The 56,300-nt window shown below is 40.2% G+C and overlaps 3 protein-coding genes across 3 annotated transcripts; 1 reads left to right on the forward strand and 2 right to left on the reverse strand.

The window, feature by feature from the left end:
* Positions 1–32,265: 32,265 nt before the first annotated feature.
* Positions 32,266–33,334, reverse strand: rps29 (ribosomal protein S29). Its single transcript, XM_085382006.1, has 3 exons — positions 33,195–33,334; positions 32,616–32,715; positions 32,266–32,372 (listed from the first exon to the last, which is right to left on the reverse strand). Exons 1-3 carry the CDS (start codon positions 33,254–33,256, stop codon positions 32,364–32,366), a joined length of 171 nt encoding a protein of 56 aa, XP_085238132.1. The 5' UTR covers positions 33,257–33,334; the 3' UTR covers positions 32,266–32,363.
* A 3,966-nt stretch (positions 33,335–37,300) lies between these two features.
* On the forward strand, positions 37,301–41,626 carry mgat2 (alpha-1,6-mannosyl-glycoprotein 2-beta-N-acetylglucosaminyltransferase). Its single transcript, XM_085382771.1, has 2 exons — positions 37,301–37,446; positions 39,816–41,626. Exon 2 carries the CDS (start codon positions 40,068–40,070, stop codon positions 41,475–41,477), a length of 1,410 nt encoding a protein of 469 aa, XP_085238897.1. The 5' UTR covers positions 37,301–37,446; positions 39,816–40,067; the 3' UTR covers positions 41,478–41,626.
* A 5,611-nt stretch (positions 41,627–47,237) lies between these two features.
* On the reverse strand, positions 47,238–54,851 carry wdr20b (WD repeat domain 20b). Its single transcript, XM_085382322.1, has 4 exons — positions 54,572–54,851; positions 51,828–52,010; positions 48,287–49,693; positions 47,238–47,870 (listed from the first exon to the last, which is right to left on the reverse strand). Exons 1-4 carry the CDS (start codon positions 54,818–54,820, stop codon positions 47,814–47,816), a joined length of 1,896 nt encoding a protein of 631 aa, XP_085238448.1. The 5' UTR covers positions 54,821–54,851; the 3' UTR covers positions 47,238–47,813.
* Between the last annotated feature and the right edge of the window lie 1,449 nt (positions 54,852–56,300).

Consider the following 56,300-nt stretch of genomic DNA (forward strand, 5'->3'; position numbering starts at 1 on the left):
CAGAAGAGAGTACAGCGTGTTCCTTAGCAAGGCGAGAGGTCAGGATGTGCTAGTCGCCAAGCTTGTCCTCAGTGCGGGATACAGAGAACGGGGGAGCCAGTGACATCACACAGGGCCACTCGTAGTGACTCACTGACACTAATTATGGTTTCAACCTCCTCTCGCTCTGTTTGACTCCTCTTCACCTCACTGCTGACTTTTCTACCCGCGACATTTTGACAATCTCTCTCAAATCTCTCATTTCTCTCTCTCTCTCTCTCTCTCCCTCTCTTTCATTTTAACTTTGTCCTCTCACTTTTCTCTCATTCCCCTTTTCTCTTTCTTTCTGTGGCACACAGGCACAAACAAAATTTCAGAATTTAAATTCCCATATTTAGTGTATGCCACCCTTTGTCTGTGTCTTACACAATCACTTCCTCCCCTTCCTCACATTTTTAGCTTCTGTAAGAGCAGAGAAGAGGTTACAGAGTGCAAAATGACTTCTCTGCTCTGTCACTTCACTTTAAGACACACACACACACACACTTGTGTTTTCATATCTTAGTGGGGACATCTTATTGACATACTGTTTTCCCTAAGCGCTTACTCTAACCATCAAAAATAAGGCACTAACCCTTAGCCTTAACCTAGCCATAACCTAATTGTAACGCTGACCCAAAAAACACATTTTGAGCCTCAAAAATGCCTTCAAACTTGTGGACACTGGCATTTTGTCCCCATAAAGGCAGTTGGTCCCCACAAGTATAGTGAAATTCCAATTTCTGGTCCCCACAAAGATAGATAAACACGGTACACACATATAAACACACAGGCTGGTGTAGAGCTATTTGGTCAAGTCTGTTGATATCCTGTTAAAGGATGATTCACTTCATATCCATTCCAAGACAGGTGAACAGAGTGGCAGAGTGGTTACAGACTAAAAGGCAAGCTGGGAAAGGATGAGACAGGAAAAGTAGCTAAACTCTGAGAAAAAGAGATTTATATATAGGATGAGGTAATAGAGAGGGTTTTGGTTTGCAGCAGCAGTGGGTGGGTTTGTGTTTGTGCTCCCGGTTAGCTCTCAGCTGGCTGATATGAAGGAGCCTTGGCAGAACAGTCAGCCAGCAGCCAGCACACCTGAGGAGTAAACATGACAGATGCTGATAGACCCTGACGCAGACTGATAAGCTCTCTCCCACAATCCCCCAGTGCTGTCCACAGTGGTGCAGAAACCTTATCGTGTATTGCGCCACGCCAAGCCTTTCCCCTCCTCATCACCACCATCGTAAGTCTGCGTGCGGCCACCCTCGATAGGCAGGCGTCGCTGCACGATCCCTCCCTGTGTACGACAGAGGTTGCACGAAGCTCAACCTGGCGGGGCTCGAAATAATACTCGACTGCAATTATTCATTTCATCTTGGCAGCCGTCGTAATTTATGAACATCCCAAGGCTTGATTGAGTACCACGTTAACTCTAAGTGTAATGATGTAGAGCAAGCTATCAAAGAAAGGGAAGATGAATGATGAGATGCCAACGTTACACTGGTAACATGCAAATTTTCAAAGGGATGCACCAAAAAAATAACTAAAAAATGTTTAACAACCAAAATAACATCAGCAGTCTAAATAATTATTTCAACATTGTATCTGCGTCAGATTTTTTATTTCCTCTTTTTGTGCCAGAGGAACATGCGACACAACAACATACACCCACTACTTATATTATCTGTTGATATATCATTGAAATGACTGGTATATGGGTGCATCCCTTAAGATGGGATAAAGCTGTTGTTCAATTCATCTCAATTCAATTTTGTTCATACAGCGCCAAATCACAGCAGCAGTGGCCTTAAGGCATTATGTAGGCTATGATAAAATAATGAAACCAGATTCTGTTTTCACTTAAGTAGCAAAAGCCACAGTTATTTGTGAATAATCACTGATGATAAACATACTTAAAAGGCTGGAATCTTTTGGCCATGCCTACACAAAATGATTTACCTCATGTCTGCGATCCAAATTGACATTATTAATAATATTTGACAGAGATAACCTGTGTAAATACATAATTTTTTAATTTATTATTTCACTTATTAAAGGAAAAAAGCTATCCAAACTACCTGGCCCAAAGCAAAAAGGTAACTGCCTCCTATAGCTAATCGATTGTGCTATCCTTGGTAGGAAGATCTGCACTCAAGTGTTTGTAATAACTGGCAAAGAGTCTTTCACATCTCTCTGATGTTCTTTTCAGAATTGTTTTCGTTCAGCCACACTGGGGAGTTTAAGGTCATGCAAAAGAAGCTCAATATAATTCATGTTCAGGCTTTGACTCGGCCTCTCTAAAACCTTCATTTTCTTTTCTTTTTTCTTTGTTTTAAACATTCATTGGTGTGTTTTGAATCATTGTTCTGCAGCATACCCCAAATGTGCTTTAGCTTCAGGGCACAAACTGACTGGCCAGACATTCTCCTTCAGGATTTTCTGTTAGAGAGCAGAATTCATGGTCCCATCGTTTATAGCAAGTCGTCCATGTCATGAAGCAGCAAAGCAGTCCAAGACCATCACTCTACCACCACCATGTTTGACTGTTGGTATGATGATCTTTTTATCAAATGCTCTTAGTTTTATGCCAGATGTAACAAGACTCAAACCTTCCAGAAATATTACCTGTTGTCTCGTCCACAGAATATTTTTTATAGAATTTTACAGTCAGAACTGTAAGTTTCTATCCAACTTTAGATTCATGAAGGACTCGGAGTTGAGTCATTGCTCATCTAAACGAGTTGAGAATAACAGCTAAGTTGAGGTGATTCGGGCACCTGATTAGGATGCCTCCTGGGCACCTCCTAGGTGAGATATTTCTGGCATCTCTCAGTGGGAGGAGTCCCTGAGGCTGGTACAGGACAGACAGATGATCGTGTTTCTCTGCTCGCTTGGGAAGAGCTCCCAGAAGAATTAGAGGGGAGGGGGGGTATCAGACTGCAGACCGCATGACTGAGACCTGGATAAGCAGCAGAAAATGAATGGATGGATGGATGGCACTGAAAAGGCAAATGCAAATGTGTAATTATTATTTGCATTATTAACTGAAACATTGGTGACACTAGCTGTTTTTAACTGCTACTTACATAATGCTTAAGTAAGGCCACTGCATTAATCCAGTGAACCTCTTGACTCCTGGTACCGCTCACCGATGTTCATTCAGATACTTCTGATTTCTACTGACCTGTCTTCATTGATTTCTCTACCTGTTTGTAAACACACCTAATCAGCTGCAACCTGCATCTGACTGATCACCATCATTTTCAATTACTCAAACCAGAGTTCAGGCCTGCAGTACTCTCTGGCCTCTGAATATGTGGACTCTGCATCATGTTAACTAGCATCGGATCCTCTGGTGGGTGGACAGGCTGGAATCAATAAATCCTGAGAGATCCCTGCACAGCAGTAGCAGAGAGCCAAGAGTGGGCAGGTCATGCTGCTGCAGGCAAACAGACAGCGCATCCACAGGGAGGGACATATCTTAGCGCCAAACAACAATGCACTATGAGAGAGATAATCCCATACAGTTTATGACAAAATTTAATCCGAAGTGATTGATGGCCCTAATCACGACCTTTTGACCTCCCCCCCCCTCCCCCCCCCCGGAAGTGTGTAATGAGCGTGACGAATCGCATCCGGAGAAGGGGGGGGGGGTGAACCCCGGAAGCGCGCCATCTGTTGCTAAGCGTGTCGAATTGCATCCTGAGAAGGGAGGGGGAAACCTCCGGAAGAGCGCCATCTGTTGTTGGGAAAAAAAAGTTTTTAGAGGGAGGGTCTGCAGCAGGGGAGGAGAATAAAAAGCAGAGAGGAGGAGTCCGTCACAATTTCTAAGTCACAGACACACAGGATGGATTTCCTTCTGCAGCCCAGCAGCGCTCCTGTGTCCGATGAGATCTGCTCTCCCAAAGAAGAAGGCTTTGAATATGACATATTCAAATACAGCATATTTACTATGGAAGGCCTCGATCCGGACCTTATGACCCTACCGGAAATACTCTGGAAGTGTCTAGTCATTTTCAGACCTGATGCGTCATGTTCCCTAAGCACAGCGGTGATGCAGCAGATGATTCTGTGATGTATAGAGAGACAGAGCGGCAGCTAGTTTTCCGCAAACTCATAGTCTGAATTCTGTTTCAATATTATGACAATTTTCTCTGTTTTTTTTTACAATAGCGGGTGTAATTTTACTTTCTTAAGCTGCACCGGCGTTTGTAATGGAAATAAAGAGTGACTTCCTGTAGAGATTTCAATAGTATTTTATTTTCCTATAATACAGACGCTGTAAAAAACCTTTAAGATACACCATAGCTTGTGATGAAAAGAAGAACTTTCTATCCGCTTGTAACCTACAGGCTGCCTATGTGTAAAAAACGAATAAATATCCCTTAGTGAATACTACTTTTCCTTTTGAGAGACTGAAAAACAAACCATAATTGCAGCGACAGGCGATCTTGTTTCTCACACACACACACACACACACACACACACACACACACACACACACACACACACACACACACACACACACACACACACACACACACACCCCGCGGGTACTTTTACAATGGGTTTTCTCAATAGATAGAAAATGATGACGTTGAGGAGTCAACAGCCGATATTATCATTGCTTGTAACCCGGTAAATAATTTCGTACATCTCCTCCCCTAAAATAAGCCTTAGCGGAAAAAAAAGCTCATATTCGAATAAGTTTATTAAAGCACCCCCCTCTGTGGGAAAGAGTCAACCATGAGGCGAGTTTTGTCAACAGCAATTGTCCATTTGGTAAAACAAATATCCGTCTCAAAGTCGTATTTTACCGTTGCAGAATGTGGAAAACAGACGGCGTTCGCAAGAAGGCACACACACACACACACACACACACACACACACACACACACACACACACACACACACACACACACCGCGGGCCAAGGAGGAGTTTTTTTTCTTCAATACTTTAACAATAAGTTTTCTCAATAGATAGAAAATGATGACGCTGAGGAGTCAACATCCGATATTATCATTGCTTGTAACCCGGTAAATAATTTCGTACATCTCCCCATAAAACAAGTCTTAGTGGAAAAAAGCTCATATTCGAATAAGTTTATTCCCCTCTGTGGGAAAGAGTTTTTTTCTCAGAGTCAACCATGAGGCGAGTTTTGTCAACAGCAAGAACAACTGTTGCCCATAAAGTAAAACAAATATCTGCCTCTAAGTCGTATTTTACCGTTGCAGAATGTGGAAAACAGACAGCCCTCACAGGAGGCACCCAGGGGCCCACCTCACACACCATAGTTAAAATATTTAAATTTCAACTAAATTTGTAGTAATGATCGGATTTCCTCACTTATCTACACCACACTCCTTGTCCTTGATTTCTTATCGTTTCTTATCGTTCCTCTGTCCCTTAATAGAAACCACATATATAGAAACTATCCTCCCTTTCAGTTGTCTTTTGCACTTCCATATCGCAAAGCAGTTACTGTAGGTTATTTTCTGCTTATGCATTAATGTAATTAATTAACTTATTTATCCTTAAGTAAGGTAATGACTTGAGTTCTAATGCTTTTTGTCTCTTGAGTTAGCTGTCAATGTGGGATTTTTTTCCCCTTTTGTCCAGTTAAAGCTGCCTTTCATTCTTCAACACAGCTTAAACTCTAATAGGTAAGCTTTCTTGTAATTTCTTAGTTCTGCAGTCTTCTTGAAAGACATCCGAGACTCTTCTTTGGATGCTGGCTGCCTTTTGTTTTGTTTTCTGTCAAGATGATCCCACACTGCTTCGATTATCTTGAAGTTCGAACCCTGGAGAGATCAATCCATGACTGATGCGTTGTTTCATCCAGGCATACTTTGACTACATTGGCAGTATGTTTGCGATCATTGTCGTACTGAAAAATGAAGTTGAAGCCAATCAGACACTACGTGGTATTACATGGTCGATCAAAATCTGGTGGAACTTTTCTACATTCATAATTTGATTAATTTGGATAAGAGCTCCAACAACACTGGCTGAAATCCAGCCTCAAAGCACGGTAGAGTATCCACGCTGTGTTAAAGACGGCTATAGACATTCACTGTTGTATCTCTCTTCGGACCTCTTCCATGCATATTTCAAATTTGGATTCATTACTCCATAAGACATATTACAGCTGATTTCTTTTTCCAGTCAATTTCTTGTGTAATTTGGCACACCTCAGCCTTATTTTTCTCTGTTCTCCTTCCTTAAGAATGGCTTATTAACAGCCACCCTTCCAACTCAGATAACTTTTGATGAGGTTTCATGAAATGTTTACAGCACTTGAGTTACTCGCCACGGCCATCCTAAATGCTAAAAACACTAAACTTTAATTCTAAATTACGTAATTAACGTTAACCAGAAAAAACAAGCCAAAGTCGAAATGTTGCTGAGCTGACCTGTGGTATGCTATGTCTTCTAAAGCACGTATAATGTAAACAGAACTGGTCTTTGCACAGAAGCCTGTGGAGCTTCATAATTGACCTCAGTGTGTGAAGAGGACTCTCCATTTAATAATAGCTGTAATAAAATGTTATGGCCGACGGTGTTAAACGCTGCACTTGGGTCTAGCAGGGAAGATTTCAACTTTTCAATATGAATGAAGGCTGAAAACTGATTAGATTAATGTCTGATGATCTTTTCTGTGCTTCTTCAAGTTTGTAACACCAAACATATTAAAGGATGATGTAAGGCTCACAGGAAGAGTTTAATTAGACACACATTTACTATTTTTCTTTATACTCTTTCTTTCTTGACATGTTTAATATGATTACTATCAGAGGAAAAAATGAACCTTGTGTAGTCTAAAAACTTTTTTATTTAATCAAACTGTAATGTTGTTGAACTCTGACGGACGTGTCTTTTAATCTTGTCAACAAATCCTTAATCATCTAAATCTGCCATTTATCATCTTGTAAAATGTTCCCTCTGCTTCTGTTGCACATCTCCCCGACACTCTCTGCTTCACCAGCCCTGTGCAGGTGGTCCAACCCCTGCCTGCCTCCTTAAACTGGGGTGTTTAAATCTCTTTACCTCTGTTGTGAACTTCACACAAAGTTTGTGGTAACAAAATCAAACTGACGAGGATCTCGTTTGAAAAACACACACACTCACGAGACAAAATAAAAACAGACTGCTCAAAGCAAAAGCAGAGCCCTCACAGCTGGTAGTACAAACACAGTGACAACATGCGTATTAGATACCCTCAGTGCCAAAAGCATAAATATGAAAAAATGTGATCACCAAGAATATCCTAAAAATGGCATTGAGGTGGGTGTTACAGTAAAGAAAAAAAAAAGTAGCCAAATTTTCATCGGAAAATGTTGAATTTTAGTAAAAACAATGCTCTGTAGTTTGATACTGTCGTTACAGACAAAGCAGATGTTTAAAGCCTTTGGACGCACATTTGAAATGCACTCATTCTCCTTATCAGCTGGAAACATTAAAGCCGTAAAATGACTTTTTCAAACGGATAAAAACTATTGAACAGCAGCAATGTTGAGCCTGTTCCAAAATTTGAATGTACATGTGTTGAAGGTGCGGGTCTTGTTGAATTATTAAACATACTTTCTTTAATTTTTCGAGCCACAAAAACAACAACTTTTAATTTTCTTCTGCTTGAGTCTCGGCCTCGGGTAGCTCTACTTATCATTGCTCAGTCAGTCGTCTGTTTGTGCTACTTTTTTTCAAGGAGCAGTGGATTATTGGTAAGGGTGACTTTATGTGTTTAGCTACTTAAGTGGAAGTACTGTGGAAAGTTTTACCTTACATACATAGATCTACCAGTACAGCTTCTGAGGTAACTGTTTACAAAATGTTATAATCTATTCAAAGGTTCTTTGCAATTTTACATTGATAAACATTATCCTTAACACATTTGGCCCACATAAAGTACTATGGCCATCACACGGTCATTTAGAATTGTTTAAATAACTCGTGTCTTAAGTCCTTCCATCAAACAGAAAATTTAAAAAAAAAAAAACATGGTTCACTTTTACATCACAAAATGTTAGAAATATAAGCCGTTCATAACAACCTGAAAGGTTGGGAGTTTAAAATGCAAACCGATGGAAGCAGAAGTAGAAGACTATAATGTCTCAGAGCACACGGTGTCTATTAATGTGTAGACATGTATAAATAAGAGCTTAATAAAGATGCTTAATTTCTTAAGAAATAAACAGGTGGAGTGATCTTTATCAAAAGTGGATGTTGCATCTGTGGCTAAACCCCTGTACCCAAAAAAACTTTAAAAATCTACTGTGTGTGAGGCTGTGTAAGTAAAGCTTGCCCTTCACACCTGCGTGTAATAAGCCATTTGTTGGGGGTTGTGGATTTGGCACCTCAGCATTGTGAAAGTGGGGAAACATGTTTCTGGCTGTGCATAAGATTCCTCCTTACAACTTAGAATCTCAGTTCTAAATGAAATTCAGATGTTTTTTTAAGTATGGCTAATGTATTAATTGACTTCTAAGGCGCGCACACACACACACACACACACACACACACACACACACACACACAAGAACAACACAGAGAAGAAGAAGAGGGGGTCGTTTTACTACACATCATAAAAACGCAATCATTCATCTTCCAACTGTATCTTTCTGTTCTGGCTTTAGAGTCATAGGTTGTTTACTGAGCCGTACTTTGGGAGTCATACTGTTGTGATACTGAGGAGAAAAGGGTAAGGTTTGATAGACTAAACCCTTACACACATAACTTGAAAAACCTAAAGAGTGTGTGAGACTGCTAGCTGTGTTGTTCAGCATTAAACTCATCTACAAATGTGTTAGTAAAGAGCGACTTGTACTTCTGTCCCATTAAGCAACGGTTTAACAAATTTCACTGCAAACTATAAAAGGAATCTGGATTTATATAGAACATAGTAGTGATGGATTAAGTGCAGGAAACACTAGTATAAGGTGTCTATTGAACAAATCTCCTTCAGCGTTCAAAATGACCAAAGTGAGGCCTACAGGCGTTTCTCTCGGTTGGTTGTGTTCAGGGAAAAAGCAGCTAAATACACTGAGACTGCTCCGCATTGTTAGTGAGTTAACTCTGGATATCTGTAGGTTTTGTCAAACTTGGAGTGAACAAAAGCAGAAAAACAGTAAAAGATGCAGACAGTGAAAGTCTGGTTTATTTCATGAACACAATGAAACATTTTACAGTCCACAGAGCAAAGTAGCATACATGATAAATAGATACACATAACATGAGAAGTAAAACTCGTCGTCTTACCACATGTTATATTCTGTAAACTTAAAATAACCACAGAAATTAGAGTTCAGTGTTTTAAGGTCATTATTAAAAACATGAGTCAACATTACTGAAGTGACGCTTTAACGATGCGTCTTATCACCGTGTTTATGATGATAAAACATGTTCTCTCGTTAGTAGTTGTCTGCGCTGTCACTTGTCATGAAAATGTCCAGAGCCAGGGTTCCTCTTTAATCACCATTGATCATTAATAAGGTCACAAAAGATTTGTCACATTATCCCCATAAACAAAATGCTTTTATAGAAATCATTGTGATACAAATATTTAGATTCTTGATTCACAATGTGCACGAACTCAAAATCTTTAGAGGTTCATATTTATAAAGTATCGCAAATAATACATTTATACCATTGTATGAGCTACTTCTTGTAAAAACTGATTGAAAAAAGCTCCTGTCGTGACCTTCCTTCTGTGAGGACACACACACACACACAGAGAGAGAGAGAGGGGGAAGATCATTAGGATTGGAGGCGTTTTTGGATTTTCACTTATTGTTGGCTTTACAGTCACATAAAATTCATTCCAATTTTTTTGCCTTTGCTTCAATTAAGGTGTTTCTTTAAATCTACAGCAGCTTCCTTTTCAAAAAGTTTACTGACATAGTAAGGAAGTAGCTAGGGAACTCAGTAAGTATGAGCAACAACAGCTTAGGGACTGTTTCTACAATAAAGAGGAATTCATCATCATCTGCAGTTCATCAAAAAAAAAAAAAAAGTGCCATTAAAAACAATTCAGCAGATCCTCAAAGTATGGATACAATCTGTTTTCAGCTGTAGAGGTACGCTTCATGTACTTATCAACATGCAGTTTAGAGGCTTGCATTAGAGTGCTTTGGTACTTGGGCCTCTTTTATTTAGCACGGTTATACCATTGTGTATTTAGCTATATAAATATGCTCAAGAGTCTATTGTATGTTTGTCATGCAATTAAAAATTCAAAAATATAATTTTTAAATCAGTAACTTTGCAAATTTAGCGCGGACCCTCACCCCTCCCTCCGGCTCCCACGGCCCCGCTGTCACCGTAAGACTCATACTCTTCCCCCACGTATGCTGCTATTTCCCCGCGCCCCAATAATTCTTGTCCTTTTTCTGTTGCAGCCTCCCACAGTCCCGTTTTCGGCGTTCCTGCGCGACTCATCTCCCGGTCCCTTGGTTTCTCGAGTTTCACGCGTGTTTTCCTTCTACCCTCCCGGGACACCTTCAGTTAAAATAAAGTTTATTTTCTCGTACTCCTGTGTGTGTTGGCTCTGCTTCTGGGTCCAGCTTGTGCGCTGAACTTTGGTTCATGACACTAATAGTTTTAAATAGAGCACCACAAACAACAGGTATTCCTTTAGAAATAAACTTTTCTTGTGTTACTTCTAAAAACTACAGATTCTTAACTCTGCAACAGTTAGACAGAGTTGGTTACAGTTAGGCCCTCAACAGTCAGCAAAACAAGTCATAAAACAATAAAAGAGGCTGCCTTATCAAGAGCATCCCAGCACTGTAGTTCCATTACAATCAGTTTCCTTTATTTTATCTTATCATGTCAGAGGCCAACTGAAACCAACTCTGTCTAACTGTTGCAGAGTTAAGAATCTGTAGTTTTTAGAAGTAACACAAGAAAAGTTTATTTCTAAAGGAATACCTGTTGTTTGTGGTGCTCTATTTAAAACTATTAGTGTCATGAACCAAAGTTCAGCGCACAAGCTGGACCCAGAAGCAGAGCCAACACACACAGGAGTACGAGAAAATAAACTTTATTTTAACTGAAGGTGTCCCGGGAGGGTAGAAGGAAAACACGCGTGAAACTCGAGAAACCAAGGGACCGGGAGATGAGTCGCGCAGGAACGCCGAAAACGGGACTGTGGGAGGCTGCAACAGAAAAAGGACAAGAATTATTGGGGCGCGGGGAAATAGCAGCATACGTGGGGGAAGAGTATGAGTCTTACGGTGACAGCGGGGCCGTGGGAGCCGGAGGGAGGGGTGAGGGTCCGCGCTAAATTTGCAAAGTTACTGATTTAAAAATTATATTTTTGAATTTTTAATTGCATGACAAACATACAATAGACTCTTGAGCATATTTATATAGCTAAATACACAATGGTATAACCGTGCTAAATAAAAGAGGCCCAAGTACCAAAGCACTCTAATGCAAGCCTCTAAACTGCATGTTGATAAGTACATGAAGCGTACCTCTACAGCTGAAAACAGATTGTATCCATACTTTGAGGATCTGCTGAATTGTTTTTAATGGCACTTTTTTTTTTTTTTTGATGAACTGCAGATGATGATGAATTCCTCTTTATTGTAGAAACAGTCCCTAAGCTGTTGTTGCTCATACTTACTGAGTTCCCTAGCTACTTCCTTACTATGTCAGTAAACTTTTTGAAAAGGAAGCTGCTGTAGATTTAAAGAAACACCTTAATTGAAGCAAAGGCAAAAAAATTGGAATGAATTTTATGTGACTGTAAAGCCAACAATAAGTGAAAATCCAAAAACGCCTCCAATCCTAATGATCTTCCCCCTCTCTCTCTCTCTGTGTGTGTGTGTGTGTCCTCACAGAAGGAAGGTCACGACAGGAGCTTTTTTCAATCAGTTTTTACAAGAAGTAGCTCATACAATGGTATAAATGTATTATTTGCGATACTTTATAAATATGAACCTCTAAAGATTTTGAGTTCGTGCACATTGTGAATCAAGAATCTAAATATTTGTATCACAATGATTTCTATAAAAGCATTTTGTTTATGGGGATAATGTGACAAATCTTTTGTGACCTTATTAATGATCAATGGTGATTAAAGAGGAACCCTGGCTCTGGACATTTTCATGACAAGTGACAGCGCAGACAACTACTAACGAGAGAACATGTTTTATCATCATAAACACGGTGATAAGACGCATCGTTAAAGCGTCACTTCAGTAATGTTGACTCATGTTTTTAATAATGACCTTAAAACACTGAACTCTAATTTCTGTGGTTATTTTAAGTTTACAGAATATAACATGTGGTAAGACGACGAGTTTTACTTCTCATGTTATGTGTATCTATTTATCATGTATGCTACTTTGCTCTGTGGACTGTAAAATGTTTCATTGTGTTCATGAAATAAACCAGACTTTCACTGTCTGCATCTTTTACTGTTTTTCTGCTTTTGTTCACTCCAAGTTTGACAAAACCTACAGATATCCAGAGTTAACTCACTAACAATGCGGAGCAGTCTCAGTGTATTTAGCTGCTTTTTCCCTGAACACAACCAACCGAGAGAAACGCCTGTAGGCCTCACTTTGGTCATTTTGAACGCTGAAGGAGATTTGTTCAATAGACACCTTATACTAGTGTTTCCTGCACTTAATCCATCACTACTATGTTCTATATAAATCCAGATTCCTTTTATAGTTTGCAGTGAAATTTGTTAAACCGTTGCTTAATGGGACAGAAGTACAAGTCGCTCTTTACTAACACATTTGTAGATGAGTTTAATGCTGAACAACACAGCTAGCAGTCTCACACACTCTTTAGGTTTTTCAAGTTATGTGTGTAAGGGTTTAGTCTATCAAACCTTACCCTTTTCTCCTCAGTATCACAACAGTATGACTCCCAAAGTACGGCTCAGTAAACAACCTATGACTCTAAAGCCAGAACAGAAAGATACAGTTGGAAGATGAATGATTGCGTTTTTATGATGTGTAGTAAAACGACCCCCTCTTCTTCTTCTCTGTGTTGTTCTTGTGTGTGTGTGTGTGTGTGTGTGTGTGTGTGTGTGTGTGTGTGTGTGTGTGTGTGTGTGTGTGTGTGTGCGCGCCTTAGAAGTCAATTAATACATTAGCCATACTTAAAAAAACATCTGAATTTCATTTAGAACTGAGATTCTAAGTTGTAAGGAGGAATCTTATGCACAGCCAGAAACATGTTTCCCCACTTTCACAATGCTGAGGTGCCAAATCCACAACCCCCAACAAATGGCTTATTACACGCAGGTGTGAAGGGCAAGCTTTACTTACACAGCCTCACACACAGTAGATTTTTAAAGTTTTTTTGGGTACAGGGGTTTAGCCACAGATGCAACATCCACTTTTGATAAAGATCACTCCACCTGTTTATTTCTTAAGAAATTAAGCATCTTTATTAAGCTCTTATTTATACATGTCTACACATTAATAGACACCGTGTGCTCTGAGACATTATAGTCTTCTACTTCTGCTTCCATCGGTTTGCATTTTAAACTCCCAACCTTTCAGGTTGTTATGAACGGCTTATATTTCTAACATTTTGTGATGTAAAAGTGAACCATGTTTTTTTTTTTTTAAATTTTCTGTTTGATGGAAGGACTTAAGACACGAGTTATTTAAACAATTCTAAATGACCGTGTGATGGCCATAGTACTTTATGTGGGCCAAATGTGTTAAGGATAATGTTTATCAATGTAAAATTGCAAAGAACCTTTGAATAGATTATAACATTTTGTAAACAGTTACCTCAGAAGCTGTACTGGTAGATCTATGTATGTAAGGTAAAACTTTCCACAGTACTTCCACTTAAGTAGCTAAACACATAAAGTCACCCTTACCAATAATCCACTGCTCCTTGAAAAAAAGTAGCACAAACAGACGACTGACTGAGCAATGATAAGTAGAGCTACCCGAGGCCGAGACTCAAGCAGAAGAAAATTAAAAGTTGTTGTTTTTGTGGCTCGAAAAATTAAAGAAAGTATGTTTAATAATTCAACAAGACCCGCACCTTCAACACATGTACATTCAAATTTTGGAACAGGCTCAACATTGCTGCTGTTCAATAGTTTTTATCCGTTTGAAAAAGTCATTTTACGGCTTTAATGTTTCCAGCTGATAAGGAGAATGAGTGCATTTCAAATGTGCGTCCAAAGGCTTTAAACATCTGCTTTGTCTGTAACGACAGTATCAAACTACAGAGCATTGTTTTTACTAAAATTCAACATTTTCCGATGAAAATTTGGCTACTTTTTTTTTTCTTTACTGTAACACCCACCTCAATGCCATTTTTAGGATATTCTTGGTGATCACATTTTTTCATATTTATGCTTTTGGCACTGAGGGTATCTAATACGCATGTTGTCACTGTGTTTGTACTACCAGCTGTGAGGGCTCTGCTTTTGCTTTGAGCAGTCTGTTTTTATTTTGTCTCGTGAGTGTGTGTGTTTTTCAAACGAGATCCTCGTCAGTTTGATTTTGTTACCACAAACTTTGTGTGAAGTTCACAACAGAGGTAAAGAGATTTAAACACCCCAGTTTAAGGAGGCAGGCAGGGGTTGGACCACCTGCACAGGGCTGGTGAAGCAGAGAGTGTCGGGGAGATGTGCAACAGAAGCAGAGGGAACATTTTACAAGATGATAAATGGCAGATTTAGATGATTAAGGATTTGTTGACAAGATTAAAAGACACGTCCGTCAGAGTTCAACAACATTACAGTTTGATTAAATAAAAAAGTTTTTAGACTACACAAGGTTCATTTTTTCCTCTGATAGTAATCATATTAAACATGTCAAGAAAGAAAGAGTATAAAGAAAAATAGTAAATGTGTGTCTAATTAAACTCTTCCTGTGAGCCTTACATCATCCTTTAATATGTTTGGTGTTACAAACTTGAAGAAGCACAGAAAAGATCATCAGACATTAATCTAATCAGTTTTCAGCCTTCATTCATATTGAAAAGTTGAAATCTTCCCTGCTAGACCCAAGTGCAGCGTTTAACACCGTCGGCCATAACATTTTATTACAGCTATTATTAAATGGAGAGTCCTCTTCACACACTGAGGTCAATTATGAAGCTCCACAGGCTTCTGTGCAAAGACCAGTTCTGTTTACATTATACGTGCTTTAGAAGACATAGCATACCACAGGTCAGCTCAGCAACATTTCGACTTTGGCTTGTTTTTTCTGGTTAACGTTAATTACGTAATTTAGAATTAAAGTTTAGTGTTTTTAGCATTTAGGATGGCCGTGGCGAGTAACTCAAGTGCTGTAAACATTTCATGAAACCTCATCAAAAGTTATCTGAGTTGGAAGGGTGGCTGTTAATAAGCCATTCTTAAGGAAGGAGAACAGAGAAAAATAAGGCTGAGGTGTGCCAAATTACACAAGAAATTGACTGGAAAAAGAAATCAGCTGTAATATGTCTTATGGAGTAATGAATCCAAATTTGAAATATGCATGGAAGAGGTCCGAAGAGAGATACAACAGTGAATGTCTATAGCCGTCTTTAACACAGCGTGGATACTCTACCGTGCTTTGAGGCTGGATTTCAGCCAGTGTTGTTGGAGCTCTTATCCAAATTAATCAAATTATGAATGTAGAAAAGTTCCACCAGATTTTGATCGACCATGTAATACCACGTAGTGTCTGATTGGCTTCAACTTCATTTTTCAGTACGACAATGATCGCAAACATACTGCCAATGTAGTCAAAGTATGCCTGGATGAAACAACGCATCAGTCATGGATTGATCTCTCCAGGGTTCGAACTTCAAGATAATCGAAGCAGTGTGGGATCATCTTGACAGAAAACAAAACAAAAGGCAGCCAGCATCCAAAGAAGAGTCTCGGATGTCTTTCAAGAAGACTGCAGAACTAAGAAATTACAAGAAAGCTTACCTATTAGAGTTTAAGCTGTGTTGAAGAATGAAAGGCAGCTTTAACTGGACAAAAGGGGAAAAAAATCCCACATTGACAGCTAACTCAAGAGACAAAAAGCATTAGAACTCAAGTCATTACCTTACTTAAGGATAAATAAGTTAATTAATTACATTAATGCATAAGCAGAAAATAACCTACAGTAACTGCTTTGCGATATGGAAGTGCAAAAGACAACTGAAAGGGAGGATAGTTTCTATATATGTGGTTTCTATTAAGGGACAGAGGAACGATAAGAAACGATAAGAAATCAAGGACAAGGAGTGTGGTGTAGATAAGTGAGGAAATCCGATCATTACTACAAATTTAGTTGAAATTTAAATATTTTAACTATGGTGTGTGAGGTGGGCCCCTGGGTGCCTCCTGTGAGGGCTGTCTGTTTTCCACATTCTGCAACGGTAAAATACGACTTAGAGGCAGATATTTGTTTTACTTTATGGGCAACAGTTGTTCTTGCTGTTGACAAAACTCGCCTCATGGTTGACTCTGAGAAAAAAACTCTTTCCCACAGAGGGGAATAAACTTATTCGAATATGAGCTTTTTTCCACTAAGACTTGTTTTATGGGGAGATGTACGAAATTATTTACCGGGTTACAAGCAATGATAATATCGGATGTTGACTCCTCAGCGTCATCATTTTCTATCTATTGAGAAAACTTATTGTTAAAGTATTGAAGAAAAAAAACTCCTCCTTGGCCCGCGGTGTGTGTGTGTGTGTGTGTGTGTGTGTGTGTGTGTGTGTGTGTGTGTGTGTGTGTGTGTGTGTGTGTGTGTGTGTGTGTGTGTGTGCCTTCTTGCGAACGCCGTCTGTTTTCCACATTCTGCAACGGTAAAATACGACTTTGAGACGGATATTTGTTTTACCAAATGGACAATTGCTGTTGACAAAACTCGCCTCATGGTTGACTCTTTCCCACAGAGGGGGGTGCTTTAATAAACTTATTCGAATATGAGCTTTTTTTTCCGCTAAGGCTTATTTTAGGGGAGGAGATGTACGAAATTATTTACCGGGTTACAAGCAATGATAATATCGGCTGTTGACTCCTCAACGTCATCATTTTCTATCTATTGAGAAAACCCATTGTAAAAGTACCCGCGGGGTGTGTGTGTGTGTGTGTGTGTGTGTGTGTGTGTGTGTGTGTGTGTGTGTGTGTGTGTGTGTGTGTGTGTGTGTGTGTGTGTGTGTGAGAAACAAGATCGCCTGTCGCTGCAATTATGGTTTGTTTTTCAGTCTCTCAAAAGGAAAAGTAGTATTCACTAAGGGATATTTATTCGTTTTTTACACATAGGCAGCCTGTAGGTTACAAGCGGATAGAAAGTTCTTCTTTTCATCACAAGCTATGGTGTATCTTAAAGGTTTTTTACAGCGTCTGTATTATAGGAAAATAAAATACTATTGAAATCTCTACAGGAAGTCACTCTTTATTTCCATTACAAACGCCGGTGCAGCTTAAGAAAGTAAAATTACACCCGCTATTGTAAAAAAAAACAGAGAAAATTGTCATAATATTGAAACAGAATTCAGACTATGAGTTTGCGGAAAACTAGCTGCCGCTCTGTCTCTCTATACATCACAGAATCATCTGCTGCATCACCGCTGTGCTTAGGGAACATGACGCATCAGGTCTGAAAATGACTAGACACTTCCAGAGTATTTCCGGTAGGGTCATAAGGTCCGGATCGAGGCCTTCCATAGTAAATATGCTGTATTTGAATATGTCATATTCAAAGCCTTCTTCTTTGGGAGAGCAGATCTCATCGGACACAGGAGCGCTGCTGGGCTGCAGAAGGAAATCCATCCTGTGTGTCTGTGACTTAGAAATTGTGACGGACTCCTCCTCTCTGCTTTTTATTCTCCTCCCCTGCTGCAGACCCTCCCTCTAAAAACTTTTTTTTCCCAACAACAGATGGCGCTCTTCCGGAGGTTTCCCCCTCCCTTCTCAGGATGCAATTCGACACGCTTAGCAACAGATGGCGCGCTTCCGGGGTTCACCCCCCCCCCCTTCTCCGGATGCGATTCGTCACGCTCATTACACACTTCCGGGGGGGGGAGGGGGGGGAGGTCAAAAGGTCGTGATTAGGGCCATCAATCACTTCGGATTAAATTTTGTCATAAACTGTATGGGATTATCTCTCTACTATGCTATCCTTTTCTGTGTGACTCCTTAATCCTACACTTGTCATTGCTATGGGCAAGAAATTATTTTGCTGTAACCAAGCCAGTTAACCTCTTGAGACTGCTGAAGTTACAGAGAATATGTGTACCACAGAGTGTTATGGTGTGGAATGATAATTCGAATTTACCTGGTTTATTATCTAAAGCATTTTCCTTTACAAGAATATGTCATTTCTACTGAATCCGCTCTGTTGGACAGACTGTTGCAGAGGCATCCTTTCAGTGCAAGTATCCCTAGCTTTAAATAAACATAATTAGTACCAAGTTCTGACAGGTCAAAATGGTAGTGTGATATTTCAAATTTGGTATCGATCGGATGCCAAGTAAATACAGGGCCAGTATTGCCAATACCAATATCGATACCAATACTTTTACCCCACCAAGGCACCTTATGTACTGGAGAGCAGTGTGTCATGACTTATTCATTTCATTTCATTTCATTTATTTATTCATTTTCAGGCACAACAAATACCTATATTGAACATAAAATACACAAAACAAAAAACAAAACTTGCCTGAAAAAGGAGTGGGACGAAGAAAACTTATTAAATCCCACCCCTATACTCACTCATCAACAAAAAAAAACAATAAACTTCCCGCAGCTACGCCCATCATTGCATACAGACCCATCAACAGCCCCGGGCAGATACAAGCATCTAAGCGGCAGCTCGCAACCAACAATTAGAGCCTTCATAACTGAATACAGAATATATAAATTATAAATTGCATTACCACAGGTAACAGGCAGTAATAACTACAAGTAACAAACACACATACATATACATACATATATATCTACACACACAAGTACATATATGTACTTATGAAATTAATCATCACCAATTTGAAAATTCTAAACACATTTTGATGACCACTACATCATTTTGACTCCCCAAAATCATTAGCTTTTGCAACAAACCTTTCAGTTTTTCATGGATTTTGAAACTCTTTTTTTTGTAGACCTAGAAAGTAAAGACTTTTGGTTCATTGCATGTTAAATGTGCTGTAGGCTATAAATGAAATAGATGTAGCAATCAACACAAAAATGCTCTGACATTTTTCACTGTGTATTTTTTATGTAAATTTTTCATTGCCAAAGTAACATTATAGATAGAAACAAAGAATCAATCATCAACAGTATTGATCTGATGCCAAAAGAAGCGCTGGTATCGGTATTTGGATTGATCCACTCACTTCTACAGAATGGCCATTTGATGGCAGAGACAGTACAGGTTGGGCAACATCACCAAAACAAATGCTTGTTGATGTGCATTTCAAATGTAGCTTTGAGTGGCTACTGAGTCATTAAAAGAATGCTTAACCACACAAAACAACAGTGATCAGCCTGGTGAAAGGCTTCATCCTGCTGCATGTATGCATGAGGAAAAGCAGCAGTTTGTTGTGGTTCTCGAATGCAAATGCAGGTGGGAGCCTGTGGAAGTTATATGACTCAAACACCGCATTAGGCCTGTTTGTCGTGAAAAAAGAAAAAGAAAAAAAATCCGCTCTGCACCATCCTGCATTTCACTCAAGAGGAAAATGGCCCTCTCTGCAATGATGGTATAAGGACTGTGTGTCATATTTAATGCCAGTCATTTTCTGGCATGTTGGTCGGTCTGGGGGGATCTTGTGCGTAATAGCCAGAGGGATAATGGTTATGGTAGGAGTGGGGTTAATAAAAAAATAAGTACGAATGGCTGGAAGTGGAGTGAGCGGGGAAAGTCTGCTCTCTGTGCCTCCGTCTGAACTGCTGGGTTTTATGGCGCTTTCTCTGATTCTCCCTGGGCTGCATCATTTCTACATTCATCTTGAAAAATGGAGTTGCATCTGTCACATTGTCGCTCTGTGAATTCGGCCTCCATTTGAATTACCACTTTCAAATATTGAAAAAAAAAAGTCTTGCCTGCCCATTACTCCAAACCCAGCCGGTGGAGGTGTTGTCACGGAAACCAGCAGCCACTTTTAACAATCAAACATGTGTGACAGTTCATTTTCTCTCCTGGATTAGAAGTACTAGCGTTGACATGTGAGCAGAGAGACAGCGAGCCTGAGCCGTAGCACAGTGTGACAATTGGGTGGCAAAGAAACAGACACTTCCCAACTAGAGGCGCAGCAGAAAGAATTAGCAGCTACTAATAAGATCAGTGGCTGGCAGCTGTTCGTCATCTTGAACATCTGCTTATCATATCAAACAAGTTGGGGAATTCACAGTAACTCTGTAGGAACAATTCAGCAGCGACCCGTGACCAGTGCTTACTTGCTGCTACTGGAAAAGAGCAGAGGGATCAATATCAATGTGAGTACTGAGATTGGATCCATACTAGCGCAATAGTTTGTTTCTATCATCTAAGTTTAGTATGTAGCCCACTGTTAAATAATTAGTATTAGGTTATATTATATTTTATATTATGTATCGACCTAAAAACTAGGGGTGCAACGATACTCGTATCGATATTGAACCGTTCGATACAGTGCTTTCGGTTCGGTACGCATATGTATCGAACAATACAAAATTTTTAATTTATTTTATCAACTTTCCTTCTGACGATGCTGTCTGTGTTGAGCGCTCAGTGAATCTGCGTTCGACTACTCCGCCTAGGCTGCACTGTCGAGCGCAGATCCACTGAGCGCTCAACACAGACAGCATCATCAGAAGGAAGAGCGCCGGGCAAGCTAGCGAGACAGAAGATAAGCTCTCCTTGCAACATTGCAAATTGAACCTCCCCCACCCTCATTCAGATCTGGCGTTTGGAATTATTTTGGTTTTCATGTGAGGTATGACCCTGAAGGTAAGCGCGTCATGGACTAAAGTAAAACAGTATGTTGGATGTGCCACGCAATGCTCAATTACATGGGTGGGAACTAGTGTGTTAGCGCAGTTAGCTCGTTAACGTGTTGGCCGTCTAGCCCCACACACGGGCGATCAGGGGTAGCTCGTTAACGGAGATTTGCCGTGTTGTGGCGTTAACGTCATTTCAACGAGATTAACGCTGACAGCACTAGTGGGAACACAACGAATATGACTGCGCGTTTACGCCGACATCATCCTAGTGCAAAGACAAGTGGAAGCAGACAAAAACAACAAGCATGCATGCTACAAACTTTACTCGAGTCATTTAGACAGCCGTTAGCACAGGATTCTCCTTATGGGGACCTGATATGTTTAATATTGTGGCGAGCTCAGACAAGGTGGAGACGGAGGTGTCGTTTGGTCTTGCTTCCCGTGAGCTAGCCAGGGAGCACAGCCGTTTATTGACATTTGCAGAAGAACACTGCCGCTAGCTAACGGCTCAGCGCGGCAACAGCAACAACAACAACAACACACAGGGCGCCCTCTGACCCCGGAAGGACACACCGTCGCAGCGAGAGGGTGTCACCCGTCACTATGGCAACATAAACAAAACATAACTGTACAAACAGAACCCCGAACAGCCCTGACCCGCTACATAGCCCCCACCTAAGGGGTCAGTCGTCCCCGACGACCCCATTACCCCACACAAAGTCCTGCAAATGTCCAGGTGCCTTCTTTTGGCGCACCGGCCGGTCACGACCCGCGGGGGAAAAGTCACTCGGGTCAGAACATGGGGTGCCACCATCATCCCACTTCTGACACCAATGTGGCGAGCTTAGACAAGGAGGAGACGGAGGTATCGTTTGGTCTTGCTTCCCGTGAGCTAGCCAGGGAGCACAGCCGTTTATTGACATCTGCAGAAGAACACTGCCGCTAGCTAACTGCTCAGCGCGGCAACCGCACAGCAACAACAACAACACACAGGGCGCCCTCTGACCCCGGAAGGACACACCGTCGCAGCGAGAGGGCGTCACCCGTCACTATGGCAACATAAACAAAACATAACTGTACAAACAGAACCCCGAACAGCCCTGACCCGCTACAATATGCTGCTGAGAATATAGCCCAGAAGAAGCGTATAGTATAGCTTTTATTTTGGAAAGAGCCATTTCTCTGTAATAAACTCTCTTTTCCAAAGATGAGTGATTCCTCAATCAGATTTATTTTTATAATTACTTTTGTTTCAGCAACATTCAATTTAAAAACTGTACTTTTGAGTTAAAATATATATTTATAATTTTAATAAATGACAAATTAAAAAGGCATGAACATTTTTTGTATCGAAAAAATATCGAACCGTGACACCAAAGTATCGAACCAAACTGAACCATGAATTTTCTGTATCCTTGCACCCCTACTAAAAACCTAATATTATATGTGGTTTATATTAGGTTAAAAGTATCAGTATCTGTGTTGGTATCAGCAATACAGGTTATATAAGTATCACACAGAACTATTGCAAAAATGGACGTCGCATATGAACTTGCCCCTTTGTTTTTCTTTGTTTTTATTCTTCTCTACCTGCATGGACTGCTCCTTTAATATGCACTGCAGTGTAATTTTATATGCAAATCTTCTAAACTATTCAATTCCACGCAGTCTCTGCTGGCGATTTATAAATGTGAGGAATGAAAAATGTTAGCATTGGTCATGTTCATGCCGGGCACTGACAATTCAAAGGTTAACATCCAAACCGGTGTAAAAAAGAGATTGACAGACACGCTTATGAGTGGGTATTTCCATACTGCATAAAGGCTTGTGGTCATATCTCCTCATTTATAGGCAAAAGCTGTGAATATATTCACACCACTATGTGGGTGAATATATATGGTGCATGTGCATGGCTGTAATAGGGGGATTATAGCAGTAAAATAAAGTATTTGGAGCCACTGACCTGCGTGAGAAATATTTCAATTCTGACAGAACATCACGTCCTTCTAGCCTGAGGAGATATGACAGATGAGTCTCCTCTGTGACACCATTTCTCTGCAGACTTTCAAATGCCAATATGTGATCTTTTCCATTTATGAGTAATATTTTTTTTCCACTGCCCCTGAGCACTCCGGTCTATTGAGCTACCAATGGCAGGCCAGTCAAACACCGAAACAGCCGCTGACCTCCATCGCCGTATTATGTTTCCTGAGAGCAGAGTTTGATATTGTTTAACCTGCTTTAACACAGAGCTGTGACTAATACTTCCATCGCTATTTTGCATGCATTTTCAAATCAGGCCTGAAATGATGAGGTTAGTGACAAAGTGGCGCAGTCTCCTTCACCTTTTACTTATTCCCCAAATTACATTTGTTGAGATTTACAGCCTCTCTGCTACTGCAGGTACTAACAGCACATACGTAAAGACAGTACATGATGTTGGACACAGAGAAAAGATCTGGGCTGTCTGCTTGAACATTTCATGTGTTTACTCTTTGATTTGTCTTTTTTTGTTTGTTTGGTGAGTGCTACTCTCCCGCTGTGCCTGCCCTACTCTGGCTTCTCTTTTCTGCTCAAGCCATACTCTCCACTTCAAATGGCATGCTGTATTCAATTAGGTATAACCCAAGCTGACAGCCTGATCAAGGTTGCTTCTAAACATTCTGCATCGCTCTCTCTCTGGTTTTGATAGTTTGTTTTTTTTCCTCTGCTGTGACTGGAGAGATCTTCCCAAGAGAGATGCACAGCACCTCCTGTCACCTCACCTTTCACTGCTCTGTGCCTGCTCTGACTGGCACTTCCAGTCTCAGCTGCGGGGCAGCACTGCCCCCACAGGCATATTTAAGATGTGCAGCATCTTTTCCCTGAACTGTGGGAAGCAGACAGTGTTTTGCACATTATGTTATATCTTATTGGTTTTTAGCACAGTTTTAGAAGATTTACTCTAGAATGTAATGGTTTAGCTAACAGGATTTGGGACATTACAACAAACCCATTCACATTTGAGCCGTAGATTGTATACAACAGGTGACATCACTTACTGGCTTCAATTATAGCTGTTGTGGATTTGTTATATTAGGAGCCAGAAGTGACCATACTTGGATGGGTGTGGAGTGCTCAAGTCATCAGCTAACAGTAGCAAGCCTGGTTAACGAGGTACCACCAAAAGACCTTAGAAACACATTGCACCAGTTAGCAGGTTTATGTTTCTGTGCAAAGTGACATAGAAATAAAATAAGTGAATCTCACTTACCAAAACTGAAGAACAGACCTACTGGATAGAAAACTTGACATTTCAAGTTTTTATCAAAATGTTCCTAAGTGCTTTTTTGATAGAGCAAGGGATTTTCAGTATAACATTTCTAAACATACTAGTTTTCTTTAGAAAGCACAAATAATTTTTTTTGCACACAATAACATAATAATTTCAGTAAAACAGCCAATATTAACAGGGTGTCCGTGTGTTTATCAGTCATTATAAATACTGATACCAATAGCTAATATTGACCTACTGACAAATCAGTAGGGCTCTAACAACCATATCTGTTTGAAATTTGGCCAATCAGAGTCATCTTTTTTCATGCAGTACTGTATAGATTTCATAGATGCTAATTTTTTACATCCCTCTTTAGGTCACCGATGTTAAACTTGCATGGAAAGAAATCTGAATTGACCCTGTTTTCACTGAAACATGCTGATGTGTCTGAGGGATGATATTCATGCATACTAGCTTCAAGTGAAATTCTAGTTGAATGGTCAGCACTGTGACACACTGCCAAAACACCAGTGCAAGTGGACAGAATGGGACTTCCACACTGAAATCTAAATTTAGCAGTCATCCTGAAAGAGCTTGAGAGCTGCACGAGAGGATGACCATTCAGATAAAATCACATTATGTTTTTTTATATTTATTGGTGGAAACCTAACAGTAAATTTTAAAGAATTAAAAGGAAAAAAAGGAAAAGGTTCCACATCCATATCTTCAAAAAGACAGATCCTCTTATGACCTTCACTGTGGACCGACTCTCCACAGATGTTTGATGAATCCCATGGGATGCATGTATAGTGTAATTCATTAAATGCAGCATTGTGCCAGCCAATACAGTACAGACTGAATACCAATAAACCTTTTCCAGACCGTCTTTTGTATTTGTCATATTTGGTAAGCAACACATTTTTCATGTCTGGCTCTGTATTTCAGCTCTGAAATTACAGAGTAAGTAAAAAAGTTAGTGCTGATCATACACCTACCTTTGCAGAGAGGTGACATATTTCTTGACCCTGGTTATTAATATTCAGCCAGCCTATTTTTATGTTGTTTCACATTTTCTGTAACTGCCATTACAACAACAGGCTGTTGTCCCATGACTGAATTTTGGTCTTGTTTATTATGCTCGAGATTCTACAGTGTCTTTTAACTGGACAACCCCCTTCATGTTTTCATTAGTGATTATAATTGATTACAACTGGTAGTTTCTCTTTGCTAGTCTTAAAGGATTTGTTTGATTGCTCTCATTGGACTGACCGATACTTAGAACAAAGCAAAAGGCCAAGGAACTCAGTGAATATATAAAAAATGAGAATCATAGATTTATATGATTCTCATTTTTTATATTGGAGACATTTTTAAATAACTGCATATTTCAGGATCATTACTTCAAATAACTGTAGGTAAGTGCAAGTTATTCAGATGTGTCACCACTTTGCCAATATCTGGAGAAGACCCAAACTGTCACTTAGAGGAAATTGGTTAGGATGTTCAGGAACAACCCAGGAACCATCAAACCTCCAGCCTTAGACTATTGAAAATTTGTGGACTGTGTTTAAAAGCCAAGTCTCTGCCAAGAAACTAACCAATTTAAATGAACTCTACCGATTCTGCCAAGTAGAGTGGTCCAGCTGGAATTATGCCAGAAGCTTGTTGACAGCTACCAAAAGTGTTGACATGCAACTTGCTAGGGGACATTTAACCAAATGTTCATAGGGTGTATGTATATATATCTGAGCCTGTTTGGTTAGAGCAAATCGGGTGCACCCAATTCCTCCTTCTCCAACTCTCCAACTCCTTCTTCCCCACTGTTATCAGACTCCTGAACAGCTGACCTACCTCAACTGCAATTTGCACACTAAGTTCATTTCGCACATTAAGCTCCTTTGTACATCCTTTTACATTGACAACTGCATACCTCATTTGTCTTCATTTACTTATTTTTGTGCTTATTTATTTATCTTTCATTATTTTTATCCTTATTTTTACCATATTTATCTTAATATCTTGTCTTATTTTTATCCTTATTTATCTTTGTTCCTTCAACCCTACCTAACTTGGCATTTGTGTATGGACAGCAAAGGAAGAATTTCATTGCACAGAGAAATGCTATTTCTTCTGTATACATGACAATAAACACTTTGAATCTTGAATCTTTGAGTCTTGAATTCCTTTTTAATAAAGTCATTAAAGATGTATGCTGTATAATCATTTCACCTCGAAAAAGAAATAGTTCTAAAAAAAAATTAAAAGCTCAAGATTAGGATTCATACCCATGAGTGTATATGAACTTCTGATCAGAAGTGTGCATCATTCAGCTTGGAAATATCAGTTTCCTGAAGATTTTGGATTTTCATTGTCTTTATAGAAACGCTCATGTAATTGGATTAAGTTTGGCTAGTTTGAGCTGCGCTCCATCGGCAAACGCAGCATTCGGTGCTCCCACTCTGACATGTCAGTGCATCTCTGCCTGCTGTTTGAACCCCTCCGCTATATCATGTTTGAAGTGAGCAGTGAGCTCAGAGGATTGTCACAAAACTTTAACAAATCAGTCGTTTCAAACACGAATTGTCTTATTTTCTCAACGTATTTCATTACAGGCCAACTTGCTCTTCTTCTCTCCTCTCAACAGCACGTTTGAGTTGTCATTGGGAAAGCGCAGGTGTTACAAATAACATTAACCATCGTTCCTTTCTATAACAGTGAGCTGTGCACGGGCATGGCTGCAGTGTTCACTGACTTCTAATTAGGAATTTGTGTTGTCCAGTTCATAGAAATACTGAAAGCCGAAAGTGAAAATATATATATATATTATTTTAAGCACCATCTTCTTTCATGAGGTGTCGTGTGGATCTTGCCCACCTCGCAATGAAAACAAAGTGAATGTCTATCAGCCTCCTCTGGCCTAGCAAAAACACCATAATTGATCTCTTTCACAGCGGCGCTCATGACGGCTTTGTTCATTTAAATGTCCCACTAAGCAACAGCTCTGAGCCAGACTGCAGCAGGATTCTGGCAATACAGCATCTAAATGGATGACGGCCATTAATAATTACACCTGCGCATTTCCTGTGGTGACTTGTCAGCCATGGGCTTAGCATGCGATTTCCATTTAGCCTTGGAGACTTTCACAGCCAGCTGATGTTACTTTTGGTTTTATTTAATATCTGCTCGACGTTATAGGCTGCACATATCTCTGTAAGTCTAATATTGGCCACACAGCTGACTTTAGGTAAACAAAGTCTGCATTGCTGAGGCAATTCCCTTGAAATTTATGGAGAAATTAATGTTTGCTGAAGTCATCTAAGCCTAAATTGGGGCTTTGCAGCACGCTTATTCCATGGAGGCTGGAGAATTAGCTTCTGTTTGACTGGAGCGATTGAGTCAGCCAGGTGCTCCGTACTGGACTGTAATAAAGCTCAGTGAAGTGCGCAGCTCACGTCTCAAGGGAGTACACTGAAACAGAAAAATATCTGAGATAATAATGTAGTCAGGTGATGTTTGTGGGTAAATATATTGCTGTTTTATAGCAACTGTGGAAAATAATAACAAATATGTTTTATCTTCAGTCCTCCAGCTTACTATAACATAAAGAAAAGGAGAATATCAGGAACAAAACATCCTGTAATTATCAGCTATTATTCTTAGGGCGTCTTACACAATAGCCTGTTAATCATTGCATAATTTCACAGGTTCTGCTTTTACTATTGCTTCTTTCTTCAATTAATCTATTTTTTTTCTTTATGTCTCTGGCTGCTGCTCTTTTCTTCATATTTTTCATTTGCCATCCCTCAGTCAACATCTTTCCCAATCTGTGGAAACTGGGAGAGGGGGAGCATGAATGAGTTGCATGTTTGCCCACAGCCGTTTGGAGTAACCTTGCAGAGAGAAGTGCCTCTTGGTCTAACAATCAAAAGCAGGTAAACCCAGAGGAATGTTTCCATGCCAACAGTGTGCTGTAACGTTTTCAATTCACCTATTTTTCGCTATAATCTAGGAGATGGATGGCAGACCTCTGCAATATATCTGGCAGTCAGTCACAGTAGCTCAGAGACTTTGGGTCCCAAGCCATCACACCAACAGCTCCCTTCTGGTTTGTTCAAACTAGTGTTCCATTCAGGTTTGCTTTCGGCGTTAAGATCTGGCTGTGACCACAAAGTGCACACAATAACATATTTATGTGTGTGTACAAGCATGGCACACATGAGCGATCACAGAGTCTTTTATAGCCACAAACAGTCGATTTTACCAGCACGTACATCACTTAGGGATAATAATATTAACTGCTACTCCCAGTAAACTGTCGACCAGCCCCTCCATGTACAGATGCAATTATCTCATCAGGTCACTAAAATAAAAGAGACTTCACAAATTTATTTGCAACATTGTTTCTAATAAAACCCATAACTCTTAACTTCATTCAGTTTAGTTGTATTAACAATATATCAAAAGAAAACGTATCCTTACCCCCTAAGTAAACAGTTAACTGACCTTATTGTCATATTTTAGTTATATTGGTTTTATAGTTGATAACTTTGCTGAGTAGATTTTTTAAATAATTTCTAAAGGGGAACCCCTAGAAAGAAGAAAAGAAGTCAGTGATTATGAGCTACTAAAGATCCAGTTAAATATGTTATCCATCCATCCATTCAGTTTCAGTGGATTCAGTTTTTCCATTTTATTTAAATCTATGTGAAAGATGATCATAGCTTTTGTGATGTTGCCAACACCACTGATTTGAGAAGTCTAAGTTTGAGCATTGGCAATAAATGAATTGGATTTATATAGCGCTTTTCAAGGCACCCAAAGCGCTTTACAATTCCATTATTCATTCACTCTCGCATTCACACACTGGTAGAGGCAGCTACGGTTGTAGCCACAGCTGCCCTGGGGCAGACTGACAGAAGCGAGGCTGCCATATCGCGCCATCGGCCCCTCTGGCCAAATGTGTGAAACAGAGGGACACTGCATCCTTATACAGTAGCAAGGTGCAAGTCCCAAGGTAGGTATGTACCCTGCTTTACCATTTATTTTGTCCAAAACGGGAGCATAATTTGCAGAGCATAACCATTGTGCTTATTCAGGATTCTCTCCCTGCCAGCTACAGGAAATAAATGCAGCTTTAAGGCACATCTGCATGGGCTTCCCTTTTCAGACCAGGGAACCAGGTCCATTTCTTAAACACTGTCTTTGTTAAATATGCCTCTGTGGTTCTCCTCCCTTTACAAAATGCAAGACTAAAGTTGAAGCAGTAGCCCAAAAGGAAAAGTGAACTACTGTATGTGCTAAACCATTACTGTTTGATAATAAATGCGTAAATTTAGATATCTACCCAGTTACTGCTACTCACTGTGTCACCAAAACTGCATATGTCTCTGGGGAAACTCCAGCTCTTCACACATTTGGACAAAGAGTTGACCAACAATAGGTTTCCACTCAGTTGGTTTGTTACAAATTTTAACAACAAAGGACTGATAGTCAAAGTTAAAATGTGGATCGTCATGTCAAAACAGCATTTCTGGTAACAATATTTCAGATTTGATAAGATTTAAGGTTTACTTCCTGAATAATTAACTTTTATAACTAAAATAAAAATGTGAAAAATAAGTAAAAACTATAATTATTTAAGGACATGGAGGCAATTTCTTAACAACTCTATTTTCACTTAAGTCAACTGCCCAAATTCTTTTGTACCTCAGAAAATGATTGTCTGATTCACAAGCCACTGTGTACTGAGGACAAAGGACTTAAACAGAGCTATTTCCCAAACACATGTGAACCTAACTATATGTAGGCTACATATATAAAAATAGCACAGTGTAAGGCAGAAAGTGGAGCTGGAGCAAACTGTGTGACCACACAAAGCCAGTGAACGGTAACAACGATGGGAGACTTTTTGAAAAAGATTCAGGTTGGATGAAACTGATTTTTCACTGAGTCAGTTGTCGTGGAAGTTGTGTACTGAGGAGACAGCACAGCGAGAACACTGATGCGGTGCAAAGAAGAAAAAAAGGCAGTTGAACTGAACATCAAAGACAACACCTTCCACCCGCCAACATGGTGCAGTGATGCAACAAGGAGCGCTTGTGTGTTCAGCTCCAAACTGGCCTGCCCGTTCCTGCACACAGGCTCCTTTTATGCATAACTTATTGGCCTACTTTTAAAATACCTACAGATCTGAGGTAGACATCAATACACCCCATAAAATACGCCTTAGCCTTGCAGAATGTTTTGCACACGCTGTGCTTCCATTTCTAAAGTTCAGTCAGACAGTTATGGCCACATTTGTTTAAAGTAGCTATATCGCATATATTTACTGCATTTGGCAGGAAGTACCTTTTATTTATTTCCTTCATTTAAAAAGTTTCACTTGTTCATTTTGTGTATGTACTGGACTTCCGAAGACTCTTTATAATGAGGGGTGCTGCTCTACTTTTAAACATCTCTATCACTATTCATTCATCCTTTTATTTCTAAGCAGTTTGTTTTGTTGCTAGAATTATAGGTTTGAGTGTTTGTGTCAATTTCATTTTTTTGTCATTTTGTTTCTTTTTAACAATTTCCCCAATGGGAGCATTAAAGTTTCATCTTATGCCTGCTGAACAAAAACATTTATTATTTGTGATACGCTAGCACTTCCCAACCATATTTTAGTTATTGCCTTGGATTAAACAGATTAAAATCTGAACCTCGAGCATAAAGGAGTAGATTGACTATGCTTTTTAAAAAATCTAAGTAGCTGCACAACTACAATGTATTTTTAGACTTTTCAATCTGCCACAAACATCTTTTAACTGCCCACTTTAGACCCCATGAAGCTTCTCTAGTACCTGATGGCAAAAGGTATATAATTATGATGAATGAAAGATTTTTTTTTTTTTGAGGGGGGGGGCAGCAGCATAAATAGCATTACCAGCAGTCAGTGGCATCATCAACGGCACTGAGCATGATGTGCTGCTGCCATCTAGTGCCTAACACTTCACACTATTTTTTTTAAAGGTGAGAACAATAATGACAAATATTTTATAGTAAATCCTGGCAAAAAAACAAAAAAAAAAAACAAGAAACAGAAAAACAACTCAATATCAGATTGCACAGAATCCCATCTACCTGGGAACAGCCTTAAACAAATAGCTTCACTTTGGTAGCTTCAGTCACGAGGCGCTAAGCAATTAGGCACACTACAGGGGACTTATCAAATTTCATTAACTTTGAGCAAGACTATTATCTCAGCATGTTAGCAGTCCTTGGATGAAAGCTGGGGGTATGTTGTTTTACGTGAAGGCACGCTGAATTAAAAATTAATCAGCTGCACTTTACGCCGCTGCCATGATGCACAACTGTGAGGATTAATTGCACTACTTGACTTCTTGCAAAATAGCTCAGCGGATGTCCCATTAAAGGTTATTAACAAAGAAATGTGACCACTCAACCACAAAGCAACCTTAAAATTGAGTTTCCACCTGAAATATTTTACTTCCATGCTCCTGGTTTGTTTTCAAACGACAGGCACAGCCGACCTGTCTAAAAGCTTCCCCACCCCATTATCAAATTATCAAGGCTATTCCACTCCTATTGTGTTTTCTTCCCATCAGTCTTTCCCCACGCACCAGTTTCCATGGATACAAACCATTTCTCTGCAGTTATCTACCTATTACAAGGATGTCTACATTTCACCTAAATGAAAAAAAAAAGCTATAAGGCTTGCAACTCAATGTTCATGGTTTACTACACAATTATAATCTAATGACATGAAGTCACTAAATGCTGCTGAGTAGCCATAACCCCAGTTAATATCGATCAAGTTTCAGTTTTACTCATATTTAAAACCTCTTGCTATATAAAACCTGTTTGCTTAACTCTTAATGAACAGCAACTCAAAGTAGGTGACCAACTAAGTTATTTTATTTAAAATGGAAACCTCTAACTGCCTGACCAACATGACTTTGCTGCTGAGCAAAACCAAAGGTCATTAATAGTGTTTGATCGCTCATCTAAAAGTCCTTTTTATCCATTGTGGAAAAAAAATATCAAATTCATGCCAATTAATAACCACGCAAAAATCAATCAAATTGGACAAAAAATTTATTTGCAATGATTAATTATCCCATCATGGCCAGACTTCTGACAACTTGACCCATCCGAGGACGTCAGCACAAGACATCTTAGTCCAGCTGTAAGAACACAAAACAGGTGTTAGTTATTGTAAAGAGACGGGCATATAGCATGCTTGTGAGGAGCAAAAAGCAAAACAGCATGAAACTCATGCAAAATTAAAACAACATTTAATTCATGGGCTTCATCCTCAAATCAGTAAAGCCAGTCCTAATGAAACTTTATACAGTGGGAAATTCAGTTGATGTTCTGTGATGTAAAGTTATGATCAATTTGAGAGGCAACAGAAAAATACAACTTACCTTAACGAAGCCGATGTCTTTAGCGTACTGCCTGAAGCACTGGCGGCACATGTTGATCCCGTATTTACGGATCAAGCCATGTCTGTTAGAGCACACTCGGCTGCAACAACATCAGAGTAGGATCAGTCAACGCATATATACGCTTTTATGTACCAGTTATACAAAACCCTGGCGCCGATTGTCGTAAACTATGAGCCGGTGTGCATTTGGTGTGCTCTTCTGAACACCGGGGCTAACTTTTAACAGTCCTGTAATAATGCTATTCTCAATAACGTTAAACATTTGTTAAATTTCTTCCGATCAAGCGACGGAAGAAATTACACGCCTAACTCATATGCATTAAGGGCTTTCGGTAACTCTAGCCGTTATAAAACCAAATCCGGTCAAAAGACACACAAGGCTGATGCTAATAGGGAAGGAGAGAGTATTTGCCTCCGCCATATTAGCTCAGGTTCAGGGCACATGCGGTGCACGTTTGGTAGCGTTTTTTTTTTTAAAGATGGGGAGGCCAGAAACACCTTATATCACCTCAACTTGATCACGTTAACCGATAAACAACGCAACAAAGTAGACACTGACCAGGAGCGGGATCCCTGTCCGAATTTTCTGGGGTGACTCCAGTAGAGCTGCTGATGGCCCATCTTGTCTCTTTTCGCTCGAGTGTCGGAAAGGAAGAAGAAGGGCGCGCGTGCGCAAATAGGCTTTCTGGTGCTCTATTTCCGGCGTCGGGTTGTTGTGTACCGCCTCCTAGCGCCTAACTAAATTTAAAATACTAATTTTTTTGTACATCGCCAAAACTAATCAATTTGAATTAATAAATCCCACAGCCCAATGGGTAACCGTGACATCATTTAACCCTCTTACAGCTCTAAGCCCTGCATTTAAATAAAACCATGTTATATTAAACTATTCAGTCTTCATCTCGGAAACAATTGTCTGTTGACCATAAGCACTTAAAACAGCAAAGTGCTGGCTCTTTCTGTTTAGCGTGAGCATCTGGTTGCACACGTAATCCTTCAAATTAACTCGTGACATGTACAAATGTACTGCAATAAAAAATCATGCAAACCACAAATGCCTGAAATTGTTCATTGATTACCCACAAAATGCGGTCTAATCTTCATTTAAGATTATAACCAAACGCAATCAGACTAAACAAATAATGTATTTAGCTCCAGTTTCTTAAAAAGCTATTCACAAACAGATACCAGATACATAGTTATTGTATATTCTAAAAAATAAAAGAAAGAAAGAAAGAAAGAAAGAAAGAAAGAAAGAAAGAAAGAAAGAAAGAAAGAAAGAAATATACAGCAAATACAAACTTTAAATAATTTCATTATATGTAAATCTTCCAAGTAATTTCGTGACATAGGTACAACCTCAGCTTTAAATTAAAATATTGATTGGTACCTGGATTTTGGACTACCTCACCGACCGACCACAGTATGTGAGGACTCAGGGCTGTGTGTCGGACAGGGTCGTCTGCAGTACGGGGGCCCCACAGGGAACGGTTCTGGCTCCGTTCCTCTTCACCATCTACACTGCAGACTTCTCCCACAATTCCACCCAGTGCTTCCTGCAGAAGTTCTCTGATGACTCTGCAATAGTCGGCCTCATCACTGATGGGGACGACAAGGAGTACAGAGGACTGACTCAAGACTTTGTGGACTGGTGCCAGCTGAACTACCTCCAGATCAACGCCAGTAAAACCAAGGAGCTGGTGGTAGACTTCCGCAGGCACAAGCATTCTCCACTGCAACCACTGAACATCCAGGGTATGGACATTGAGGCTGTGGACAGCTACAGGTACCTTGGTGTTCATCTGAACAACAGACTGGACTGGACTCATAACTCAGACGCCCTCTACAGGAAAGGGCAGAGCAGGTTGTACCTGCTGCGGAGACTCAGGTCGTTTGGGGTGGAGGGCCCACTCCTGAAGACCTTCTATGACTCTGTGGTGGCTTCTGCTATCTTTTATGGTGTGGTCTGCTGGGGCGGCAGCATCTCTGCTGGGGACAGGAAGAGACTGAACAGGGTGATCCGAAGGGCCAGCTCTGTTCTAGGATGCCCTCTGGACCCAGTGGAGGTGGTGAGTGACAGGAGAATGGCGGCTAAGCTGTCATCCCTGTTGGACAACGTCTCCCACCCCATGCAGCAGACTGTGACAGCACTGAGCAGCTCCTTCAGTGGGAGACTGCGGCACCCACGGTGTGGGACGGAGAGATTTCGCAGGTCTTTCCTCCCCACTGCTGTCAGACTCCACAACAAAGACTTTAACTGAACAAACACACACATCCACACATATGCAATAATACTAAGTGCAATAATCTTTTCTGGCATCGTTGTATTTTTACTCAGTTGTATATAGCATTCGTATTCTATTTTTATCTTATTGTATATTTTTATTCTATTTTATTCTACTGTATATAGTATATTATTTTATTCTATTCTGTACAGCTGTGTACTGTATTTATTCTTATTGTATTCTAATTTTTGCGTCATAACTTTTGCACTGTCCACTTCCTGCTGTGACAAAACAAATTTCCCACGTGTGGGACTAATAAAGGTTATCTTATCTTATCTTATCTTATCTTATTGAGCTTGCACCTTGCATTTTTGCATGATTCGTTCTTTGAATAATTCAGCCTTTGATTTTATATATTTCAGTTGCATTTTACTCAGAATTATTGTGTCATTTTTATCATGGCAAAGAATCTTTTTTTTTTTTTTTGTATTTTTAATAGTATGTTTCAAATTTGCAGAAGATCCCCTGCTGTTTCATAACATCTTTGGCATCATCTTTTATTCTCAATAAAGGAGACAAACACTGAACTACTGAAGAAGAAGGAAACAAGCAGGTTTATAAGGAAAATGCACTGCATCTTAGTACCAAAACCCCATGTCCTCACTGAGGGAACAATGCATAAATCTGTCAGGAAAATTTACCAAGAGATTATTATGGCAGCTGTCCATGACCTATCTTGGGAGAGGTTAGGTGATGGGACAATAGCTACACAAAGGCCCAAAGTGCACAGGTAATTCTTCAGCAGAATAGCTGGGAAATAAGAAACTGTTTTTTGAATGGCAAAGTCAGGATATGTCTGTCAAGGGAGGCCATCTGTGGAACAGTCTTCCTCAACCCATTAGAGAATGCTCTACACTCAATTTGTTTAAGGCAAAGGTTAAAAACTGGTTATGGACAAATCAAGTGTGTGATCATGTATGAGTTGTATAGTTTTAATGTTTTATTTGGGAACAGAATGGTGTGTATGTGTAAGTTTGGTGATGGAGTTTTTATTATGAATGAATGATGAATTTTTATGAATTATTATGTCTATTTTTTATGCTTAAGGACAACAGATGGAAATTAGCCCTTGGCTATAATCTGGTATGTTTACATTCATGTAATTTTTTTTTTACATTTATGTTCATTAACATGCACTGTCCTAAATAAAATAAATAAAATAAATATGTTCACCTTAAAACAATTGAGATGCTGTGGGATGACTCGAAGAGGGATGTTCAATCAAGATCAATTGTGGGAACAGTTTCTAGGGAGGATTGATCCAAAATTCCTCTTCTATGTTGTACACATCCTACATGGAGCTACATGTAGCATCTAATGGAGGTTGGTATTGCTGAAATAGGTTCCACGAGTTAACAAAATTCAACACTTCCCTTTTTTGGGTCTGCACTGTGAGTGATCAGTGAAGAAGAAAAAAACAAAAACAAAAAAGTAGCAATTAAGGCAGTCTGTGTAGATTTGCAACACATTGTATAAATAATCAAGAAATCCCAGTGTTGTGCCAAAAAGTGATTTCTGGTATTTGCCAACAAATAATTGCCAGCATTTAAAATGTCAATGAGTTGTTGGCCTGCAATCCGTCAAACATAGCTATTATTAGTAGTGATTATTAAACTTGGACCCTCTTTCACAGTGCACCTTTTGGTCTCCCTCCCCTCAACCCCAGGAGGTTGTGTCAGATGGCAGCCTCTCCCTGGTCCTACCAGAGGTTTCTTCCTGCTAAAAGGGAGTTTTTCCTTTCCACTGTTGCCAAGTGCTTGCTCATCATCTGACTGCTGGAATTCTCTCTCTATTATTGTAGGGACTTTACAATATAAAGTGCCCTGAGGACACTATTGTTAAGACTTGGTACTAAACACACTGAATTGAATTCAACTGAACTTAATTGTAAATGACATCAAGTCATTTAGAGCTAGAAAGATCATTCTAGTCTGCGACTTAAAAAAACAACAACAACTTTGATATAGCCTTTATTCATCCAGGTTAAAAATGACACTGACATTAAAATTTTTTATAAAGTCTATAAAGTCAAAAATGACTGAATATAATGTAGGTATAATAATGCAAGGTAATAAACAAAGAAACAAAAAACAAGTAATTTCTTTATTTTATATATAACCCCTTCGTAAATCTTGTTTACCACAGACTATTTACCCCCAACAAGCACAGATTTTAGACATCAAAAAAGCAAATCACACATAAAAACATGGGAAATTACTTTTGGGGGGTCAATCACATTTCAAACAGGCCCAATAACTTTTCCTAGCCACTCAAACCTCATCAGGTCAGTTTAGAGAGCAGAGTATCTGCAGCAGCAGGAGCAGCAGCGGGGATTCAAGATATTTCGGGTATCTCTGGTGCCCCCCGCTGGCCCGTTGCATTGTGGGACAGCGACAGGCAGTGTTTTCACACAGCTAGTCGACAGTTGCGTTTGCCGTGCATTTTGCAGAACGGTATGGAGGAGAATGGGAAGCCACCGTACTGAGTCTTCACAGTGAAAGCTCCGCACGGATTCTGCGGTTTTAGGTAAACTACTGTGAGCGTGGTTGTTGTGGTTCGACACGGTGTTGACGGTGGTTCGGTCCGGGCGGGTTACTTGCAAGTTGCTAGCTGACGCCGTTGCTAACTTGCTATTAGCATTTCCGTGATGCTGGCTGTCATAAAAGAGCGAAGCCGAGGCGCCCGCCGTTGTTTTCGGCTGCTTTCTGTGGGTTTTGTGTCAGTCGGCGAAATGCTAAAAACTGTATCTCGTGGTTTTAAAAAAATCGATTGAAGCCGCCGCTGGCTCGGTGTTGTCCAACGGCGGCCAATTTAGGACAGAAAAAAAACTGATGGGGTTTGTGCTGTAGGCTCCAAGACGAAACTGCACATTTACATGATAGGCGCTTGTACTGCTAGTATAAACCGGTTTAGGTCACGATAAAAGAAATTAAGTGGATTAAAATGGGAAATACTTTAAGCTGTAGACCAAATATTTGAGTTGATTTGGCAGGAGGCGTGTGGAAAGCATTTAGCACGGAAAAGCCGAATGTGGGCATGCAAATTACAATAATTTGAAGAATGTGGGTTAGAGAGCTGTATCGTTTTACTCCTGCATTTAGCTGCTTTCCTTAAAGTACACATCACATATTAATACATTTCTGTGCACATTTACTAATAGCGTTTGGGGCTTACTTTAATGTATATGTCTGTGTGGGGCAGTTACAGGGAATGTGTTTACTTCTGTTATCACAGACTCTAGTAGGTATCAGATACCTTTCTCAGGCAGTGTCGGTGACACACTGCAGTCTGGACTGGATGCTACCATTAAGTAGAGTTTTCAGGCAACCAGAAAACAGAATAAATGGTCAGGTAGTCAGCCTGAGAGACTACTAATTTAATAACGAATAAAGTATGGAGGTTTGCTCAGCAGAAATGAGCGATCAATATTGATAATGCAGTTAAGGAGGAAAATAAATGGAGGGCAAATTAGAAGCATTGAGCTTTAACCAACATTAACGATATAAGCGAAGATGAAGTATGGGGTAAGGGTGAGGATTGGATGAAATCACAATTGTGGCGTTTGTGATACTCTTTGTAGGGGCTGGCTGGCAGCCAGTTGCATGTATATTTCTAATAAAGCTCGGTGATTATCATTTATTGAATGTCTGTGAAACCATAATATATACTTTTACATTGTCATCAGACTAAATGCATTTTATTGGATATGTTAACTGTACTCTGCAGATAAGGGAAGATAAGTAAACTGGAGGTGCTTTCAGGTATTAGCTCAATGCAAAGTACAGTAAATATACAGAAATCTGTATTTGATATGGTCAATGTTCTGCCTGTAAAACAGCAGCAGTTATGTTGACAGTTTTTGGTGGCACTTGGCAGGTAGCTTGTTTTAAGCACTTTGTAAAATCTGCTTCTTTTTCATTTGAATTTTGTCTTCCTTGATTGTAGCCCCTGTCTAATAATCTAATCTGATTAATTCTAACTAAACTGATCTCAAAGCTATATGATAAAAAACTGTCTCTGTACCAAGTACAACATTTTCAAGAAGGATAGACTCTGTTTCATTTAACTTTCTCCTGAGTGATCATTTTACTTGTAATTATAAGAAAAAAAATTCAGCTTGGTTGTTATGCGATGTGTATGTTAAATTTGTCCATTGTGATTATAGAATGAGACGCTCTTAGGGAATAGTTCCTAAACAGGAATTTTTTCCTGGCATCTCCTACCCTGATAACATTATTTTGTGAGTATTGCTTTACATTTGGTTTGGAAGTCAGATGTCAGAGCTGAGAGTGAAATCACTCCATAGTTAGTGGGTTCTGGCAGTAAAGTTGGAAAAACAAGAAAAAAACCAAGATATTTTTGGTTCACAGCCAGGTAAAGCCATTCAAGTATCACTAACAATACAGCACAACGTCAAAACTCAGCTGCAGCACTTTAACAGATAGACTGGTCAGTGTTCTGCATGAAGTACCTAAAACTTTCATAGTACTGCACTGTATGTTTGAATAGAAGAAGTTCAAACCGATTGACATGGTAACTTAAACTGCAGGTCTGATTATTAGCCATTTACGGAGATTGATGCTGTTTCCTACAGTTATCACCATATTAGTTTTGCGCATTTGTCGTGTAGGTGGTTCAGTTGTTACCAAGTGACCTACCTTATGTGTGTGGGATGGCAAAAGCTAATGAGTGATGATTACTGCACCGAGTTTGGTCTTGCGTAATTTGCAACAGTATATGCTTAAACATCAATTGATGTCTTTTTCCATGTTCCAGCATGGCAATGTGCTTTATATACTGTGGAAACAAATTTCTGTCAAGATTTTCGTAACATTGCCTTACCCCCACCTGTCACAATGCACTTAATTTTATTTTCTGGTTTATTTTTCATTCAGGTGGTGCACGCACACTGCCACTCTGCTGCCTCTCAAAAACCGCCATGCCTTATGGAATATTCATTCAGCACCAGTGATATTCCAGTGGGATCCATGTTTACAACAACAGTTAATTTTGCCAACACTTAGCCTGATAGCACTTTCTTTTTAAATCGCTCCTGTTCTCAGTGCAAAGCGTAAGCCCCCCATACAGCTGCATCTTGAGTCCCAATTATCAACTTCTCTCCCTTTACAAGAGGATAACCCTCTATCATGAGATTCCGAATCTACAAGAGGAAGGTGGTGTTACTGTCTCTGGTGGTTGTCATATGTGGCCTGGCTTTCTGGAGCAGTGGAAGGCAGAAGAAGAACGACAGTGGATCGTTACCCAGGGAAGTGGAGGCGGTGCGGAGGAGCAACATTATCAGCAGCAGCAGCAGTAATAGCGTCAACAGTCATAACCAGGAACAAGCAACGCCAGCGGTCAGTCGGGCACCTGTCCCAGCACCTGTTATACAAGCAAATGACACACACCAAGAAAAAGAAAAGGACAAACCCAAAATATCCAAGCCAGATGTGGATAATACCACTTTAGTCTACCGTGGCATTGTCTTCCAGCTAAACTTTGATCAGACGATAAGAAATGAAGAGAAATTTAAGACGACTCGAAAGAAGGACGATTTGGTTGTAGTAGTTCAGGTCCATAACCGACCAGACTATCTAAAGCTATTGGTAGACAGTTTACGAAAGGCCAGAGGTGTGGATAGCATACTGCTGATATTCAGCCATGACTACTGGTCCCCTGAGATTAACAAAGTGGTTGCCTCTGTTGACTTCTGCCAAGTCCTCCAGATTTTCTTCCCCTTCAGCATCCAGCTGTACCCACAGGAGTTCCCTGGAAATGACCCCAGGGACTGCCCCAGAGACATCCCCAAAAAAGACGCCTTAAAACTGGGTTGCATTAACGCAGAGTACCCTGACTCGTTTGGACACTACCGGGAGGCCAAGTTTTCCCAGACCAAGCACCACTGGTGGTGGAAGCTTCACTTTGTATGGGACAGAGTTCGAGTTCTCAAAGACCATAAGGGTCTCGTTCTCCTGATCGAAGAGGACCACTACTTGTCTCCGGACTTTATCCATCTCTTAAAGCAAATGACTGCTCTGAAAAGGGAGCAGTGCACAGACTGCGATATCCTCTCACTGGGGAGCTACAGCCACATCGGCTACTCCAGCAAAGCAAATAAAGTGGAGGTGAAAGCCTGGAAGTCCACCGAGCACAACATGGGGATGGCTCTGAGTAGAGAGACGTACCAGAAACTCATCCAATGCACTGACACCTTTTGCACTTATGATGACTACAACTGGGATTGGTCTTTACAACACTTGACTGTGTCATGCCTGCCCTCCTACTGGAAGGTCATGGTGAGCGAGGCACCACGGATTTTCCATGCCGGAGACTGCGGCATGCACCACAAGAAGGCTTCTTGCATGCCCATTAACCAGAAAACCAAGATAGAAAACATCCTACAGAGCAGTGGGAACCAGCTGTTCCCAAAAAACCTCCTGATCACAAAGAGATTGCCAGCCAACGGGGCAGGAGGAGTGGCCCCACATGTGAAAAATGGGGGCTGGGGAGACATCAGGGATCATGAACTCTGCAAGAGCTATGTTCGATTACAGTGACCTTAATTGCTACTATTATATATTATTGTCTCTTTTGCATCCTATATAAAGAAAAAGTAAATCTTTATGGACTATTCTTAATATTGCCTGTTTTATTGGCTTGTTCCAAATAAAGACGAATGTTGGATTTTTGGCTTCTTTAACACAAATATGTCTTTACATTGAATTATTTAAGTAATTCCTAACAAGTCTGCAATGTTTTGTATCATTGATATACTAAACAATATATATTGCTGTGTTTTCTATAAGAAGATTTTAAGATTATTATATGCATCATTTGATATTCAAAGTCTAAAAACATACTGATGGGAAACAAATTAAAGGTAATGTCAACATAACTTAAGCCACTGGTTTCCACTGACCTGTTGCTATTGTTCAGTCTGCACACATACACTGGAAAAAAGGTCAGAACATTGCCTAAAGGTTGCCGGGAGTTTCTTATGACAGAAAGAACCACAAATTTTTCCTACGCAGCTTATCGGTCCGTTTAAAAAATGCACCAAAGCGAAACTAGGACCAGCACTACCCTGTGCTCCTTTTCCACGGATCAATGGCCAGTTTCTAACTCATAAACGTCTGTTGCTAGTGCCAAAAACTGGTGTCAGTGGGTATGGAAGGAGCTATCACAAGAAATATACCAGTGATTGGACTGAAAGGCAGCCCACGGATTCTATCCGTCCTAATTTTCCATACAAGGAAATGATCCCAACATCTTATAGTACACACTAAGAAATGATAAGTTCAAACCTATGAAAATCTGGCCTACAAAAGGCGCCAAGGCAGAACTGGGTCCAAATTAACAGTAGCTTAAAAATGTCTGAAATCTGGCTTAGGAATTTGAGTTGAAGCCTGGTGACTGCCCACCGTTATCTCTCCGGTCAAAAATTTTTTGTCAAGCCCTAAATACTCTGAAGAAACCCTAACTTCTCACATCCTGTGCTTTTGACCACTCAATTTCTGCTCATCAGGGTGGAAATGTTTGTGGAATAAAGATGACTGCTCAGAACAACGTTTTATTGATGAGTAGGGATCTCTTCCTCTTAAGTTGACCAGTGACCCTTGCAGCATAACTGAGCTACAGCATCCCCTCACTATAGCACTTACGCATTCAGGTGTTCCCGTAATTTGTCACCCATCTGTATCTCAGTAGGTGGTAAATTGGGAAGAGCAGGCAAGTGCTCACTGGTGCAGTCACGAGTTTGGCGAAACTATGGACTCGGAGGTCCCGCTGTGCTCACATAATTAGTTTGAAGGTATTTATATCTCACAAATTTGCTGAGATCAAAGTAGATCCGTTGAGACACCTCATTCTATTTAAATAATTTCCATTTAGCTTCAACAGGTTATTAGAGAACACCAGAAGACTCGATATTAAAGTGACTGCAGCAGTTCGGAATTCAATTCCATCAGTGCTTTCAGTAACGGGGGCGCGCAGAGCTACAGTTTTCATCGTGTTATATCTGACAGAAGTGATGGTGATGCACTGCAGCTAAATAAAACTGCAGGCCATTGTTTTGTTGCAATGCATCACTGCCCCTACCCAATGTAGTATAACGTTGTGCTACTGTATCTGCAGAGATTCTCACAGAGAAATAAACGCGATGCACCTGGAGAGCTCCCAAGGCTCTGACACTACTTTCTGTTTTCTGTTGTTCCTATTGAAGATGCATTTACATTTTAAGTGCTTAGGCCACAGCTCAGTATTGATAGTTTCCGCTGACGCCCGAGCTCACTGGCTTCTCTGGCTGCATTGATCCCCTACTCCCTTTCCATCACTCCATCCCTCAACCATCCTCCTGGCAGTGTTCAACAATCAGTTCTGCATACTTTTCAAAATCTGGAATAAGTTATCAGTGACTGAACTCTTCAAACAGTTCACATTTAAGGCCTCCTCTGGTAGACTCTGCCGGTGGCCTTTCAGTGACACAAGTCTCAGCATAAAGCACCACATGAATTAAAGATGAAATACTTTAATGTATGTAGAGGAAGTTGTTTCCTTAGTGTGATTTTTTTCTATTTAGATTGACACAAAGCCTCTCAAATGTTCCTCTTCGGTACAAAAACAAAGCAATGCAATCTCTGCAGGGTAAGCAGTTCCTGTTAATTTCTTATTAGTAAACTTCAATTCATAATGCAGTGTGAAGACATGCAGTCATACTGCTGCTGCTTCTCTGAGGTCATGCAACTGGCAAATTGTGCAGCTGTTCCCATGGTGCATACTCAGAAATTGGGCCTGTACCACAAGGGAAGCATGGCTTAGAATAGAACTGAGAATAGAAGAAGTGGCACATTGTTCTTGATACGTGGTGACTAATGGTTAGCTGACATTGGAGCGTTAGAAACTGTTATGTGTTGGATTTAAGGTCTGTACAGCCCAAGACCATTATCCATACCTCTCCCCCTCCTAAAAATTCCCGATACACAGTTATCTAAATTGCAGTTGAAAAGGCACAGAGGAAAAAACTGCCTATCCACTCTAGAATCCAGGCCAATTGTCAATACAGCCATCCTAATGAAGCAACTTTGTATTCCATGTTGCATTTAATTTGTCACCCTCTTATCCCGACTTTGTAATATAACTCATTCTTTAATGTCTAAACTAACCACAGGTCTTAGCAGCGGGTTAAATAAACATCCCTGCAGAGCTTGAAAATTAAACTAGATTAATGTGATCCTTTCCCCAACTTGACTAGACGTGTACGTTCAAATCTATCACTGACATAAAGGCATGAATTAATTTTTTTCCCCTCCCTCCCTTCTCACAGTATCTTAAGATGTCAAGTTTCTGCATCACATGAAATGTTGCTCAGTCTGGGCTTCTAGCCCCCGAGAGGCAATATTAATCATTCATAGACGTTGCACACATTGAAGGTAAACAAAACTCTGGGTCAATATATGGAGACATGCAGACGAGGGAATTGCATCAGTGTGAAAAGATGGTCAAAGAGGGATTGTGCAGTGGGATTCGTTTTCAAGCTATTGAATACCTATCAAAGAGGGCCCATTTCCCTGAAGGTGTAAGATAGATGCAGCTCTTTTCAAGCCTGTGCTCGACGCTACTGTAGTTTGATTGCCATTCAAAGGTGATAGGGTTTGTAAACAGCACAGAAAGCACAATAATAGCACATATATTACAATCAGTGGGGTTTTTGTTTTTTAAATGTAAATATCTCACTAATTCTGATTGACACTTGCTCAAGATTGATGTTGCCAGCCCAGAAGAGATCAGTAATGCAGTCAGAGCTGTTTTAGTGACAGCCTGACGGGATGATTGTGCCAGTCTATCCTGCTGATCACACCTTTTTTTCCCCTCACATAACAGCGATGCCACAGGCTGCCGGTTTAATGGCTATGAGTGCTTGTGTTTCTCCTAAAAGTAGCTCATAAATTATGGAGAGGCAGTTTTATTCTGCTCTTTGAATATAAAATATATATGAAGTGGAAGCAATACATTTGTGATGGGAGACCAAGGGAGAGACAACAGGATATAGGCTACATATCACATAGACAGCAATTTCCCCGTTTGATCAAGTGATTGTTATTGAAAAAACATTCCAAAAGCTCTCATTTGCCTGAACAAGACTGCCACCTGCTGGTTAGCTGCAATACTAATACTTCAGTGGTCAGGGAGGTAATTCTCAAAATGAAGTAAAAGGAAATTTTAGAAATCTCCTATATAAGGTGTGTCAAACTTAAGGCCCGGGGGCCAGAATTCACACGGTAAATTCGGTCCACTGGATGGTTTTGGAAAATGTGAAGGAGGGCATCAATTTTTGACTTTTAACTGTGTTTTCGTAAGTTTCACAGATTCTTCTGCTAATAAAAACCTCCCCCATGGCTGTTCATTCGTTCATGCTACACCAGAGTAATTCATTAACATTTAAATAACAGAAATCTTCCTATTTTCTCACAAATTATTTCAGAAATGTCTCTTTATTTGGTTTTGTTTTTTAGAATTGGTCCACAAAAAGGGACATTTGCAGTGAATAAACAAAAGCTTTGTTTTGCAATGACAGGACAGTCTGTGTGATGAGCAACCAGAAGTTTTCCTGCTATCTTACACATTTATTTCTCACTATTTAAGCCAGATTTCATTCATTTACCGCAGCAGGATTTCTTTGTCGTGTTGAAAAACTGAGATGTTGTTACAATTGCAAAGCTTATAAGATATCTCTGCAATTAAATCGAAAGAAAAGGGAATTTTACTCATCCAGGTTGCTTTAGATCAAAGTGGCTCACAATGTCAAATGAGTTTGCCCTAGAACCCTGCCCTGGAACCAAGCCATCATGGGAAATTATTAGTTGTGCTAGTCCTTCATTATGAAGTGAAAAAATGTAATACTTCTTTCGCTATGCGATAAAAGTAAAGGTTAACAATGTAAGAAATTCACATTGTATTGAGCCTGACCGCTTAACCAGGCAGAAGAAAGCATGGAGGTTGCATGTCCAACTAATAAGTGTTGCATGAACGCGTAGTTTCATGTGTAAATAAACAGTGAACACAAACAGAACAGGTAGTCTGTCAAAGCTGTTTTAATAGGCGTCACATGGAGGAAAAGGCTCCCACTGTTAAAATCCTTAGTTCTGTGTGGGTGCCTGAAAAAGCACCCCTCACCTCAAGCACCTAACCCCCCCCCCCCAACACCACCAGTGCTGACGCATGTCAGCTGGTAATTCAACACAGTGTCAAGTTTGTTCACAAGTTCAGCATCAGTTACTGGCAATATAACAGAAGTCACAGATTTCAGTCCTGTGTGCAGAACAAGGTTGTCAGTCTTATTTGTTAAAGTGAGTTTCACAAGTATTATGACGGATGGGACTGCTGCCTATGGGTGAGGAGAACTATGCCAGCGTTGGTCTTCCTGTGGTTTACCTGAGCTCGAAGTGATGGCTGAATTATAGACCACTGCCTCTGCGCCTACCTGTCTACGTAGTAAAAGGAATCTGCAGCGACAGGCTAGCTAGCATTCAGCACTACCTGTTAGACAAAAGGATAGACATTTCCTATACCAAACGTTTCATTAATAAAAATACACCTGAAATTTCTCTATGTACAACAGAAAAGAAACATTTTCACCTGCATATTCAAGATTTGTTTTAATATTAGGTATAGATTTTCTGTATTAGAAATATCACTATTTTCTGAAATGAGGATTTTCAATTAATGTAATATGATCATTTCACTCATAAATCACTGATGTACAATATTTACATATATTACAGAGCCCATTTCATCCGAAACAATATTAAAATAAATGCTCAATAGATACAAAGTTTGTTTTTTTAAATTCTATTTATATAACAACCTTGTCAAGGAGTCCTTACACACTCCAAAATGTAAAGCCATACTCCTCTAACTATTAAGTGCAAACAATTTTTTTTTATATAAAAAACTATGATTGCAGCATCCAGCGTTGAGACAGAACGATAACAAGCCGTTTCCCCAAGTGCTTTCAAAGCGTTTTGAAAAACTTGTTCCACCCTCATGAGTTCAAAATATACAAGGGAAGAAAAAGAATGAAAGAAAAACAAAACTGTGCAAATAAACTCCTGAGTTTGACAACTCGGACTTAAAAACGTTTCAAAAGGAAGTAAAAGGCAGTCTCTCTTGGGCAGGTGTTTGACAACCGTGACTGCACAAGGAATCACCCAGGAGGTGAAAAATAAGAGACTTCGCTTTGGGGATATGCTGCTGTCGCTCCAAAACAGTTCCTCATCTTATTCCCTTTATCTGTGAATATATTACATTTATTTTATCTCTTTCTTTTTTTTTTCTTTTTTTTTTTAAAAAGGGATTTAATTAAACCCACACAAAAAGGTCAGGTTGAGGCATCATCACAAATGCTTACACCGTATCTAGTCTTTGAAGATTTACAGGCACAAGAGATTGGGGGATTAGTTTGTTATTGTTAGACTAGACACGTTCTGATATGAGCATAGATGCAATAATGAAGCCAGTCAAACCTTCCCATAAGCCTCCTGGATGATTTAAAACTTGCCATCTAACTTCCAATAGCACCCTTTAAACCCACTCCACCTCCCCCACACAGGCGCACGCGCGCGCACACACACACACACACACACACACACACACACACACACACACACACACACAAAACAAAGGGGGTCAAGTTTCTAACTCTGGCCTTGGCCAAAATTCTTAACATGAACAGTAACACAAAGAGAGCATCTGGGTGCTTGTAGTGATGAGAATGAAAGGAAACACTCGAGGTCATGTGATGTGTGACTGTGTGTGAAGAAGCGCTGCAGGGCCTCGGTCGTGGTCGTCCCCACGTCTCTGTTGCGTGGAGCTGTTATTAGCAGCACCAGCATCGACTATACTACTGTTCCACTGGGGGAATTGGCTGGGTTGTTTTGAGATGATAGCAATCCCTGTGGAGAGACAGATAACACACATTGATAATAAAGGTTTTTACTCAAATGTAACACGAGAGGTAGAACAGTGAGGCCGTGAGGTTTGCGCTCTCTTTTTTTTTTTTTAAACAAACTGTCCTATTTATAATCAAAAATGATGCAGGTTTATTATATATATATATATATATATATATATATATATATATATATATATATATATATATATATATATATATATATATATATATATATATATATATATATATATATATATATATATATATATATGAGGTGTGAACTCAAACCCAAACAAACCCAAACCCAACTGCTCCTGAATGCAAGAATTACTCAAAAACAAAACAACAACAACAACAACAACAAAACATAACTTTAAAGTGTCACAAGAGAGTATTCTCATGAGGCCCGTCACTCACCACTTTCCCAGGCCTAGCCCAGGTGCAAACGAAACCCTCCTGACAGGCTGTTACCAGACAGTCCTCCAGGAAGATTAACACAGTGAGTCTTTCGTGAGCTATCTTTTTGCACACCAGCGGTTCCAGGAGCGGCACCTCCTCCATGCGTGGGCACAGAGTAGTGCCTAAAGTCTTAGCAGCGTCAGCTTTCGCCATCTTTGACGAGCTGAGCTGGTTTAGCTTGTCGCTGCTCTTGCTGCTGATGTGACCCATGCTGTGGTTTCTCTTGTGGTCCTTCTCGTGGCGCTCCTTCCGCGAGTCGTGTAACGACAGTGTTGCAAACTTGCTGACGCTGGTGGCGATGAAAGCGCTGTCAATGATGCTGTTGGCCTTGGTTGTGGCGGTGGTGCTGCTGCTGCTGTTGCTGCTGCCTGTGTTACTGTTGGGGGTGCTGCCCCCCGCTGGATTTGAGGAGTGAGGCAAGCTATTGGACCGAGGCAAGGTGCCGGGGAGGGAGTTAGTTGGGTTGCCGCTAGTGCTACTATTGCTCAAATTGTCTTTACTGTTGGTGCCACCGGAACTGGTGGTCGTGGACAGAGTAGAAGGAGGTTGTCCTGTTGCTGGAGGGCTTGTGGCACTCATAACATTAGTGTGTGTTCGAGTGCGGGACAAAGGGAGGTGAGGGAAGAGAATGTCCTCTGTGAGATCCCACAGGCACAGCTGGGTGTCCTGTCCCACTGAGCCAAATCTGTAGGTCACACTAACCGGTCTACTGTCCGTAGAGTTTCTCTTAGAAAGCCGAGAATGAGAACTGTTTGCTCTGTCTCTGCCTGCACTGAAGTGATTCTGCTCGTGAAAGTCCTCGTCGCTGCCACTAAACTCCGCAGGCAAGTCGCCATCCTCAACACTGGTGGTACAGTGGTCAAACGCCACCACGCTCACCCATGACTTGTGGCCATGCCCTCGTGCAATGACTCTACAGTCCAAAAATGACCAAACCGTCACCAGGTCGTCCTCCCCTCCTGCCACAATATACCGTCCATCGGGGCTCCAGCACACGCACAGTAAGCCACCGAAGTAGCTCTTCATAGTTCCGTGTAGCTCTGCGGCATCAAAGCCAAAAACCCGCAGGAAGCCATCCTGGCTCGCACAAGCTAGAAACTTTCCATCTGGGGAGAAAGCAAACTCATTGAGCGCCCCTTCGCCCACTGTCCACCGCAGTAAAGGGTTACGAGCCGATTTGCTCTTGCAGGTATGCACAGCATAATTTTCACCCTGCTTAAGGAGCTGGTAGTGAGGTGCTGTGGTGCCACAGGTGTTTTCCACATTGTACAAGTACATGCTGCCACTGGAGTGAGCCACAAGAAACAGGCTCTCTGAACCAGGAACCCATCGCACACATGTTACTCTCGACTTGTCGATAAGTCTCTGGAAAGAGAAGAATAGAAAAAAGGAAAAACAAAGCAAAAAACAAGGAGACAGGTCAGCTAGTGGACTAGATCAAACATAAACACAATTTCTTTAAGGATTAATAAAGTATTCTGATTCTGATAAACATATTATTGGGAGCCTGTACAATGAAAGTTCATCATATCCATGACACCTTTTTTCTATTTGTCACCACTTACCCCAAAATCAGCAGTCAAGCTAAGGGGTCACACAAAGGTGATTAACAACATGCTAAGTCAGGTTTCTCGATCTAGCTATGAGGATGTTCATATGAAAGAATATGACCAATCAGAAATGGGGTAAGACTAAGGGAAGCAGAGTGATATACACTATGGTATTATAAAAATAGATTTTAAAGACATAATAGAGGCTTAAAAATTAAACTAACACGTGCATGAACACACACTCGCACACACATGCGCATCAGGGCTAAAGCTATTACACCAGAGAGTTTGTGTGTTTGAGACAAAAGTACAATAAAAAAAAAAAAAAGAGTCATCTAAATATGTCTATGTAGTTATCTCAGTCAGAGAATGTCCAGGTCATGGGAGTCTGGACTGCTTGAGAAGAAGGCAACTGGTATCTTTTGTGGTTTGTGAAAATGAGCCACCATATAATTCAAATATGAAGGTTGCTACAGACTAAATATGCGCCATGGCTTCCCCAGTGTAACCAATTTTTGCATAGAGGAAGTGAAAAGTAACACTGTCTGATCGCCTTCAGAGATCAGATGGGCAGATGACACCTGTGTCACAATAGAAAACCTATAAAGCAGAAGCCTGCATAATGACTGAAACCAGCCCACTGAAGGAACAATGGGCTGGGAGGTCGTTTCAGTCATTATGCAAATGTACTGTTTATAAGATTGGGGAAACCTGCAGTCAGCTGAGACTGAAGAAGCTACTTTAATCAGTGATGAAGCGTTTCTCCCACTGAAAACGCTACGTCCAGATGAACAGAATCAACTTTTGGAGACACCTTATTAATATGAGAATAAATGCACCAGAACAAACCTCAGACATCCACCAGGGATAGAGAACAACAAAGGGAAATACACTGTTGTCCAGTATGTGGCAAGTTTTTTTAGATAAGTTCCAAAAAATGTTCTCCAACCATTAACATCCTAGTACACGTTTCACCATGGAAAACCCTCAAGACAAAAACTGGCACATTCCAAGGCTAAAATACTCTAACATAAGCTAAACAACACAGTGTAATTCAGTAAGCAGTGTTCAGATTTTTACATGGGAGGAACCAAACACTCACTCCACAAATGCATTACACAACATAACAGAGCCACCTCAACAGGAAAAGGACAGGACAACACCAAATACCTCATATTATGATAAAGTGAGGCAAAGACTCATAGAGGATTCCCACCTTGGCCCTGATTACAATAATAACCAAAGCCTTGTTTCACACCTTGGCTCATGTGACAACTCACATAATTAACAATGGCTCACAAGACCTCAGGACAACCCCCACTAGGGATTAAGTCATTGAGATTCTCCATGAGTTGTTTTAGAATTTTACGAAACCTCTTCGATGAGAGGGGAAACTCTTCATAAACCAAAAATAAAGTTCCTTTGTTTCGAAGCATTCGTGATGCTGCTTGATTATGTGTGAGCTTCATCTTCTTTGGCCAGCTAGACTGAAAAAGCAATATTAATAAAGTTTAGTCTATTCAAAGTACAATAAAAGTTTTAAAATGACTTACAGATAGCTTGGACAAAAGGAAGAATTTATATTTATTACTAATGCTCACCAGAGAAAAACAAAGATTTTAGATTTTCTTTTTTTTTTTTTTTTTTTTTTACAACCTTTAACTAACTACACACTTGGATCACAAGGATCATCCAGGAATGGTGATGCTTCATTCCAGAAAACTGAACATACCTGTTTATCTCTTACGTCAAACATAACCTGTAGAGCAGATTAGGTCTACGGTACAAATTATGTTGGCGATGTACCCTAGTAAGTAGTGGACCACATTTGGAACACTGAAAATCCAGGGTTAAACCCGAAGTTACATTACTAAGCCTCAAATCCTTCTTCATAGTACAAGGCTCAAGAGAGGCAAGTTGTCTTCAAAACAATGATAACTGCTACCCACCTCCTCATTGAAGAGTTTGCTGGTTTCCTTCTTTATTGGGTCTATGAGCTGCACCTGGCCAGCTGAGAAGCCCACCAGCAGAGAGACACTCTCTGCTGTAGCTGTGAGGGGGTTGAAGTCATGGCACGTAGGCTGCGTTCCTTTGTATATCCTCTTGTCTATGGGCTTACTAAGATCAGCAGCCTGCAATTACAAACACATTGACATGACTAAAAATAAATTAAAGAAACTGTGATATGTTGTTACATGTAGAAAGTCATTATTCCGAAATAGAAAGAAAGAGCAACAAAGCCTGACTAATGCAAATCTAACATTTGTGATAGCTTCATGTCTATCGCTTTCTTCAGGTCTATTTTGGGGCATAAAACAAGTCAGAGAGAAAGGTTAGGAGTTGCAACGCTTCTAAAGGTATCAGTGTTGTCAAAAAGGCAGCTCAAAATAAAATGAGATAAAATAAGCATCTATGGCTGCCTGACAATACAAGTGCTACGATGATGCTGTGGCTAGACTGTCATAAATCATTTATACAAGGATGCTTCATATTCCACCTGGGTTAGACACAGAAGACATATTACCAGGGATGTTCAGCTGCTAATATTAAGTTTAAAGAGAAATAAATACCTCAAACAAAACTTGCTTGATCCCAACTGTTTGCAGTGGATCTGTCTAATCCTTGAACAATAAACTTTATGTACAACAACTCACTGTGACTTGTCATCCTGACATACCCTGGTTAGGGTTTCAGGTGACAAATGTTTTACTCACTTTTGTCAACAGACAAAATGGTGATTTTGATCTATCTGTCACTAATCTGAAACTGTGCAAAATGTGTTGCTGTGCTTCAATTTCTTTTACCCACTGTCCTGTATATGGCTGAAAAACTTTGAGATGTTAAGTGGCAATCCCATTGATTGTAAGATTAGTGGTTTGACCATTAGCGCCTTCTTCATGCACATCACTGGGTCTTTGAACAAGACATTTAACCCCAAAATAATTGAGATAGTCAGGCCTTCACCTTGTAATGTGTGTGTTATCCATCTATGTTAGCTATCTTTGTGAGGACCGAAATCTGCATTCTACTATACTTGTGAGAACCAACAGTCACTTGTAAGGACACACACACTGGTCCTCACAAGTTTGAAGGCCTTTTTGAGGCTCAAAATGTGGTTTTAGTGTCAGGGTTACAATTAGGCTATGGTTAGGTTTAGGGTAAGGGTTAGAGTTAGGCATCATTTTTAATGGTTGGGGTTAGGATAAAGGGCTAGGGAAACCATTATGTCAATGAAGGTCCTCACTAAGATAGCTGAACGGGGTTTTGTGTGTGTGTGTGTGTGTGTGTGTGTGTGTGTGTGTGTGTGTGTGTGTGTGTGTGGCTGCACTAATTCAGTCCGTGCTCTGGGATTCCAAAACTTGATGAGGAAGTTTTGAGAATTGCTGATGTTAAAAACCACCCGAGACGTCCCTACATCAGGAAAATGAACCTGAATACAAATGCTGTCCCTAAAGCTAATGCAGCATTTACTCTGGTTCAATTTTGTTGTATCAACAGGTTAACATTGCTGTTTACTGGCAAACAGTTATAATGGCTAATATTTACTCCCTGCAGTTTTGATTAAGTAGCAAAAGTATCAGCATTTTTATCACTATTCGAAAATTTTCTCTAGGATCTCTTTTCCATAGACAGCAGTGTTGTTAAATGTTTTGACATTGCAGTTTTACGGTTGCTCAGTCAATTTGAAGATTTTTTTAATCATAAGGAAACGTCAAACACTAGCCTCAGGGTTCAAAAAATGTAAAATCGAACCACACAATTCTGTAGCTTAACTTGCTGTCAAATAACAGACTTCATAACTTTTCAAACCTAAAGGTTGCCCTTTGCAGGGTAGTACACCATATTAACTTAGAATTATCCAAAATAAGTGTTCCTCTTTGCACTTTACTTTTGTTAAAGACGACAGAAGAACAGCTCTAACATTAACGTCAATATGCAATGTTAGAGTTTTCGTGGAAAACCAAAACACGAACACAAGTGTGAGTCCTTATTAGGATGCTTGGCCGCTACACCCAGCTTACGGGTCAAGCACATGACCAGCATGATCACCGCTGTCACAGTCACCATCTCTGCTTAAACGTGTCTTGCTGCAATGACATCACCACTGCACGCAACCTAAACAGTGGATCACATTGCATCACAACCCAGTCCTGACAGTAGCGTGCACACATCATTACACCATGAAAAACAACACTGTTCACTTCCATGCCCACAGCTTACAAAGTCTAAAGCTTACATGCAGTCAGTGGCTTCTTTAACAGGAACAACAAAGTTGTTTCCTGTCTGTATTGCCACCGACAGTGTAGAGGTGCACTTTCCACGTAAAGAAACGAGGATAAACAAACACCACATGACATGACAGAACAGGAGAAGCCTTTTCTCGTATAGCACAGTTCACTGGGTAATTTCATGTCACAGCTTTTCGCCGAATTAACTAGTGAACCTTGGAGGGCGCACAAATCTAATCGAAGCAACAACAACAACAAAAACAACTGTGGCGATGTTAGCTAAGAATGCTAATCAGTCTCTAACTTAGCTCGGTTTGCTACATGGCCTTCTCTTGATAATCTGCGCACTTAAATAACAGAAGCCGAGAGAGCTGACAGCTGGTTTGCAACGCATTTAAATATGTCAAATTAACGGACTGCTCCCGAACAGCGGTTACTTTGCCTCCTCGCTCAGTACTGTTTACCTTTCTCACGCCTTTGTAGATATAAAAGTAGAGTTCCCGGCCCACATTGAAACAGATCCTGTCGCCGTTGCCGGACTGGTCGTTTACATTGACGAAGGAGACCTTGACGGGATTGGAGCCCTGCGAGTTGAAAGGCACCCTGTTCGGGCGGCTGTATTCAGAGTGAGTGAGGAGTTTGTAGACACCTTCTCGTGTGGTGAACTGAGTTTTAATTTCGTTCATCTCCTTCCCTCCTCCCTCCGCCGCCATCTTGGAAATCGCCGTTCATCCTTGTCCTGGCCCCGGATGTCAGCGAGAGCGCATGCGTTGAACCGTTGCGGTCGCAGCCATGCGTACAGTGAATTATAGAGTCCAGCAGAAAAACAGAAGTGTATGCGCGTGTAAAACGCGATTAATTTAAACAATAAACACATCGACTTAAAATAACTCGCTGTTATTTAATATTTTTTATTGCTAAAATCAATGTTTTTTTACAACTTTTATGGACCACCAAAGCAATAAATAAATTATATTTATTTTGAATGAATACAAATAAAAATTCTATGTAATAATAAGAAAACCTATGGTGAAAAAGCTTTCAATTGAGTATAAACAGAGTAAACAAAATAAATATTATTAGTAAATAAAAACAAAGGGGGAAAATCTCTCTGTGCAATAAAATCTTCCATAGTCAAGGCAAAGACAGAAAGTTCTGAAACAGAAAACCAAGACTGAAACTCATGGTCACTTCTGTAATCAAAGCACCAAAGTAAGAACCATCCCAGGATGTAAAAACTACCTTCTGGCACTAAGTTCCAGAAACATTGCTATTATTCTCATTCTTCCATTTCATTAAAAAAAGGACTGACTCACTGTCTTACTCAAACAGAATAGTGGAACACCGAGAAATTTGGCTTCTCTCTTTCATCAGTTTACACTGAGGTACATGAGTATTCAGCTTCTAGTAACGTCTGCTACCAGCTGGAAACATTTAGATTATGTAACTGATCCCTAGAAAGTGCGATACACTGCCCTCCTCTGGTAAGTAAAGCCATTACCGCTCAGATCGGACCAGAGTATTCTAGTCGTCTGTCTTACACAAGTCTGACTTTAATTATTTTTTACATGTAAGTGCAGCCTATTCCAAGTGTTATGGGATGAATGGGTTTTTGCAACCTCTTGCTAAACCATCACAAGCTCTCATCAACACACTGTGTCTTTGCATACACATATTAATGTGTTATAGGGAAGCTTATGATTTCTGCGAGAATTTAAGTTTGGCCAGTGGCCACAGAGCATAGTCAAAATTCAGTTTGCTTCACTATAAGTCTCTCTCTATCACCAAATACTTTGGATGGCATATTCTGTTTGCAATCCACAAATGAAAATCAGGAAATTAAATGGAAAGTTCTAGACATTCCTAGTAAGTTGGTCTGCAATATGCATTATGCAAATAAAGAAAAGGTAATCTAAACTCTGACAATATGCATATATAGATGTGTAAATAAGGCAGCATATGGGTTTCCCTCCAGAATTTCTGTTTGGTGAATGTATTAATCAATAAATTTATTAATAGCCCAGAACAAATTCAGAAGTGTATGAAGGTATGAGCTAAACCAGGCCCAGCCCAGTAAAGACACCACTCTGATTGTGAAATGTGAATGAGTACACAGATTTTGAACTTTTGACTGTATTTTCATTAGTTTTTACAACTTTTCCTATTGATAAAAATCTCCCCCATAGCCATTCA

Source organism: Rhamphochromis longiceps, linkage group LG15, assembly GCF_057381845.1.
Source record: "Rhamphochromis longiceps isolate RC_006_pf linkage group LG15, R_longiceps_female_GT1.1, whole genome shotgun sequence".
NCBI lineage: Eukaryota > Metazoa > Chordata > Actinopteri > Cichliformes > Cichlidae > Rhamphochromis > Rhamphochromis longiceps.

Coding starts and splice junctions, on each gene's coding strand:
- rps29 (XM_085382006.1), bottom strand. CDS start 33,256: ATGGGCCATCAGCAGCTCTACTGGAGTCACCCCAGAAAATTCGGACAG. Junction 32,716..33,194: donor GGACAGGGATCCCGCTCCTG/GTCAGTGTCTAC, acceptor ATGTTGTTGCAG/CCGAGTGTGCTCTAACAGAC.
- mgat2 (XM_085382771.1), top strand. CDS start 40,068: ATGAGATTCCGAATCTACAAGAGGAAGGTGGTGTTACTGTCTCTGGTG.
- wdr20b (XM_085382322.1), bottom strand. CDS start 54,820: ATGGCGGCGGAGGGAGGAGGGAAGGAGATGAACGAAATTAAAACTCAG. Junction 49,694..51,827: donor GCAAACTCTTCAATGAGGAG/GTGGGTAGCAGT, acceptor TTCTCTTTCCAG/AGACTTATCGACAAGTCGAG. Junction 47,871..48,286: donor GGGCTAGGCCTGGGAAAGTG/GTGAGTGACGGG, acceptor GTCTCTCCACAG/GGATTGCTATCATCTCAAAA.